Here is a 72,089-nt window from a genome sequence, read left to right on the forward strand (position 1 = left end):
GTCAAATTCTACAGTCTAAATAAAACAGGCTAAACTACTATCAAAAGGATGTTCAGAGACTCCTTTTGTAAGAGATTCAAAAAGGTTATAGAGATCTCTCATGTTTGGGCATTTCATTTTGATTTGTACTTTCTCCCAATGAATGTGGACTCTAGACATCAATTCCTTATTATATAGGAACAGAATTTGTAAAAGGAGAAATGGGTCATCAGCCAATGAAATATATAAAACACGAACGCAATTCCATCAGGAAACAGGAACTCAACCCCATCAGGACTTTTCTTGAGAACCAGTGGGAAATTTTCCATGCCTTCTTCGGATTTTAGTGTGGCAGATGTAACTGAGTTCTGTAGTTTGTATAAAATAGCTTACTTTAGAAATTGAGCAACATTATGATAGTGTCACATATTTTGGAAATGTAGATTTAAAGTGTTTCAAGAGTTAAGGTTGTTTCACGCATTATTCAAGCTTTTTTTCTCTGTTTCTTTCTAAGTGTGGGAATTCCTCATGGCTCAGTTCTGGGTCCCTTTCTATTTTCCATCTACACTCACTCCCTTGGAGAACTCATCCACTCCCGTGGCTACAATTATCACCTCTTCCTGGATGATTTCCAACTCCATCTCTCCAGACCTGACCTCTCCTCTTCTCTGCAGTTTCACATTCCCTCTTGGCTTCAGGACACCTTACCTTGTAAGTACTGCCAACACCCCAAACTTAGCTTGTCCAAAACTGAACTCTTCTTCCCACCTAACCCCTGTCTTACCCTTAGACAGTACCACTCTCCTTTCTGTCTCATAGGGCCATAACCTCAGATATTGTCCTCAATTCATCTGCCTACATATTTTATCCATTACCAAATCCTGCCGATTCAACCTTCACAATACTATTAAAAATCCACCCTTCCCTCTCCATCCAAACTGCTACTATCTTGATCCAAGCACTTATTCTATCCCACCCTGACTATTGCAATACTCTTTCTACTTCAGTCTGTACTTCACTTTGCTGCTTGGATCATTTTTCTAAAAGTAGTTTAATGACTTCCCACTGCCCAAAAACCTCCAATCCATCACCACAACAATTGTTGATTTTAAAGCACTCGCTCAGCTTGCCCTCTCCTATCTTACCTCAATCAAATCAGTGATAGTTACTGAGCTCTTACCGTGGGCAAAACACTGTACTGAGAGCCTGGGAGAGTACACTATGATGGAGGTAGCAGACATGTTTCCTACCCACAAAAAGCTAATGTCTAGAGGGGGAGATGGATATTAATATAGATGAGTTACGAATATGTACTGAAGTGTTTGGAGATGAGGGTGGGATGAATGTCAAGGGGGTAAAAGGTACAGATAGAAGTGCATAGGCCCATTCCCTTACTGATTTTCTACTACAGTCCAACCTGCATGTTTCACTCTTCCAATACCAACCCATTTACTGTACCTCGAACTCTATCTTGCTGCTGACCACTTTCCCATAACCTCCCTCTGGTCTGGAAATCCCTCCCCTTCCTATCTGAATGACCACCACTTTCTCCACCTTCAAATCCTTATTCAAATCATATCTTCTCCAGAGGCCTTTCCTAAGCCCTCCATTTCCCTACTTCCTCTCCTTTCTAAGTCACTCATGTACTTGAATCGTATCCTTTAAGGACTTGATACTCACTGTAATCTCAGCCCCACGGCACTTACAGATGTATCCATAAATTATTTTAATGACTTTCGCCCAGGCAAGACTTTAAACTCCTTTTGGGAAAGGAGCATGTCTACCAATCCTGTAGTATTTTACTCTACCAAGTGTTTAGTACAGTGTTGAAATTTCTCTCTGCCATGAGGGTTCAAAAGTTAAAAGTTACAGAAAACCAGAGGGAAATGTTTTATCCTTTCATGCCATTCTGTCACCCATTTAAACTCTTATGTGGATGTTAATCACATCATATTCCCAAAATGTTAATTTAGGGCTCTGCGCACAGAAATGTGTTCAATACATGCAGTTGATGATAATGATGTCAGGATAGACGTACTAATAATGAAATTATTGGATTGAAGCTTCTGGACCACTTCTTGTGTGAAACTGTTGAGAATCCTGGACAGACAAGTATTTAGAGCTGTCAAGAATCCTCAGTGGATTTCACTTCCATCAATTCCATCCAAAATAAAGAAATCAGTCAGAAAATAGAGTCCAACTCCTTCCACAAAGGGAGTTGTGATTAAGTCATGGAAGGATGAATGTCTTCAGCTCTTCTCTACAATTCTCAAACCCGGTTCCTGTGGGATAGGATGCATCCAAAGTAGCTGCTGTTATGCTTTGAGCTGGTCTGACAGAATTCTGCATCAGGAAACAACCGCTTCTGTAGTTATAGGAAAAAATGTTATAATAATGCTATTTGTTGAGTTTCCACTGCATGCCATGAACTGAATTAAGCATGCTTCCTGTCCTTAATGACCTTATACTTTAATGGGGGAAACAGATATAAAGGCATTTACAAATAAGGTAACCCTAACCTTAATTGTTTTTTTTTTCTTCGTACATGAGTTTGGGAAGAGGAGAACCAACTCTTCTAATAGGAACCCATGTATTTGCACGGATGTATCTGCTTTTTTTAGTCTTCTTCCTTGCACTATGCTTGATGCTGCATGTTCTATGTATTCAATCATGTTTGATGTTCTGTTCTTGACAGGAAAGCACTTCCCTAAAATGGAGAAACCAAAAGTAGCCCTTTTTTTTTTTTTACAAAACAACCATTTTTGTTACTTGGGAGTTAGACCATAACCTTTCAGATCCTCTTTGTTTGCTACACACTAACGTGTTAGTTGATGTATTTCCACTACGGTTAATTGAAATTCAATATTTTTCCCCCAAGGAAATTAGATGGCAAAATGGTGAAGGAAAACTTAACATACATTACTGAATTTGTTTTTCTGGGACTCTCTGTCCAGCCAAGGGTCCAGCTTATGCTTTTCATCATTTTCTTGTTCTTCTACCTACTAACATTGGCTGGAAATGTTGTCATAATTACTGTGATCTTCCTGGAACCCTGACTTCAAACCCCAATGTACTTCTTCCTTGCCAATTTCTCCTTCCTGGACATCTGTTACACTTCCACCAATGTCCCTTAAATGCTTTCCAGCCTGGTGGAGGAGAGAAAGACTATCTCATTCACTGAATGTCCCACCCAAATGTATTTCTCCCTCTCCTTTGGGATGATCGAATGTGTTCTTCTTGGGGTCATGGCTTATGATCGATATGTGGCCAAATGTCACCCATTGCATTACACTGTTATCATGAACAGAGCGATATGGGTCCAGCTGGGAATGACCTCGTGGATCAGCAACTTTCTGAGCTCCCTGGTGATCAATGCCCTCACCTCTAGCTTGCCCTACTGCGGGCCCAATGCACTAAACCATTTCTTCTGTGAAGTGCTGACAGTCTTGAGGCTGGCATGTACAGACATTTCCTTCTCGGAGATAGTGGTATTTGTCTTCAGCATCATCATAGTCTTCATTCCTTTTCTCATCATCATCGTCTCCTATGACTGCATCCTCATGTTCATCCTTGGGAGACATTCCACAGTGGGGAGGCGCAGGGCCTTTTTGCCATGTGTTTCTCACCTGACCATGGTGGCTCTCTTCTATGGGATGGCCATCTTTGTGTACATGCAGCCTCAGTCTGGTGCCTCTCAGACTGGTGGAAAGGTCATTGCATTAGTCTACATAGTAATCACACCCATGCTCAACCCCCTGCTCTACAGCCTGAGAAACCAGGAAGTGAAAAAAGCTCTGAGGAAAGTCATCGACAGGCAGAAGACACCAGAACGTTAGGATCATCAGTCAACGAGTGGTATTTAGTGAGTGTTTACTGTGGGTAAAGTTCTTTCTGTTCTGATTTTCATAGCATGCAGAGGTGATAAGAGTCTCACTGAACTGAGTGTATAGCTGCTCTTCTCATTCAAAGGAGAGGTCACTCACAGTGAAATTCACCCATGAGTAGTTGAGTGGCTGAAAAGACAATGCAGCAGGCACAGTCAAGACCATGATATGCCCACTCAAAAACGATTCTTCACTTTGTAGTGGAAATAATGAAGGCGCTGTTAATGGTTAGCCATGCTCAGTCACAAACATTCTGGTCAACCCATGGCAAAATCCTTCATCTTCCTGGGTTTCCATTTACTTATTCCAAAGGAACTCATCCCAAGGATGCTAGTTGTATCTAGAAAGTCCTGCAGCGAGAATCTTGGCAGTAGCCACCACTCCCTCACTTGAGGTCTGCCTGGGCCATTTCAAAGCATCAGGAAGATTGTAGGCAACAGTGAGGAGAAAGGACTGGTTTTGGAACTCTAATCCATCTCTTCAAAATGGCAACCTGTCTAAAGGGGAAATAATTTCCTGACACTCAGAATAACTATGCAGGGAAATGTGCACCAACTCTGTTGTATTGTATGCTCCCAAGCTCTTAGTACAGTGCTCTGCACACGGTTAGCACTCAAGAAATACCACTGAAAACTATATATTTATATTAATGGACGCCTCCCCCTCTAGACTATAAGCTCACTGTGGGCAGGGAACATTTCTGCCAACTTTCTTGTACTTTCCCAAGCGCTTAGCACAGTTATCTGCACTTAATAAGTGCTCATTAAATACCACTGATGATGAGGCTTGGTGACTGATTGTTAGAGAGAGAGTCTTTTCTGCTGTAGGATTGCATTTTTAGGAATAAATAAACCCAGGAACCAAAAAAGGATTTACTGAGAAATTCACATTTTGCAGTTTTAAGCTGTCTAACAGTAAATTAAAACCTGATCTTTAATAATTTCCTATTTTAGATTTTTATTAGTCTTTTACTTTTAAGACAATATGGCACTGCCATCAAATCTTAGGAATTAAATTTATTAAGCATCTTCATACCCTTTGCTCTGGTTATAAGCAATATCAAGAATAATTGATTTTGGACACAGGCCCAATCAATACTAAGTAGTTATTTGAACCTGATATTTGGTAAAATAAAAGGTAGTGGGGCAATGCCAACCACCCACACAGGGACACTTTATTGGGCAACCCATTAGAGACACTGTGAACATCTGGGTGCTTTTAAGGGGTACACAATATGTCAGTGATTTGCTGAGGTATGAGCTGCACAAAAAATGCTAGGCTTCAGGTAACCTTTTTTGTTTGGTTTCTCTGACCAATATCTGGTGGGATGACTAGCTGCAGCTGTGGTGAGAGATGGGTGGAGATGAGAGGAAGGTCAAATGGTACCTGATTCTCTCATTTATTCTTTCAATCGTATTTATTGAGTGCTTGCTATATGCAGAGTACAGTGCTAAGCAGTTGAAAAATACAATTCCTTCCCCTTCTTTCTTAGCTGTGCTGAAGTTGAATTTAATCATATTTGGATAGGTGCATAATCAGCTAGATAGGCTGACTTGAATGTGGTCAATTTTTGAGGAATGTGTTAAATAAGAGGGTCACTATCCAAAACGTTGCCTTGACATCGCAGCACCATTGTGCACTTGCTCTGAGACTATCCTGTCTACAGGGAGCCCCCCTTGGAACCAAGGCCCCTGGGATGGCCCCCAGCCTCCCCAGCTCTACAGCAAATAAGTGAAATAATTGGAATAGATAGCAGGTTTGCTCATCTAACCTAGCTCCCAAACCGCCCCTCTCTGTGACTAGCAGAGAGAAGCAGCGTGGCTCAGTGGAAAGAGCACGGGCTTTGGAGTCAGAGGTCGTGGGATTAAACCTCGGCTCCACCAATTGTCAACTGTGTGACTTTGGGCAAGTCACTTCACTTCTCTGTGCTTCAGTTACCTCATCTGTAAAATAGGGATTAAGATTGTGAGTCCCCCGTGGGACAACCTTATCACCTTGTAACTTCCCCTGCTCTTTGCACATAGTAAGTGCTTAGTAAATGCCATTATCATTAGCACTATGGAGAAACCCAATCTGGATCCTGGATTTGACCTTTATTGGTTCCTGATGGACTAAGGCTGTTACAGAGCCTTGAGGACAACGGGTGGCTCTGGGATTCAGGAATACTGGTTGTCTAGCACTGTGAATACTCTGGGCCCACTATCTAGTTTACTAAATCTCAGGCAAAATTCAAGTGTTACCATGTCTTCCCTTGGTTCTAGAGGTCGATAAGCCAAGGCTTGGTTGTACCAGCTTCCAAATGTAGAAAAACCCAATTTCATTAGTTTAAGTTCCATCCAGATGTGCATAATCACCTTCATTCTTCCCACCTAGGGAAACTACGTCCATGAGTAGTTAGCCCTGTTGAGAAGTAGCATGGCATAGTGATAGACGACGGGCCATGGTCTATCAGAAGGTCATGGGTTATAATCCCCATGCTGCCACTCATCTGCTGTGTGACCTTGGGCAAGTCACTTCACTTCTCTGTGCCTCAATTACCTCATTTATAAAATGGGGATTGAGACTGTGAGCCCCATGTGAGACAGAGACTGTGTCCAACCCAATTTATGGTAAAAGTAGCATGGCCTAGTGGAAAGGGCATGAGTCTGGAATTCAGGGGTCATGGGTTCTAATCCCAGCTCCACCACATGTCTTCTGTGTGTCCTTGGGCAAGTCACTTCACTTCTCTGTGCCTCAGATGGAAAATGGGATTAAGACTGTGATCCCCATGAGGGACAGAAACTTGTCTTATCTTGTTACCTTGATCTACTCCAGCACTTAGAATGTCGTTTGGCACATGGTAAATACTTAACAAATACCACAGTTATACTTATTATTATTTTTATTATTATCATGAATGTTTGAAGGAGTAAATGCATTTCATAGAGAAAATCAATCAATCAACCAATCAATGGTATTTATTGAGTGCTTATTATATGCAGAGCACTGTAGTGAGCACTCGGGTGCTTCTACCTCTAATATGGTTGGACCCAGTCTCTGTCCCACATGGGGCTCAAGTTTCAATCCCCATTTACAGATGAGGTAACTGAGGCACTGAGAAATGAAGTGACTTGCCCAAGATCACACAGCAGACTGTACAACAGAATTAGCCGGCATGTTCCCTGACCATAAGAGCTTACAATTTAGAAAAATATTTGACTTATAGTTGCCAAGAGTCCTGCTTCATATTCCATCCTCATGGACAAATGGGGCCCTCAGAAGAATTGTAAACTGGTGAGAAGTGGGATTAGAAGTCTAATCAACGTCAATGCCAAGAAAAAAAAACGGTCTTTGACCTTGAAAGGGTAATGAACATCCCTCTGGTGATAGCTTACTGCAAATAAGGGAATATGGGGCAGGAATCTGGCTTAATTATTTTTTCCCAGGGACATTACATCTCAAAGGTGCTCCCAGAAGAGTAGCATTTTAATTGTTTCTTCTGAGTGTGTCTGAGAAGTACTGTAGGGAAAACATTCTCGAGGAAAAAATAGATATAAATCACCTGCCTTTCTGACACTGTGGTGTTATTAATAACACTGCTCTACTGTCAGAGGTAGGTAATTCACTATATTTGCTGCTAACATCTCGTTTTCCTACTAAATCCATTCTTTCTTTGTTGTGAGGTTTTCTTTGTTATCATTATCCTTTGGTCATTGGGCCTTTTAATGCCAGGAAGAGAAAAGCTGGAATAGAGGTTTCTGCTATGAAGTAAACCCAAGCCACTCTAGGACAATTCTGCTATTTCCAGTCAAACAGATGTACAAATATACAAGAGATGTTGCTATTAATTTTAGGTTGATGAATCATTAAGCAAGTGGAAACATGATGCCAGAATAAATATTCAGTTTTTAATCTCACTGCCTCCATTTGTAGAGGCCCTGAAACAGTCCTATGGAGGACTTTATGAATTATCTGGGAGGATTTAAGACTATCCATTTGTTGAGGAAGGTTTAGCAACCGGCCCATCTGGAAATAGCTCAACATGTTTAGAAGACTTCTTCAAGTCACAGTCAGTATTGTGATTCATAGGACCTTGGATACATCATTTCGATGTATTTGGTTGGAAAATAAATACACCTAAGATATTTCAACCCTTTTCAGGGTCCCACCTGGAGGGTTTCCAGTACTCTACCAGTCTTGGCTACGAGAGGGAGTGTCAAGCAGTGGCCAACAATTTGATTCCTACCTTGGGCAGTGGCTAGTGATTGGAAGGTAATCTGCTACAATAAAAACTCATCCGTGCTGCGCAGCAGCTGCATGGGAGAGAGCCAAAGGAGGAGACCTGAGTTGCACAGAAGGTGGCAATGGTAAACCACTTCTATAGTTTTACCAAGAAAACTCTATGGATACACTACCAGAACGATTGAAGATGGAGAGCAGGGCGTTCTGTGTGAGATGTGTCCTTGGTGTCACTATGGTTCAGAAACGACTCAATGGCATGATACAAGGTATTTCAGTATATTTTTATTCTGAAAATTAATTAAAACAGCAATGTTCATTGGCTTTAGAAGGGTATGCAAAATAATCAGCTCCAGGTGTACCTTGAATAAATAGGTAGAACACTCTAGTCGGCTTTTTCTTAATTTGAAACCATGTCTCCATTCTTATAATCTTAACAGAGAGGAAAGCATTATTTAATAATCAAACCCATTTATTAGAATGTAAGGCGCGAAGTCTGCATATTTAAATGGATTGGGTTCAAATTATCTCTAAATTTTGGTTTTCTGAGATGACATTTGACCCTTGTGATCTTATGGACATCAAATGAAATCCCTGTGATGCTCATTTACCTTTAAGCTGCGTTTAAATGTTATTTATTAAATAAGGATCTGAGCCAGTTGTCAAGTTTTATCTTGAATTCTATCAAGTTTTGAGAATGAGCTTTAAGTCATGGCTTCAGAATGAAATGAGGAAATAGAATTTTCTTATTGAATCACTGTACAAGTCAAAGTATTAAAACTAATATGAGTTGATGTGAATATTCATGCCTGCATGTATGTACTAGAGAGAGACAGACCATACTACACGTGCAAATTAGCAATCAAGTGGAAGAAAGCAATTTAAACCTGAGCAAGATTCTTCTCATCTTCTGTTGTAATGTCTTTCTATCTCAGTTAGCAATGCAGATGATGAGGAAATGCTTTCTAAAAATGACATTACTGGTTTGGAATTTGTTCTCTTGGGACTGACATCACAGCCAGAGCTGCAGGTCATCCTCTTCAAGGTCTTCCTGGTGATGTACCTCATCACTCTGGCGGGGAACCTGAGGCTGATCCTTCTAATCAAGACTGACTCCCTAGTACAACACACCCATGTACTTTTTCCTCAGTCACCTCTCCTTCGTTGATCTGTGCTTTCTTCCAATCTCTCCCCTCAGATGCTGGTGCATTTCTTATCAGAGAAGAAGACAATTTCTTCTGCTGGATGCTTTATGCAGTGCCTTTTTTCATTGGCCTTGTGATTACCGAGCTTTATATCTTTGCTGAAATGGCTATTGATCATTTTGTGGCTATTTCTTACCCTCTACAATACAGCAGCAAGATGTCCAAGAATGCCTGCCTTTGCCTGGTCGCTGTTCCCTACACCTTTGGCCTCCTGAATGACCTTTCCCAGACAGTACTGACCTTCCACTTATCTTTCTGTAGCTCCAAGACAATCAATAATTTCTACTGCGCTGATCCACCCCTCATTATGCTGTCCTGCTCCGATACCTATATCAAAGAAATGGCAATACTTATAGTTGCTGTCTTCTTTCTATCTCCCTCCTAATAATTCTCATATCGTAAATTTTTATTCTTGCTGCCATCTTGCGGATCTGCTCTGCCAAAGGAAAGTGCCGAGCCTTCTCCAACTGTGGCTCCCACGTGACAGCTGTCATTGTATTTTAGGGGACCCTTTTCTGCATGTATCTAAGGCAGCCTTCGAAGCAATCTCCAGAGGAGTCAAAAATCACTGCTGTCTTTTATTCCTTTGTAAGTCCCATGTTGAACCCCTTGATCTACAGTCTGAACAATAAGGATGTGATTGATGCCCTAAAGAAAGTAATCAGGAGAAAACTGCTTAATCAGATGACAAGCTCCATGTCTGCTATTTTCTAATAATCCAGGAATGCAAGAGCAATTAAATAAAACTTGTTTACCCTTTCCAGCCTGACCTTTCTCTTGTCTAATTTTCTCTTATAAATAACAGGGAATGGTCCTTTTTTGACATTTCAATGTCCATCTTCTGAATGCTGTGTTCCTGGGGATAGGGGAAAGGAAATGGTGTTATCCATAGATCATAAATAATCTTACCCATAGACCATATCAAGTTATTTCATCCAGTTTCAAATGTCATTGTAATTCATATAAATTATGTGATTGAGCTAGGTGTATTTTTATTGTTCCAGGCCAGCAAAAGTTCTCTAACAGTCAAATAAGTTTCCCAGACAAGACTTAACTTTAACAAACTTCTTTTCAAAGGGGCCAGTGACATTACCTCCTGCCTTGCAGATTCACTTTATAATGTTGATATTTGTTAAGCGCTTACTATGTGCCAAGCACTGTTCTAAGCACTGGATATAGTTGTTGAACGAAAATGGGCCAAGCAAGAGATCCCCGGCATCTGCCTGGTGCCGAGGATCGTAGGAGATCTGGGGGACAGGAATGGGCAGGACGGGGCTTGGCTTCCCGACTGACCCTGAGAACAGGGTGTATGGCAGAGGTGAGAGCCTCCTTACCCCATCTAGTTTCCACCTGTGCATTCGAGTCCAGCACTTAATCCAGTGCTCTGAACATAGTGAGTATCACATCAATCAATCAATCAATCGTATTTATTGAGCGCTTACTGTGTGCACAGCACTGTACTGAGCGCTTGAGAAGTACAAGTTGGCAACATATAGAGACAGTCCCTACCGAACAGTGGGCTCACAGTCTAAAAACAGTGGGCTCACAGTCTAAAAACAGTGGGCTCACAGTCTAAAAACATCACATAAGAGAAGCAGCGTGGTTCAGTGGAAACAGCACGGTCTTGGGAGCCAGAGGTCATGGGTTCTAATTCTGGCTCTGCCACCTGTCAGCTGTGTGACTTTTGGCAAATCACTTAACTTCTCTGGGACTCAGTTACCTCATCTTTAAAGTGGGGATTAAGACTGTGAGCTCCACGTGGGACAACCTGATCATCTTATATCCCCTCCCCCAGTGCTTTAAAAGTGCTTGGCACATAGTAAGCACTTAACAAACGGCATTGTTATTATTACTATTCCTTACCTGGAAGGGATGGACGAACCATTGGAGAAGGTGGGGTGCCGTGTGAAAGAAGTTAACATTGCTAAGGATGTGTTGAGGGGTGTTTGTGAATGGTTCTGAGACAGGAGGATAGACAGGATGACCTGGAGGTCCTTCCAGCCAGGTAGGTGAAAAGAGAGGCCAGCCACGGAGGCTAGGTCTGAGTCCCAGAGAGGAGTAGTATGTAGTAAGAGACTTGACACCTGCCCACATGTTTTGTTGTCTGTCTCCCCCTTCTAAACTGTGAGCACATTGTTGGGTAGGGACTGTCTCTAGATGTTGCCAACTTGTACTTCCCAAGCGCTTAGTACACTACTCTGCACACAGTAAGCGCTCAATAAATACGATTGAATGAATGAGCATGACCCCTGACCCACTTCTTTAGACTAACTCTTAGTAACATAGCACGATCCCCTCGACCCACATCATGAGACAAGTTCATTTTGACATTAACTTGACTCCTAATCTACTTCCTAAACTAACTCTCTTTACAAACACGATCCCCAGCCTACTGCTTATTGCATCCTGCCAAGGTGGACAATCTCCCGCTTAGCAATTAGAGAAGAAAGGAAAACCGGAGAAGAAAAGAAAATTCACTGTCATCCCAAATTCCAAAATGGAGCAAACCATTTGGTTAGTAATAGAGTCGGGCATACCCGGAAGAAGCTCGATGTCACAGCAACAAGAATAGTATAAGAGGAAGGGAAAACGAGACCCATTTCACTGCTCGCTGTCATCTGAAGGGGAGGCAGGGACAGCCCAACCCCATGGGACTTCTTAAGCTGGAGAGCCCATGCCAGTCTGCCTCGTTATGGGCCAGAGCACCCAACGAGACTGATCATCTCGTGGTAGGAAAACTCTATGCCTGGTTTGGGCGGGGACAGTTTGTTGCTTTATAGCTGAGTCTGTGGTTTCCTGTTGATTGTATGCTGTATATTAAAATACATAGTGTTTAACTAAGTTATGATGATCATTCCCTTGGCAGCCCCAACACACAAACCCTCTAATGTAATCCTGGGTACCAAGTTGACCACTGGCAACCTAACATAAATATTGGCTGATTTTATGGTGCTACCATTGAACTAGGCCTGTGAGGGCTTTTTTTGGTGTGGCATTTTGACATAGCAGAAACCCTGGTTTGCAGAATCCACTCACTAACAGAAGCAATTTTCAGACTAGGCAGCCTGGCCATTTAACAGGAAGACCTCTCTGGAATAATAATGCTATGGAATAGTACTAATTGAGGTATTACATGCTTACTATGTGCCAAACATTAAGCACGGAGGTAGCTATAACACAACCAGGTCAAGCACAGTGCCTGTCCCACATGGGGATCACAGTCTAAGTAGGAGGGAGAACAGCTATTTTATCCCCATTTTACAGATAATGAAACTCAGGCTCAGAGAACTTAAGTAGCTTGCCCAGGTTCACATGGCAGGCAAATGGAAAGAGCCGGGAGTACAATGTAGCTCATCTGACTCCCCAGGTCCATTCTCTTTCCAGTAGGCTACTAGGAAATATTAGTGGCTAGATACTTCTGGAGCACCACCAGGAACCAAGAAACTGTATTGGTTGCTTGAGACAGGTGACTGGATTGGTAGAGGGCCAAGATTGCATGGCTGCATAAGGTTGGCTTCCAGGAAGTGGAGATAGAAAGAGAGTCAATCAGTCAGTCAATTGTATTTATTGAGCATTTACTGTACGCAGAGCACTGTATTAAGCACTTGGGAGAGTACAATAAAGCAATATGAGACACATTCCCTGCCCACAGTGAGCTTACAGTGTAGAAGGGAGCTTACAGGGGGAGTTGGGAAATGGAGAGAGGAAAAAAGGGGAGAGGTCCAGGTGGAAGGGTAAAGGAAAGATGAAAGAAAAGAGGGTGGGACAGACTCTGCTGCTTAACTACCATTACTGCCCTCTGCTGCGGGCCATTATCTGCCCGCACTGGCCACCACAGCCAAAGCCCCTGCTTTACAACAATCAAATATCCAAGGCTTCTTCATCTGGCTAGACATATTTCCTTACAAGAATGATACAGGCCACAATAATAGATGGGTAGTTATTCTATGGGAAAATTGCCATAGATTATTTCTTTTGAACTGATTAGTTTTTATTGATTTATGTCCGAGTCTTCAATAAGCAAATTGTACTTCTTAGACCTTCTGGAGGTAATGCACTGAGCTTCACTATCATTCCCATCTACTACATGCTCATTTTTTCTGCCATCCTTAGTATATGTTCTGCTGAGGGGGAACAAGAAGCCTTCCCTACCTGTCGCTTCCATTTGACCCTGGGTTAACAAGTTCCCTGGGATCCTTTTCTGAATCTCTGTTAGAGCTGATCAATCTTTTTGGGTCTGATATGGCTGGGATTGTGAATCCCACTTTTTGGCTTTTTCAACCTTATATGCACGCATTGTTGAACACCATCCATAGTGTCTTCAAATACAATTTATTGATCTTCTTCAAATACAAAGGACAAATATATAGAGTTGGAGTTAAAGAGTCTGATTAAAGGAAACATTTTTGCAGTTTTCTGTGACTTTCTGTGTCTCAAATATGATTAACTGATTGATCATCTTGAATCTCTCAGCATGGACAGCATCATGGGCTCAATAAAAGAGTAGGAGCCTTGGACATCTCTGAGATCTTGAGCTAGTCACAACCACTCCGGATCTCAGTTCCAACATCTGTAAAATGGGGATAAGATGCTTGGTTTCCCATCCTTTTAGACTTAGGAAAGGGACTATGTTCATTCTGGTGATCGTCTACCTACCTCAACACTTAAACGTGCTGCTTTGACACATACTAAAACATTATTATGTCGCTTTCTCTCTGTGTCTCTTTCTTATTCATACACACACAGAGACTCACATTAACATATGCTGCAAGTTTTAACAAGTGTTCACTCCTCCATTCAAGCAGTAACAAGGCTTGACATGAATCAAACATAATGAAATTCTGCAATTAGTTGCAGCAGCTTACCTTTTTAAATCAACCAGAAGAGACTTAATTTATCATGGGAAACTGGGAAATGAAGAGAAAGCATGGGGCTTATGTGAACACCTTTCTTAGAAAAATAAACTATGAATCACATCATTAATATTGCATCTCCAGAGCTGAATCAAACAGTATCACTTTAATTGCTTCCCCTGAGCCTAGTCGAAAAAGACCCTAAGGATTTGAGTCCCTATAAAGCACAGAAGCAACTATAAACTGGCTCTACCAACCCTTGTCCTTAAGACAGCTCTGAGACACTTTTCTTCTTTCACAGGTAGGTCTAGCAATCCTAAACACTTGTACATCTAGATACATTTTTCTATTTTGTTTTTTGGTGCTGATTTGGAATAAGGCAGAAATGGTACAATTGGTGACCTGATAAAACTGCCAATTGGGTGTGGATGGAAACATGCTTTCATCTACTTAATCAGCTTCCCAAGGAGGTGACTGAAGTTAACTTAAAGCAAATCTATTTGTTTTAGCTATTTGTTAAGCTCTTTACAAAGAAACATGAATTACATTTAGGGAATCTTCTACTCATAGCAATCCCAAAGAAATTCTGGTAAATGAAATGCTTTCAGGTGGGGAAAAAATAATTGAATATTTTATTTAATTAATTTGATTTGATTTATTAATCAATAAATATTTCTATATAATCGTGTAGCTCTGTTTGGCACTACATGGTCAAAAATTTCTATAACATGAATATGCTTCATTCATTCATTCAATCGTATTTATTGAGCACTTACTGTGTGCAGAGCACTGTACTAAGTGCTTGGGAAGTACAAGTTGGCAACCTATAGAGACAGTCCCTACCCAACAGTGGGCTCACAGTCTAGAAGGGGGAGACAGAGAACAAAACAAAACATATTAACAAAATAAAATTAATAGAATATGTACAAGTAAAATGAATCAATAAATAGAGTAATAAATACGTACAAACATATATATGTATATGCAGGTGCTGTGGTGGAGGGAAGGAGATAAGGCGGGGGGGGATGGAGAGGGGGAGGAGGGGGAGAAGGAAGAGGGGGCTCAGTCTGGGAAGTCCTCCTGGAGGAGGTGAGCTCACAGTAGGGTCTTGAAGGGAGGAAGAGAGCTAGTTTGGCAGATGTGGGGAGGGAGGGCATTCCAGGCCAGGGGGATGACATGGGCCGGGGGTCGATGGCGGGACAGGCAAGAACGATGCACGGTGAGGAGATTAGCAGCAGAGGGTGTGGGCTGGGCTGTAGAAGAAGAGAAGGGAGGTGAGGTAGGAGGGGGCGAGGTGATGGAGAGCCTTGAAGCCGAGGGTGAGGAGTTTCTGCCTGATGCGTAGGTTGATTGGTAGTCACTGGAGATTTTTGAGGACATGTTTACCAATTATATTATATTGTATTTTCTCAGGTGCTTAGTACAGTGCTCTGCACACAATAGTCATACTCTACTATCGAGTTTCTGCAGGATCTGAAGTGAGTCACTTAATCTCAGCTACTTGTCACAATTATACCACCATCATATGCCTCCAACCATACCCGTGATACCTTCAAAATTGAGCTGACCACAACCTTATCAACCTAACCTAACCTAGCTGTCCTGGCTGTGTCTCTGACTCTGCAGTGAGAGAGCAGTGGGGGCGAGGAGAAAGGCAACTTCAGTTAACAGAAACACTTATGGGGAACCAGGATTACATATAAGCATCAAGTGCTCTATACAGTGCCCTGTACACAGTAAGTCTTCTATAAATACCACTGATTGATTGAAGATGCTTGGAGTTTGTTTTGGACATTCCCCAGAAGCACTTGCTTTGGGAGGAAATGCAAACCACCGACTAGAACCTTAGATGTACCATGTGGAGAGCATGAATTTTGTAGATTTTCCCTGGTAATTCTCCCCCAGGTATTCCACACAGCATAATTTGTAAAACAGAATCCTTCTACTCCACACAGTTTGGGGAATGTATTCTCCTTTTTCATATTCTGGTTTGTGGACTTGCTCCTCAAAAGAATTAGGTCTTACTTTCTCCTCCTAAACAGGGATGAAATTAGGGCTCACTATGCCTATTTGAAATCTGTATGTGACATTGCTGTATACCTTATGGGCCTCTTTCAAAGATTTATATTGTACAGTGGGGAAGGACTGCTTTGAGATTAAATGGCTATTGCATATATTTACTCCTTTGTGATTCCACTGTCCCTTAGATTTCCCAAGTCACCGGCAAATATAATCCACCACAGCTTTTGAGATGATAATCATCTTGCTATCCTGCCAGGATTTTATTTTATTTCAGTTGATTCAGACTCATGGAAATACCAGCAGTTGCTATCCTGAGTCATCTTCTAATTGAGGTCGTTCCATGTTACCTCCAAGAGGCCTTCCACAACTAACCCAATCAATCAATCAATCAATTGTATTTATTGAGCACTTGCTGTGTTCAAAGCACACTGTGCGCAAGCCCCTCATTAATTCATTCATTCATTCATTCATTCAGGCAATTGTACTTATTGAGCGCTTACTGTGTGCAGAGCACTGTACTAAGCGCTTGGGAAGTACAAGTTGGTAACATATAGACACAGTCCCTACCCAAAAGCGGGATCACAGTCTAGAAGGGGGAGACAGACAACAAAACAAAATATATTAACAAAATAAAATGAATAGAATAAATATGTACAGGTAAAATAAATAGAGTAATAAATACGTACAAACATATATGCTTATATACAGGTGCTGTGGGGAGGGGAAGGAGGTAAGGCAGGAGGGATGGGGAGGGGGAGGATGGGAAGAGGAAGGAGGGGGCTCAGTCTGGGAAGGCCTCCTGGAGGAGGTGAGCTCTCAGTAGGGCTTTGAAGGGAGGAAGAGAGCTAGCTTGGCAGATGTGCAGAGGGAGGACATTCCAGGCCAGAGGTCGACAGTGGGACAGGCAAGAACGAGGCACAGCAAGGAGATTAGTGGCAGAGGAGCGGAGGGTGTGGACTGGGCTGTAGAAGGAGAGAAGGGAAGTTAGGTAGGAGGGGGCGAGGTGATGCAGAGCCTTGAAGCCGAGGGTGAGGAGTTTTTCCCTGATGCGTAGGTTGATTGGTAGCCACTGGAAATTTTTCCCCATCATTTCCCCATCTAAGCCTTCCTTTCTATATCACCTATGCACTTGGGACTATTCCCACTGAACACTTTGATATTCACCTCTCTCCCATCCCCACACTAGTTAGGTACATCCCCATCTGTAATATTTTTAAATGTCTATTTCCCCTTCTCTTCGGTAAGCTCTTTGTGGGCAGGTTTGTACTGTGTATTTTGTACTGTACTCTCCCAAGCATTTAGTAAAGTGATTGGCACACAGTAACTGTACATTAAATATTACTGATTGATTGAAAGAACTCCAAGAAGTGAGAGACAAGAGAAGGAAAGAAAGGGTCCCATTCACGTCTATTAATGGCCCTTTGTTTTGTATTTTAGTTGATTAAATTAAAATGAGAAAAATGTCTAATAGGAATCGTACAGAAGTGACTGAATTTATTCTCCTGGGGCTGAAGGTTCAAGCAGAGCTGCGTCCTCTCCTCTTTGTAATGTTTCTCATCATCTACCTCATCACTGTGGTGGGGAATGTCGGCATGATTGTTCTCATTCGAATCACTCCCAGACTGCACAATCCCATGTACTTTTTCCTCAGCCACCTCTCCTTTGTGGATTTATGCTATGCCACCAATATCTCCCCTCAGATGCTGGTGCATTTCTTATCAGAGAAAAAGACTGTTTCCTCTGTCGGTTGTTTCATTCAATTTACTATTTTTGTCTTACTGGCCATCACCGAATACTATCTGCTAACAATCATGGCTTACGACCGCTACGTGGCAATTTGCAGCCCGCTGCTTTACGGCAGCAAAATGTCTAGGGGAGTCTGCATCAGTCTGGTGATGGCTCTCTATGTCTATGGTTTCCTTAATGGCTTGATCCAGACGGTGCTGATGCTACGTTTGTCATTTTGCGGTTCTAATGAAGTCAATCACTTCTACTGTACCGATCCTCCTCTCCTACTCCTGTCTTGCTCTGACACCTTCGTCAAAGAAACTGCCATGTTTGTGGTTGCTGGTTTCAACCTCATCTGCTCTCTCTTGATCATTCTCATCTCCTATGGTTTCATCTTTGCTGCCATCCTGAGGATCTGTTCGGCTGAGGGGAGACTCAAAGCCTTCTCCACCTGTGGCTCCCACCTGACTGCTGTCACCATATTTTATGGGACTCTTCTCTGCATGCATCTAACACCTCCCAATGAACGGTCGGTTGAACAGGGGAAAATCATTGCTCTCTTTTATACCTTTGTGTGCCCAATGTTGAACTCTTTCATATACATCATGAGGAATAATGATGTGAAGGACGCCATGAACAGTGTTCTCAAATTTCAGTTGTTGACCAAATAACTCTGGTCAACACTTTCTCGAATCTGCTTTCTGGCAGAGGCATTTGAGTTGAATTCTGTTTCAGATTAATAACATTTTTTAGTATTCCAAATCAGTGATGATGATTTTTGTGGTATTTGTTAAGCATTCACTATGTGCCAAGAACTATGGTAAATACAGTTCAATTAGATCAGACTTGGTCCCCCTGCCACTTGGGGCTCACAGTTGTAGAAAGAGAGAAAAAATGCATTTAATCCTCATTTTAAAGATAAGAAAGCTGAGGCACAGAGAAGCTAAGTGACTTGCCCAAGGGCACACTGCAGACAAATGGCAGCTGAAATTAGAACTCAAGTCTCCTGATTTCCAGTCCTGTGCTGTACGACTTCCCTCAGTACCTCTAGAAGACTTAATGGTATTCAGGAGCCACTTGAGGCACTGGACCTGGGCCTCTCTTGGCATCTTTAGCCCCTTTGGGTAGCCCCATGCTCTTCTGAACCCATAATACAGTCAGCCAGTCTGTTGATACCCCCCCATCCTGACTTGGTGTGTACTCACTCTCTTGCTCCACAGGTGCCCTCCCTGCCATCCTTCTCGGTGCATATATCGGTTTTCATTACCAATACATTCTCCCCAAACCAGAGGTGGATGCCACGGTTTACCTGGGCAAGCTCAAGTAAAGATGTGCTCCCTGGTGCAGTTGAATCAACACAGGTCTTGAAGTAACACAGGTCTTGAAGTAACACAGGTCTTCCTCTGCTCATCACCCTGCAGTCCTTCACAATCAAACCCAGACATTTATTTCATCTCTGATTCCTTTACTTTCCTCCTTTACTCTGCTTTATATTAGTTTTAAATTTCTCAAATCCATTTCTTAGATCTTTTAACCTCCCCCTTCTATGTGGAAAAACCTGGATATATCCATCTAGAATGTAAGCTCAATGTGGGCATGGAATGTATCTGTTTATTGTTGTATTGTAGTCTCCCAAGAGCACAATAGTGTTCAATAAGTGTTCAATAAATATCCATCTAGAATGTAAGCTCATTGTGGGAACGGAATGTATCTGTTTATTGTTGTATTATAGTCTCCCAAGAGCACAATAAGTGTTCAATAAATATGACGATAACCTGACCAAGTTGCTTCTTTCAACAACTTCAAAATATTCCTCAGAGACCTTGGCCCTGAAATTATTTTTTGATGCTATCATAAACTATATGATTAAAAAAACAGGTACCATGAACTCTCCAGATACGACAGTGGGTTAGTCTCGGGGTAATATCCAGCCGACCAAAGATCTGGTCTTCACAGAGAAGACTTCAAATCAAAGACCCTTGGACCCTCTGCACTGGAGAAAACGCACCCTTCGTTTTTTCATTCCCTTGCCTCTAGGTGAGTCTTTGTTAAATAAATGGTTTGAGACAGTTAAAGAAGCAACCACTTAAAAACTGCTAGTGATGACACTGACACTCTGAAATGGGCATGCAGGTCAAAGTGTAAAAAGGTCAAATTAATTTAAGCAAACAAGCATGCTGAATTTCATTTTAATTTCCTATGTGTCTATTGCAATTCCAACGAAGTTGCTCAGGGAAACACCTGACAGCCTGATCAGGCAGTTGGTCCTGGAAAGGTGATTAACTGTTTGAACAGTTCTTGGGTTACTGTAGTCTTCAATCAATCAACCAATTATATTAATTGAACTCTTAGTGGGTGCAAAGTCCTGAGCACTTGGGAGAGTACAGTGTAACAGAGCTTGTTGACAAGTTCCCTGCCCACACTTAGCTTGCATTGTAGAGGGGGAGGCAGACATTAATACAAATAGCTACATTATGCCTATGTACATAAGTGCTGTGGGGCTGAGGGATAAGTGAATAAAGGTAGCAAACTGAGAAACAGAATAATCTTGTGGATATAGCATGGGCTTGGGAGGCAGAAAGGCCTGGGTTCTAGTCCTGGCTCCACTATTTGTCTGCTATGTGACCTTGGGCAAATCACATAACTTCTCTGTGCCTCAGTTCCATCATCTAAAATATGTGAATTGAGATTGTGAGCTCCATGTGGGACATAGATTGTGTACAACCTGATTAACTTGTATCTACCCCACTGCTTAATACAGTGTCTGGCACGTAGTGAACACTCCCAAATACCATGAAAAAACTAATGCAATCAAAGACTTCAGTAGTATTTGAGAGGTAGCCTTTTCTATGACTATTGTGACCACTTCCCCTCCCCCTACTTAAACGCTGAGTTGATTAGAGTTGCAACTACATCTGTTAATTTATTTCATTATCTGTCTCACCCTATAGACACTAAGCCCCTTGTGAGCAGAGATTGCGTTTAACCAGTTTTATTGTATTGTACTTTCCCAGGCCTTTAATAGAGTGTTCTGCTCACATAAGTGCTCAATAAATACAATCTTCATCCTACTTTATCCAGTGCCTAGCACAGTGCTTGATACATTGTAATAATAATAATGATAATAATAATAATAATAACAATAATAATAATGGGCCAAGCACCAGGGTAGATACAAAATAATCAGGTCAGACACTGTCCTTATCACACATGAGGCTTAGAGTCTAGTGGAATTAATAAATAACTGGGGTGGTTGATCCATCATTCCATGCAAGCTCAAGGACTTTTTCTATCTGGAGGAAAGACTTTATAAGATCTGCCTTGTTCTGAGACCACAGATCTTAATCTACAAGATTCCTTCATCCATGGAAGAAAAAAAAAGTCTTGTCTAATTCAAATATCCAGAGTGTTATAAGAAAAGGATATCACTCTTTTCTTTCTAGTGAAGGACCTCTGTATCTCGCGGTAATTGAAAAATAGCCAAAATAGATGAGGGACATATTTCAGAAAGTAAAAATCCAAACAAATTAATTGTTTCCTTTCACTTCGAACCTACAGAGACATCGATCAATCAGTCCTTCAGCATTTTTTATTAAATGCTTACAAGGATAATTATACATTTCAAAATGTGCTGCTGTAATTCTACATTGTCTTTTCAAGGTTCATTGCAAAGAGACTGAGCAGGGTAAAGGGTACCATCCCCCAGTATTCAGTCACCGGGCTTCAATTATATAAAAGCACTGCCACATTTTAAACCTATACCACCCACCCTCTTTTCAAACTCTGTGCACTCAAATGTTACTAAATTCCTAAAATGAAAATGAAGGACTTACTGCCGATTCCTCAGAATTTTGGACATCCTTGTTCCTGTGAACCCGTCTCCATATGAGGGCCTGGCTTTCAATTCTATGGGCTGGGAATCTGGTTCATTCTGGATTCTCCCCCTTCAGCCACCCCCCTTCCCAGAGATCCTAATACAATTTCAGTCTCCTCAGGCCCTTTTGGTTCCCTTTATTCATCCCCGTCCTCAGCACTTATGGATGTGTCCCTGATTTATTCATTTATGTCTCTCTTCCCCTCTAAACTGTAAGCTCATTGTGGGCAGGGAATGTGTCTGTTATGTTGTTAAATTGTACTCTCCCACGTGCTTAGTACACTGCTCTACACACAATAAATGCTCAATAAATGTGATTGATTGATTTCCCCCTCTTATGTGTTGCGTGTTGCTTCTGATATCATTGGAGAGGTAACGTGGCCTAGTGAATAGGGCACAGGCCTGGGAGTCAGAGGACCTGGGTTTTAATGCTGGTTCAGCCACTACTCTGCTGTGTGACGTTGGACAAGTCACTTCACTTCTCGTTGCCTACCTTACTTTAACTGTAAAATGGGAATTAAGACTGAGCCCCATGTGGGACATGGACTGTGACCAACCTGATCAACTTATTTATACCCCAATGCTTAGTACAGTGCTTGGCACATAGTAAGTTTATAACAAATATCATTTAAAAGTATCAAAGTGGACACTAGGCTTTCGCTTCCTTTTTGGGATGGAAATTGTACTACTGCCAGATTGTACTTCCCAACTGCTTAGTACAGTGCTCTGCACACAGTAAGTGCTCAATAAATACAATTGAATGAAATAGCAGTTAGCACCTCGTTTCACTCATGAGTCATAATTTTGCCTATTCAGATTTCATGCAAGGGACTTTTCATAATCAACATTGTTAATTTCTGCTCTTCCTTCGTTAAGGGTGAACTCCAGGGATCAGTTCAGAAACAGATATAAATGCTTCTGTATTGTTCTAACTGGTAAACCATTGCAACAATGCCTTCTTTTACAAGACTTATGAAATTCTGAGGGGTTGGCAGTAAATCCTTCATTTCCAGATTACCTAATTTAGAAATTTATATAGCATTTGAGTACACGGAGTTTGAAGAGAGGGTGGGTGGTAAAGGTCTAAAATGTGGCAATCCTTTTGTATAATTGGAATCTGCAATAAAAAAAATTGCTTGGCTGTAGTTAATTCTTTTTTCATTTTTGCCAGTTATTTATCAGCCTGGAGTGTGAATCAAGATTTAGAATATTAGCAATTCCATAATCACACCTAAATTCTCCTATTAACTTTTCAATCCATAAAGGATGCACCCTACCTACTAGGCTAAGTGTTCAGTTTAGAGACAAGAAGTGTACATGAATTCTGCAAAAGCACATGATAATTTCATATCAAATTATCTTTAAATATTAGTGAAGACATTTCTTATGACATTTGATGATAATGGTCAAGAATAGGTATAATATGTAGTTATAAGAAGGAAATCTTGGCTACATTGACAGCCTAGTTGCATCCTCTGAAAAAATCAAAGGATTCTTGAGTGTTTCCCCTTCCCTGTCTTCTTCTGTCTCTCTGATTTTTTAATGATATTTGTTCAGCACTTACTATGTGCCAGGCCCTGTACTAAGCACTGGAGTAGATACAAGATAATCAGTTTGGATACAGTCCCTGGCTCACATGGGGCTCAAGGTCTAACCCCCATTTTACAAATGAGGTAACTGAGGTACAGAGAAATTAAATGACCTGCCCAAGGTCATATAGCCGATAAGTGGTTGAGCCAGGATTAGAACCCAGTTTCTTCTGATTCCCAGACCCGAGCTCAGTACAAAAGGGAACATTGCTTCTCCTAATTGTCCTTTTTCTTTACCCCATAATTATATGGTATTTCTTCGATCTCTCTTTTGGTTCTCCCTTTTTAATTCTCATATCTTGATTACTTTCCTGTCCTATTTTTTCATCGTCCTCCATCTTCTTCCATGCTCCCTCCATTTTTCTTGTTAGCCCTGACAACCCCTCAGACATTCAGAAGACTGCAACATCTGCTCCTCATACTCCCATGCCTGGCTTCCCCCACCCCTGCAACCCACACACAGCATTCCCATACTCACAATCCCTCCAGCTTCCCCTTTGATGGGTATTTTGAAGGCAGAGGCAAAATGGCGACTGGAAATTCTTACATTTTGGTTTGAGCATCTGAAGAAAAATTAGCAATTTGGGGCATGGCTAACATACTATCACCAGGCTAATGAGATTCTTCCAAACATCCCACTTCCCCATCCTCTCATGATCTGGCCTGCTGGAGGAACCAGCCTAGGCAGTTGCACTGCTATCCTTCTCATCCCTCCTAACTTGGAATTTCATGGCTCCCTGCTGCCTCCTTCATTAAACTCTCTCTCTCCAGAAGCCCCGGATTCTTACCCTGACCTCCTTACCTGCTACTTCAGACTAAAAATCCCCCCATCCCCTGTGCACTTAGTTGCTGTGGGTCATAACCTAGACTGCCAGTAAATCTAGAAAACGTGGAACCAGAAAGTGGATATCCTATGTCATGGCATGATCCATAAAGTAGAAACAGTGAGTTAGGCAACTGATTGACTGCAGACTCTTTTAGAAAATGATCATCTAATCATTTGCTCACATGCTCCTACAAGAGCTCCTAAAATGCTTTGTTTTTTTTTTTTTAACAAGGCTGGGTTTTCACTAGGTAATTTTGTAATTTGTTGAGTTCCTCAAAGTGCTTAGGAGTTGTCAAGACCATATTCAGTCAGTCAGTCAGTCAATCGTATTCATTGAACAATTACTGTGTGTACTAAGCCCTTAAGAGAGTATAATACAACAATAAATAGATACATTCCCTCGCCAAAGTGAGCTTACTGTAATTCATTCATTCATTCATTCAATCGCATTTATTGAGCACTTACTATGTGCAGAGCACTGTGCTAAACGCTTAGGAAGTACAAGTAGGCAACATATAGAGACGGTCATTACCCAACAACGGGCTCACAGTCTACAAGGGGGAGACAAACAAAACAAAACATGTAGACAGGTGTCAAAATTGTCAGAACAAATAGAATTGTAGCTATATGCACATCATTAACAAAATAAATAGAATAGTAAGTATGTACAAGTAAAATAAATAGAGTAATAAATCTGTACAAATATATGCAAGTGCTGTGGGGAGGGGAAGGAACTAGGAGGGGGGATGGGGAGGAGGAGAGGAAAAAGGGGGCTCAGTCTGGAAAGGCCTCCCAGAGGAGGTGAGCTCTCAGTAGGGCTTTGAAGGGAGAAAGAGAGCTAGCTTAGCAGATGTGTAGACGGAGGGCATTCCAGGCCAGGGTAAGGACGTGGGCCAGGAGTCAACAGCGGGACAGGCGAGAATGAGGTACATTGAGGAGGTTAGTGGCAGAGGAGTGGAGGGTGTGGGCTGGGCTGTAGAAGGAGAGAAGGGAGGTGAGGTAGGAGGGGCCGAGGTGACGCAGAGCCTTGAAGCTGAGAGTGAGGAGTTTTTGCTTGATTCGTAGGTTGACAGGCAGCCACTGGAGATTTTTGAGGAGGGGGGTAACATTCCCAGAGCGTTTCTGCACAAAGATGATCCGGGCAGCAGAGTGAAGTATGGACTGAAGTCGAGAGAGACAGGAGGATGGGAGATCAGAGAAGAGGCTAATCAATCAATCAATCAATCAATCGTATTTATTGAGTGCTTACTATGTGCAGAGCACTGTACTAAGCGCTTGGGAAGTACAAATTGGCATCACATAGAGACAGTCCCTGCTCAACAGTGGGCTCACAGTCTAAAAGGGGGAGACAGAGAACAGAACCAAACATACCAACAAAATAAAATAAGTAGGATAGAAATGTACAAGTAAAATAAATAAATAAATAAATAAATAGAGTAATAAATATGTACAACCATATATACATATATACAGGTGCTGTGGGGAAGGGAAGGAGGTAAGATGGGGGGATTGAGAGGGGGACGAGGGGGAGAGGAAAGAAGGGGCTCAGTCTGGGAAGGCCTCCTGGAGGAGGTGAGCTCTCAGCAGGGCCTTGAAGGGAGGAAGAGAGCTAGCTTGGCGGATGGGCAGAGGGAGGGCATTCCAGGCCCGGGGGATGACGTGGGCCGGGGGTCGATGGCGGGACAGGCGAGAGCGAGGTACAGTGAGGAGATTAGTGGTGGAGGAGTGGAGGGTGCGGGCTGGGTAGTAGAAGGAGAGAAGGGAGGTGAGGTAGGAGGGGGCGAGGTGATGGACAGCCTTGAAGCCCAGGGTGAGGAGTTTCTGCCTGATGCGCAGATTGATCGGTAGCCATTGGAGGTTTTTGAGGAGGGGAGTAATATGTCCAGAGCGTTTCTGGACAAAAATAATCCGGGCAGCAGCATGAAGTATGGATTGAAGTGGAGAGAGACACGAGGATGGGAGATCAGAGAGAAGGCTAGTGCAGTAGTCCAGACGGGATAGGATGAGAGCTTGAATTAGCAGGGTAGCGGTTTGGATGGAGAGGAAAGGGCGGATCTTGGCAATGTTGCGGAGCTGAGACCGGTAGGTTTTGGTGACGGCTTGGATGTGAGGGGTGAATGAGAGAGCGGAGTCGAGGATGACACCAAGGTTGCGGGCTTGTGAGACGGGAAGGATGGTAGTGCCATCAACAGAGATGGGAAAGTCAGGGAGAGGACAAGGTTTGGGAGGGAAGACAAGGAGTTCAGTCTTCGACATGTTGAGCTTTAGGTGGTGGGCGGACATCCAGATGGAGATGTCCTGAAGGCAGGAGGAGATGCGAGCCTGGAGGGAGGGGGAGAGAGCAGGGGCAGAGATGTAGATCTGGGTGTCATCAGCGTAGAGATGATAGTTGAAGCCGTGGGAGCAAATGAGGTCACCAAGGGAGTGAGTGTATATTGAGAACAGAAGGGGACCAAGCACTGAACCTTGGGGAACCCCCACAGTAAGAGGATGGGAGGGGGAGGAGGAGCCTGCAAAAGAGACTGAGAAAGAACGACCGGAGAGATAAGAGGAGAAGCAGGAGAGGATGGAGTCTGTGAAGCCAAGGTCAGATAACGTGTTGAGGAGAAGGGGGTGGTCCACAGTGTCAAAGGCAGCTGAGAGGTCGAGGAGGATTAGGACAGAGTATGAGCCGTTGGATTTGGCAAGCAGGAGGTCATTGGTGACCTTTGAGAGCGCAGTTTCCGTGGAATGTAGGGGACGGAAGCCAGACTGGAGGGGGTCGAGGAGAGAGTTGTTGTTGAGGAATTCTAGGCAGCGCGTGTAGACAACTCGTTCAAGGAGTTTGGAACGGAATGGTAGGAGGGATATGGGACGATAACTAGAAGGTGAGGTGGGGTCAAGAGAGGGTTTTTTTAGGATGGGAGAGACATGGGCATGTTTGAAGGCAGAGGGGAAGGAACCAGTGGAGAGTGAGTGGTTGAAGATGGAAGTTAAGGAGGGGAGAAGGGATGGAGCTAGAGATTTCATAAGATGAGAGGGAATGGGGTCAGAAGCACAGGTGGCCGGAGTAGCACTTGAGAGGAGGGAGGAGAGTTCCTCTGAGGATACCGCTGGGAAGGATGGGAGAGTAGCAGAGAGTGTTGAGAGCCGGGGGGTTGGAGAAAGGGGGGAAGAGACTTTGGGGAGGTCGGACCTGATGGATTGAATTTTGTTAATGAAGTAGGAGGCCAGATCGTTGGGGGTGAGGGAAGGAGGAGGGGGAGGAACCGGGGGCCTGAGAAGGGAGAAGGCTAATGCAGTAATCCAGTAGAGATAGGATGAGAGATTGAACCAGCAAGGTAGTGGTTTGGATGGAGGGGAAAGGGCAGATCTTGGCAATGTTGTGAAGGTGAGACCTGCAGGTTTTGGTGACGGATTGGATGTGTGAGGTGAATGACAGAGCGGGGTCGAGGATGACACCAAGGTTGTGGACTTGTGAAACGGGAAGGATGGTAGTGCCATCTGCAGTGACGGAAAAGTCAGGGAGAGGGCAGGGTTTGGTTGGGAAGGTAAGGAGTTCAATCTTTGACATACTGAATTTTAGATGGTGGGCAGACATCCAGATGGAGATGTCCCGAAGGCAGGGGGAGATACGAGTATGGAGGGAGGGAGAAAGAGCAGGGGCAAAGATGTAGATTTGGGTGCCATCAGCGTAGAGATGTTAGTTGAAGCCGTGGGAGCGAATGAGTTCATCAAATGAGTGAATGTAGATAGAGAATAGAATAGAATAGAAGGAGATCAACAACTGACCCTTGAGGAACCCCTACAGTAAGGGGATGGGAAGGGGAGGAGTAGCCCACAAAGGAGACTGAGAATGAATGGTCGGAGAGATACAAGGATAACCAGGAGAGGACGGAGTCTGTGAAGCCAACAGACACATTCCTGCCCACAACGAACTCACAGTCTAGAGACGAGCTCACTGCCTGATGTTACACACCGACACACAATCATTTCTTTAGGCAGTTTCCAGGCAGAACCATGTCATCAGAAGAATAAATTGTGTTCCCTTCAAAACAGAAGGTGTACACTTGTGCATTGGAAGAACTGACTGTAAAGTAAATTTCCGTACCGTTTTTTTTCCCCAAAATACTCTAGACTGTTAACTCGTTGTGGGCAGGGAATGTGTCTGTTTATTCACTCATTCAATCGTATTTATTGAGCGCTTACTGTGTGCAGAGCACTGTACTAAGCGCTTGGAAGTGCAAGTTGGCAGCATACAGAGACGGTCCCTACCCAACAGCGGGCTCACAGTCTAGAAGGGGGAGACATTATTGTTTATTTTTGTATTTTATTGTTTATTGTTTATTGTTGTATTGTACACTCTCAAGCACTTAGTACAGTGCTCTGCAAACAGTAAGTGCTCAATAAATGACATTGAATGAATTAATGAATTTGCACATCAACAATTTTAATCAATTTTCACAATATCTCCGGAAGGTAAGAAGAGGCAGAAATTACTATCCCCATTCCAGGAAGAGGACATTGATGTTGAGAAGTCGTGAACTTGCCTTAGGTCAATCAGCAAGTCAACAGTTGAGTTGAGACCAGAATTTTGGTCCTCATAACTCCCAGAATCATACTCTTACCACAGTACTCCTTGGAGAAAATTCATATGAGAAGATTGTGACAGATGGTAGGGTTGTAGCTGATGAGTGCTGAGAAATTTGCACAGATAACCCACAAATGAATACTACAAATGGACAAATGAGTTGAATGTACCTGATCTTCGTTGAGTAATAATCTTGCATCTTTATCAAATTGAAATTGGAAACCATTCTGTCTTCCTCCTTTCTCAATGAGCTGCCCTAACATCTTCCCTCTAGAACTCTTCGTGGTTTTACCCTGTTACTTATTGAGTTGTTTTTCTCCTAGGCTTCTCGGGTGTGTGTATATATTCCTCAAATGACTCACCCTTTTTTCTTCTATCTAAATGTTTAATGGGGAATACAAAAAAAGGTATCCCATGTGTACCCTGATGTGAACATTGTAAGGAATAAATAAATGCCTGACCAAAATCGCATGACTGTGACTGAGTTCATCTTCCTGGGGATTGTGGACTCCAAGGAGCTTCAACTCATTCTTTTCATCTTGTTTTTAGCTCTGTGCTCACCATGCTAGGGAACTTGAAGATGATGGTGCTGATCTGAGTGGATTCACCACTCGATACCCACGTGTATTTTTTTCTCATCGGCTTGTCCTTTGCTGATGTTTGCTAATCATCCACAATCACCCCCAAATGCTGGTGGATTTATTATCTCAGAGGAAAGCCATCTGTTTTGTGCGCTGCTTTCTGCAGATGTATGTTTTCATGGCCTTGGCCACAACTGAATGTATTTTTTTGGGTTGATGGCCTATGACCATTATACTGCCATCTGCAACCCTCTGCCCTATACTGATCACTGGTGCATGTGTTGCAGCCTTCTTGAATTCAGTGATTCATACAAGTTACACAAGTAGCCTGCCTTTCTGTGACTCTAATATCATCCAACATTTTTTCTGAGACAGACCTACACTCCTCAAACTCTCCTGTTCACCCACGTGAATAAAAAGATTATTTTCACCTGTGCAAAATTAAATATGCCAGACACATTATTGATCATTCTGAGTTCTTATACATATATTCTCTCCTCCATCTTGCACATGCATTCTGATGAGGGCAAACACAAAGTCTTCTCTACCTGTGCTTCCCACCTGATGGCTGTTACTATATTCTATGGGATGATAATCTTTTCATATCTACAACCCAGTTCCAGCTATTCACTAAATGAAGATTGTGTGGTGTCAGTCTTCTGCATGGTGGTGATCCCCATGTTAAACCAACTCCCTGATTTACAGTTTGAGATACAAGGAGGTGAAGGAAGCTCTAAAGAAACTGATTTTGAGAAGCAGAATTCCTGTGATTATTTAGGTGGTTTGGGTAATTTAGTAAGGAAGGATAGTGAGCTGAGTTTAGGATCATAGGCTTGACCTCAACCTTATGAAATAAATGATAACTTCTAACCCAGAAAATAATGAGAATTGGCCTTAGGCGAGTGCTATTAGTGAATTACTACGGCCTTTGCAATTCTTTTTTATTATTATCATTATTATTATAATAGTGTTGCCACAACTTCTCTGGGCCTCAGTTACCTCATCTGTAAAATGGGGAATCATCATCATAATCATCATCATCAATCGTATTTATTGAGCGCTTACTATGTGCAGAGCACTGTACTAAGCGCTTGGGAAGTACAAATTGGCAACATATAGAGACAGTCCCTACCCAACAGTGGGCTCACAGTCCAAAAGGGGAAGACAGAGAACAAAACCAAACATACCAACAAAATAAAATAAATAGAATAGATATGTACAAGTAAAATAAATAAATAAATAGAGTAATAAATATGTACAAACATATATACATATATACAGGTGCTGCGGAGAAGGGAAGGAGGTAAGAAGGGGGGATGGAAGGGTGCGAGGGGGAGAGGAAGGAAGGGGCTCAGTCTGGGAAGGCCTCCTGGAGGAGGTGAGCTCTCAATAGGGCCTTGAAGGGAGGAAGAGAGCTAGCTTGGCGGATGGGCAGAGGGAGGGCATTCCAGGCCCGGGGGATGACGTGGGCCGGGGGTCAATGGCGGGACAGGCGAGAACGAGGTACGGTGAGGAGATTAGCGGTGGAGGAGCGGAGGGTGCGGGCTGGGCTGTAGAAGGAGAATAAGAATAAGAAGGAGAATAAGGGAATAAGATTGTGATTTCCATGTGGGACAGGGACTAGGTCCAACCTCATTAGCTTGTATCTACTCCAGTGCTTAATACAATGCCCGGCACATAGTAAGTGCTTAATAATAATAATAATAATAATAATAATAATGACATTTATTAAGCACTTACTCTGTGCAAAGCACTGTTCTAAGCGCTGAAAGCAAATGAAAAAAATACACAATGGGTATCTTACTGTTTACCAGGGAGGGATCGAAAGCAGCCAGAATCCTCCTAGACTGACTATTGAAGAATATAGTAAAGCATGTAGTTCCCAAATATCCATGTAGCTTCAGAATCAAATGTAGAAAAGCAGATGGCAAGATCAGTTGAACAGGTAATATGAGCTCACAAGCAACACAAAACCATCTATGTTGTAGATATAAACTTTACAAAACTAGTCGATACCATCAACACATTTGTGTCCTGACAATTGTAGCACTAATTAAGTTGGATGGACAACAGAAGGTCATCAAGATTCAATCTCTGCTCCTCAGCAGTGTGATTAGTAGAGCAGGATTTTGAAGTACTCTTTATGATCCTTTCCTAATAATCAGAGGGAGTAAAGCAATCTGTTTCATTCTGCTGTCCTCGAGGATGAGAGAACTGAAAGTTTTTCAGATAGTCTCCTGATCCACTGGGAAACCTCCAACTCAGCAGACTTTAAACGTGGTCAGAATCATTTGAGATGATCCTCCAGGAACTGTTAAAACTTGAGGAAAGTGTGGAAGAAGATATGCAGGTGATTGTGAACTGTTTCACAGAGATAACATGGAACTATGGACTGTCATTAAGTCTGAGGGACCATGAAACAGTGCTAAAAGTGGCAAATGCCACCGCACTGCAGAGGACAACATTACATCTGCACTATTTGGAACCGAATATTTTCACTCACCTTTTTAGCCCACATCCATATATATGCTTGGACGGTCATATAAAGGTAATCCATATACCTATACTCCATTAACATGGGACTATTTCCAGACAGTAATAATTTCATGAGAACCACATGCATGCAGCAAGGAGACAAGGTAAATTTTAACTATCCACGACAAATCTCTTTTCTGGAAAGATCTCTAGTTGTACATTATGTCATGAATAAAATCAATATACCTATTATTACGATACTAAATATTTGAAAAGGTATGTGTTAAAATGTCAAGAGACCTAGATCCTAGTCACAATAATTCAACCATAATAATAATAATGATAATAATGATAATTGGATTCTTTGTTAAACACTCTGTGCCAAGCACTCTATTAAGCACTGGGATAGATACAATATAATCAGTTCATACATGGGGCTCAATGTCTGAGTGGGAGGGAGAAAAGACACTGAATTCCCATTTTGCAGATGACAGAACTGAGACACAGAGAAGTGCACTGACTTTCCCAAGAGCACACAGCAGGTACGTGACAGAGCTGGGATTAGAAATCAGATCCTCTGACTCTAGACTGTAAACCCATTGTGGACAGGGATTGTCTCTCTTTACTACTCTATTGTACTCTCAAAGCACTTACTACAGTGCTCTGCACACAGTAAGCACTCAATAAATATGATTGAATGAATGAATGAATGAGTGACTCCCAGGCCTGTAGTCTTTCCACTAGGAAACATTGCTTCCCTACCTGGTCTCTATGTGAGATATTTGGCAACCAATAAACCTCTCTGTGATTTAGTTTCATCATATGTACATTGATAGCTACCCTCTGTATTTAGATTGTGAGCCTAGAATAGCCAGAACCAGTTCTTCCTGATTATCTTGTGTCTGCCGAGGTGCTTTGGCATACAGTAATCACTTAATAAATGACATTATTGTTATGACAATTATTAGATAACTAACTAAGACCTAAACTGGGAGAAGAATCACACAATTGAATGGTGGAGAAGCAGCATGGCTTAGTGGAAAGAGCACGGGCTTGGGAGTTAGAGGTTGTGGGTTCTAATCCCTGCTCTGCCACTTAGCTGTGTGACTTTGGGCAAGTTACTTCACTTCTCTGTGCCTCAGTTACCTCATCTGTAAAATGGAGATTAAGACTGTGAGCCCCATGTGGGACAAACTGATTACCTTGTGTCTACCCCAGTGCTTAGAATAGTGCTTGGCACATAGGAAGTTCTTAACAATACCATCTTTATTATTATTATTATTTAGTCACTCAATGCCAGGAGTCAGTAGGATAATCATCAATGGTATTTATTGAGTATTTAAAGTGGGCAGAGCGCTACATTAAGTGCTTGGGAAAATACAATACAACAGAAGTGGTTGTATAACATATCACTTGTGCAGGTTCTGTATTGCCACCGTAGTGGGAAACCTTGGGTTGGTGGTGCTGTTTAGGATTACTCCTCTACTTCATTTCTCCATGTATTTATTCCTTGGTAATTTGTCATGCACAGATCTTTGATGTTCCTCCTTGATCCCTGTAGAGATGCTGAAGAATTCCAAAGCCACTTAAATTAATGCCGGTTTACTTGTTTTGAGTCTACATATCTATAATTCTATTTATTTATATTGATGCTACTGATGCCTGTTTACTCGTTTTGATGTCTGCCTCCCCCCTTCTAGACTGTAGTAATCTCGTTGTGGGCAGGGATTGTCTCTCTTTATTACTGAATTGTACTTTCCAAGCGCTTAGTACAGCTTGGAAAGTACACAGTGAGTGCTCAGTAAATACAATTGAATGAATGAATGAACGAATGAATGAAAAACATTTTCATGCTCGGTTTTGTGCCTGTAGACGTCGTCCTGCTGGCCAAAATGGGGTTTGATTGCTCCCAGCCATCTGCAAGCCCATGGCCTGCAGCATAATGAGGTCCTCAGACTTTCATCCAGTGCATTTGCTGTGACCATAGTGTGACCACCTTCCAAGTGAGAAGGCCATTCATTCTGCTGCTTCATTTGAGAAGCAGCATGGTGCAGTGGATAGAGCACGGGCCTGGGAGTCACAAGGTTGTGGGTTCTAACCTTAGCTCTGCCACGTGTCTGCTGTGTGACCTTGGGCAAGTCACTTTACTTCTCTGTGCCCCAGAGACCTCATCTATAAAATTGGGGTTGAGATTGTGAGCCCCATGTGGGACAGAGACAATGTTCAACCTGATTGGCTTGTATCCACCGCAGTGCTTAGTCCAGTGTCTGGCATACAGTAAGCGCTTAACAAATAACAAAATTATTATTCATTTCACGACCAAACTAAGGCCCAGAAATCAATGGTTTGGGGATCTTTCTTTTAATGAAGACAGTTTCTCATCTATTGTTCCTGCTTTTCAGAGACACTACTTTTCCTCTTTCATTCCTCCCCTTCCCCTAGCTAATCCCTTGTCCCTATTCTACCTTGTCTAATATTTTGTTGCTGTTTTTTAATGGTATTTTTTAAGTGCTTATAATGTGCCAGACACTGTATTAAGCTCTGGGTTAAATACAAGTTAATGTGGTTGGTCACTGTCCCTGTCACACATAGGGCTTCATTCCCATTTTACAGATGAAGTAACCGAGGCCCAAAGAAGTTAAATGACTTGTCCAAAGTCACCCAGCAGACACGTGGCGGAGTCAGGATTAGAACCCAGGTCCTTCTGTCTCCCAGGCCTGTGCTCTGTCATATCATTTCCTACCCTGCCCCTTAAGAAATTGCTTCTGTCCTTCGTACTCTGTATATGTGTTTATGTCCCCAAAACCTATCATTCAAAAAAATATGGTATTGTTGTTGTTGATGATTAGCATCTACATTGTATTATTTTTGTTTTCTGTGATTAGACTATATGCTCTTGATAGGTAGGATTCATATTATTTTTTATTACATTTTGTTTAACATTTAGATGAGATGTTAAAAAAAATGACAATTCTGAGCCAGGTACAGTAATAAGTAAAGTAATTGAAGTAATTATCCAGATACTTCAAGAAAGAAAATACATTTTCTTCAGTTAGAGAATTTCTTGTGAAAGAATTTTTTTGTTTTTCCTGAATTATCAGAATCATCACCTCCTGTCACAATTTAATTTATCTAGGTATCTAGTATAGACTGGGAATTTGATTCAGGGACTATATTTGGTGTTTTCATTTAGACAGTGTTTACTTATTTCATCATGTCTGTAAACCTTTTGAATGCTTTAAACATTCCCAAGTGATTCCTTTGTGATCTCACCTAATAGTGTGAAGTACATTGTGAAACAAAGTGGGGCCATAACCCATAAACCTCCCTTACAAAGACCAGTACCTTGTTTTCTTGCTTCCATCAACCACCAACTGACCTCTGCTGCAGTGATGAGGCAGCTGAAAGAACAGTCCCGCACTGCTTCTTCACCTCGGCCTCACAAAGCTGAGTAGTAAACAGGCAGGCAAGTCCTAGTGAGCAACACTAGTGTTCTCTTCCACTTCTAAACAAGACTGTCCTTTTGAAGCCCACTGTGTAGATAAGACCTGACTGTCATGGAGACATTATTTTTTCCTTTTAACTTGCCCAAGTCCCCCCGCACCCCCACCCCAGCAACTTGTCCTTGTTCCACTCCATCTCAATCCTGTCTCTTAAAATTGTTCTTTCCAAGTTTTCCAAAACCAGAAAAGAAGTGTTAATGAGATCAGGGAAACCCGCCAATCAAATTGTCCCTCAGTACAGAGCCTCAGCTACACTGATTCCCCACCTTCCCCACTCTGTCTACCCAAGGAGTAGGGAGGGAAATTGCTAGGTAGCAAAGCCTAACTCTGGTGGTGGGTGTGAAGGGAAACTCAGAAAAGCAGCAGTGTGGCCTAATGGAAAGAGCATAGGCCTGGTAGCCCGAGGACCTGGGTGACAATTCCAGCTCTTCCATTTGCCTGCTGTGTGACCTTGGGCAAGTCACTTAACTTCTCTGTGGCTCAGTTTCTTCAATGGCAAAATGGGGATTAAATCCTACCCCCTCTTACCTAGACTGTGGACTCTCTGTGGGACAGGGACTGGGTCCAACCTGATAAAAATTGAATCTACCCCAGCACTTAGAACAGTGCTTGACACATAGTAAGCACTAAACAAATACCATAAAAACACAAACAAAAAACCCAGGGTGAATTTTATGGTGTTTGTGATGGGCATTTACTTGAGGGTCCCAATAATTGGCTTCAATGCTCTCAACGAAATTGCTTCACCTCATATATTTGCTGTATTCATTTGCTACTCCCCAGCCCTCTCTCTTCATTCCTCCATTGCTAATCTTCTAACTGTACAATGGTTTCAATTCTCCCACCTCTCCCCTTATGCTCACACCCTTTTCCTGTCCTAGAATTTCCTATTTCCTCAAATCTGACAGACTACTAATTTTCCCCTATTTCTAATCTTCCTGAAAGGTCCATCTCTTCCAGCATACTTTCCCCAATTAATTCCCAGCATCCCAAGCCATGTAAACCTGCCAGCCACCTCTAGCACTTCAGTACCAACTTGTGTCATCCTCAGTACTTCTGTACAAACATTTATTCAATTGTTTATTTGGATATGCCATTTCTAAGTACTCATGTCAATCTACTCCACTAGAAAGTGTAAACTCCTTAGTAGTTCATGCAATTGCATTTATTGAACACTTACTGTGTGCAAAGCCAGGCACTTGTGACAAAAAGACACATTCCCAACCCACATTGAGCTTACAGTGTATATGGGGAGGCAATGTGTTGTTTTTTTACTTCCCAAGTGCTTAATACAGTGCAGTGCATGCAGTGATATGCTATTACTAATATCAATCAATGGTATTTATCACACACTTACCATGTGCAGAACACTCTACTAAGGACTTGAGAGAGTAAAATATATTAGAGTTGGTAGACACATTCCCCATCCACAATGAGATAATAGTCTAGAGGACAAAACTGAAGGCTGGGGAAGAGGACACTTTTTTCCAGCTCTTCCAGATGAAACAACCACGCACTACCTCCAACTGATCTTCCTTTGTCTTAATAATAATGATGGTATTTGTTAAGCACTTACTATTTGCAATGCACTGTTCTAAGCACTGCGGTGGTTACAAAGTGATCAGGTTGTCCCACAGGGGAGTCACAGTTTTAATCCCCATTTTACAGATGAGATAACTGAGGCACAGAGAAGTGAAGTGACTTGCCCAAAGTCACACAGTTGACGGAGCTGGGATTTGAACCCATAACCTCTGACTCCAAAGCCCGTGCTCTTTCCACTGAGCCACACAGCTTCCACACTGCTTTGTCTTGATTACAATGTGCTATTTAGGAGCAGCTGATTGCTTTCTTGTTTTATAATAGCACTACTACACTTGCTATGCTTACCACAGCACTTTACTACTACTACTACTACTGCTACTACTACTACTAGTAGTAGTAGTAGTAGTAGCAGTAGTAGTAGTAGTAGTGCTTCTAGAAGGAAAAGAATCCAAGATGATGGACAAAGATATTACCTGCATGCTAAAATGACAAATGTTATTTCCCCTCTGACGTTCTTTCCCAAACTCCTGCTCCAGTGCTTCCAGTTAGACCCACTTTAATCACTGTCCAAAGGGAAACTTAAGTGGGAAAAAGCTCATTCTACCCCCTGTACATCCCTGCACTGACTGAGTTGCTTTCTAATAATAATAATAATAATAAGAAGAAGAAGAATAGTATTTGTTAAGTGCTTACTATGTGCCAAGCACTGCTCAAATTGCTGAGGTAGATACAAGGTAATCAGGTAGTCCATGTGGGGCTGACAATTTTAATCCCCATTTTACAGATGAGGTAACTGAGGCACAGAGAATTTAAGTGACTTGCCCAAAGTTACACAGCTGATAAGTGACATTGTCAGGATTAGAACCCACAACTGTGATTTCCAAGTCTGTGCTCCTGCCACTATGCCACACTGCTTCTTGTATCTACCCCGGTGCTTAGTACAGTGCCTGGCACTTGGTAAGTGCTTAACGAATAGCATGAAAAAAGTGATTGGGAGAGTACAAGAGATATAGGAACAAGCCCTGTCCTCAAGGAGTTTGCAATTTACTTACTGTGTGCAGAGCACTGAATTAAGCACTTCAGGGAGTACTGGTAGTATTGGTAGACATGATTTCTGCCCTCAAGGATATTATAGTTTAGTGGGGGCGAGGAGGATGTCATAGGGTGCCTAAACAGCTTAGTCCAGCCCTGTGCCTCTAGGGGCTGCCCAGCCTCAAATAAACACTATATAGCTGGAAGCTTTCATGATTAAGATCCTCTCACCTAGCCCTTGAGCTCCTAAATGCCTTAGGAAAGAAGAAAATATGTGCCTTGGTCGAGGTAATATGCCCGTAAAGGAAAATTCCCTAGTTCCCCTTGTATAACTAGGAAAAAAGATAGTGACCTCTGGTAATAATAATAGTATTTTATTTAGTAATAAAAATTTTTAGTGCTTGCCATGTGCAAAGCTCGTTATTCAGCACAGGGAAAGAAATACATTGATAACTTTTAGATATGGCTCCTGATCACCAGAGGAATCACAATCTAAGAAGCATGGGGTGGGGAGTGGGGGGAAGGAGGGAACAGACAATAGAAGAGAGCAAAAAAAAATACAAAAGACCAAAATGACAACAAACATACTTGTTGTGAGCAGGGAATGTTCCTGCTAATTCTGTTGTGTTGTATACTCCCAAGCACTTAGTACAGTGTTCTGCACATAGTAAGCGCTCCATTAATACAGTTAATTCATGAAAGGACCAGGATTTCAGACTCATTCACATAGCATTCCCAGATGTCACAGGCGCAGCCATGCTAGTGTCCTTCTCAAACGTCTAAAAGTTCATAAGGTCACATGCATGCTGGTCGAGTCCTTGCCTGGGTTGGAGCATTTGGCATCACAACAAATCATTCATTTAGGAAGGGTATTAACGGGCGCATATGTATACGAACTTTAGCTTCCTAATACAAAGACCTGTTCTTCCTTACAAGATGCTGGCTTCAAATGATTTTGCTGTGGTGTTTAGCGAGGTTTCCAAACAAAAGCCTCTTGAGATAGCTAAGGACGATCACAGTAGGTGAAATTTCCCTCCTCTGCTCTGAAGTGGATTAACAAACAGTAGCATAGAGGAACATATTCTACATAAACAAAGATGTGTGTGTTTATTGATCTGTGAATTATTTTTCCATATACCCTGTATAGTCCTGCAAGAAATCCAGATTCTCCAACAACTGCTGTCATTGATCCTTCAGTGCCCCTAGTTCCCCAACCTGGAATCTTCTAACAACATCATCCAAATCAAGATGATGGCTGAGAGAAATTTTACCTTTCTGACAGTTCATTTTTGTAGGAGTCACAGATTATAGACCTCTCAGAGTTACCCTTTTTCTGGTGTTTCTTGGGGTTTAATGTATTAACTTTGGTTGGGAATATTGGAATAACGGTTTTGGTCAATACCAGCTCAGGTCTTCAAGCTCCCATGTACTGTTTTCTCAGTAATCTGTCTTTCCTGGACATCAGTTATTCAACAGCCATTACTCCCAAAATACAAGTGAACCTCTTAGCAGCCAAGATAAGCAATTCTTTGTATGGCTGTATGGCTCAGTGGAACGAGCCCAGGCTTTGGAGTCAGAGGTCATTGGTTCAAATCCCAACTCTGCCAATTAGCTGTGTAACTTCGGGCAAGTCACTTAACTTCTCTGTGCCTCAGTTCCCTCATCTTTAAAAAGGGGATTAAGACTGTGAGCCCCCCGTGGGGCAACCTGATCACCTTGTAACCTCTCCAGCGCTTAGAACAGTGCTTTGCACATAGCAAGCACTTAATAAATGCCATCATTATTATTATTACAGTTGTATTTTCTTCAGTTGCTTTGTAGACGTCGAATGCCTTATTCTGGAGGAAATGACATACAATCGCTATGTTGCTTTCAGCAACCCACTGCTTTACTGAACACTCATGTCTCAGAGGGTCTGTGTTGGTTTTATAGTTGAGGCATACACAAGCGGAAGCATCACCTCAATTGTGCATGTTTGCCTCACGTTCAGGTTGCCATTCTGCAGCTCCAATCTGATAAATCATTTTTTTGTTTGTGATATTCCCCCGTTGTTAGCATTGTCCTGTGCTGACACCCATTTAAATGAGCTTCTGCTTTTTCTCTTATGTGGCTTTATCCAAGCAAACACTTTTATGATCATCTTCTTATTATATGTATCTACTATCATCACTGTCTTGAATATCAAATTTTCGGGAGCAAGAAGCAAAACCTTGTCCACCTGTGTTTCCCACCTAGTAGCCATCACTTTATTCTACGGGACCCTTCTGTTCATGTACTTATGCCCTATTGCTACCTATTGCCTGGACACAGACAAAGTTGTTGCTGTGTTTTATACTGTAGTCTTTCCCATGTTTAACCCTATTATCTACAGCCTGAGGAATAAAGATGTAAAAAATGCTGTCAAGAAATTGTTACAGAGAAAATGTTTTTTTCCAAATGAATATAGGTTTCTTCTTATTCAAAAGCCTTTAGAAAGGGAGTTTCAGGAAAGCAAATCACAGTGCCATGCGTTCTATTGTGATGAGTGACTTGTGGTGAAGGTCAAATAACAAGGTGAAATAAAAAGTTGAGCAACCATCAAATTTGATCCAAGGTGGTTCAAGGGTCCAGGTAATTTTTTTCTTCTAGAGTAGCTCATTGGTCTTAATTATCTGTATAACTGCCAAAACACTTACCTTCACTTGGTTGAGGAACACACTGCCTGATAATAATAATAATAATAATAATAATAATAATAATAATAATAATGCCATTTATTAAGCACTTACTATGTGCAAAGCACTGCTCTAAGCGCTGGGGAGGTTACAAGGTGATCAGGTTGTCCCACGGGTGCTCACAGTCTTAATCCCCATTTTACAGATTAGGGAATTGAGGCGAAGAGAAGTTAAGTGACTTGCCCAAAGTCACACAGCTGACAATTGGCAGTGCCGGGATTTGAACCCATGACCTCTGACTCCAAAACCCGTGCTCTTTTCCACTGAGCCACGCTGCTTCTCTGATAGCAAGAATGTGTTCCTTAAAATGTACTGAATTTCACTGAAACGTTGATACACACTGACTTAATATTTGACGGTTCTGGATGGAACAAGTATTTTCTAGCCGAAGATACCAGCTAATTTTCAAACTTGTTTATTATTGTTATTACTTTTTAAATGGTATTTGTTAAGCACTTACTATGGGATAGGCACTATACGAAGCACTGGGGTGAGAACAATAATCAGGTTGGATGCAGTTCCTGTTCCACATAGAACTCACAGTCTTCTTCCCCATTTTACAGATGAGATAACTGAGGCACAGAAAACTGAAATGACTTGCCCAAGGTCACACAGCAGATGAGTGGCAGAAAAGGGATTAGAATCCAGATCCTTCTGACTCTCAGGCCAGGGTTCTATACGAACAAAATATTCCATATCACATTATGTATATATGTTTGTACATATTTATTACTCTATTTACTGATTGATTTTATTTGTACATATTTATTCTATTTATTTTATTTTGTTAATATGTTTTGTGTTGTTATCTGTCTCCCCCTTCTAGACTGTGAGCCCACTGTTGGGTAGGGACTGCCTCTGTATGTTGCCAACTTGTACTTCCCAAGCGCTTAGTACAGTGCTCTGCACACAGTAATTGCTCAATAAATACGATTGAATGAATGAATGAATTTTGCTTTACCAGCAAATTGGGAAGCTTTATTTATCCCTTCCACTTAAAGCTACTCTGTACTATTACTGCCATCTCCTCCATCAATGTCTTTCTCTTCTCCCCACTGTCACCAACCCACACTTATACAGAGACCCACTCATATATTTAAAGACCACTTGCACCTCTGATCACATACATATACACAAATGTGAAGCGGAATGGCATAGTGGAAAGAGCCCAGGCTTGGAAGTCAGAGTATGTGGGTTCTAATCCTGGCTCAGCCACCTGTCTGCTGTGTGACCTTGGACAAATCACTTCACTTCTCTGGACCTCAGTGACCTCATCTGTAAAATGGGCATTAAGACTGTGATCCCCACGTGGGGCAACCTGATTACCTTGTAACCACCCCAATGCTTAGAACAGTGCTTGGCACATAGAAAGCACTTAACAAATACCATATTATTATTACACAAATGCAGCCATGCACGCAGACAAAAGCATGAAAATAAGTGAACTGACACTCAGCTATGACCTTAGAGACCAGAACACTCTAAATTACACACCCTGGGATGGGAAGGTAGGGCTAAGTCTGTTTCCCAGTGTTGAATCCTGATTTTTTCATGCACCTTCTAAATTAGAACGGATTTTATGATCTGCTAAACTGAATTCATTCCTCAGGAGATTCCAGTAGATGATAAAATTCAATTTTACTACTGAGGAATCTGTAATGCTCTTTTCCTCCTTAGCTTCAAAAGATATTTTTTTCCTCCAAAAACAGAGTCTTAGTGGTTCAGGATTTTTTTAACAGTTTGCATGACAGCATCATGCATTAGTGTTGATAACAAGGTTTAGTGTGAATAGGTAACATCCATTTATATTATGCCTCTCCTTTTAGATTGTAAACATTGTAGGCAGGTACATGTCTACCAACTCTATTATATTTTACTCTCAAATGTGTAGTACAATGCTCTGCACATAGCAAGCAGTGAATAAATTTCAGTGATGATGATGATGGCCTACTTAATTTCACCTTTCTCCATTATGTATGTCATTCTGTTGCCCAAAAGAGAATCTTCAAAAATGCCATTCTGCATTTATCTCCTCTGTTTAAACCTCTAGTAATTGCCCACTCCTCTCTGCAGCACCCAGAGACTCCTAAATCATTGGTTTTAAGCCACTAAATTATCTTCTTCCTGCTTATCCACTCTCTTCTCTCACTACAGCCCAGCTCACTCTCTTCACTGCTCTCAAACTAACCAACTGACATCCAGCCAAGGTGCCAGTATTCCACAGAGCAAGAGAAAGTATACACAGTGGCTTATACCCAATATATTACCTGGTTGACCCTCCTGATTTTCAGCCTGAGGAACAAAGAAGGTCTTGTCTCTCATACCACCAATGCTTTCCCCATGCCCATCCCTCTGCCTGGAACTCCCTCCCTCTTCAAATTGTAATGATCATCTTCCTCATCCTTCTCACGTTCAAAGCCCTCAATACTCACATCTCCTCCAAAGAGACCTTCTCTGTTAATTGCTATTCTTCTCAGGTTAAATCGTCCCATCTGCCATCTCAGCAGTTCTGCATTTCCTGAGCACTTCTGAATTTACAATGTCCAGGAGCACGTATGTACAGCTCTTCAAGTGCAGCACTCTATTTCTTAAGCCCTCACTCATGTACAAACCCTACTGATCACATTTAAAAAGTATGAGATTTGTTAAATGCTTACTATGTGTCAAGCACTGTATTAAGCCCTGGGGTCAAATCAAGATAATTGGATTGGACACAGCCACATAGGGCTCACAGTCTCAATCTCCATTCTGCATATGAGGTAACTGAGGAACAGGGAAGTTAAATGATTTTCCCAAGGCCACACAATAGATGAGTGTCGGATCCAGGATTAGAATCCAGATCTTCCAACTCTCAGGTCTGTGTTCTTTCTACTAAACCACATTGCTTCTCTACAGGCTGCATTGCTTTTCTCCTTCTCTGAAAAAAAGTGTTTCAGTCTTTATGCACAGCACTATCTACTATCATATATTAGTAATTCTACATTCATTTTAATACAAACGAGGACATACAGACATGTAGCAATGCCATTCCTCTACTCTAAAGGTTGAGGTTGGACAGTCTCAAAGTTAAAAAAAGAGGAATCTACACTACTGCCATCAGAGAAGTCTGAGCCCAGGTGACCCCAAAGGCAGGTTAATGATCCAATCTGTGGGTTGCATGAGTTTTGGAACTGTGCTATGAGCCAAGGATCCTGTCCCCAAGAGACCCTCCATCCAATATAAAAACATCTTCATTATCCATATAAGCTCCTTTAGGGCTGAATCCTCCCAGAAACAGGAGTTTAATCATCTGGACTTTACATGATTAAAGATAGCGAGTATTTCTTTGCCATTCTAACACCCTCATCTGATATGGGAAGTCTATCAGCATGAAAGATTTGAGGGAAGAATATTCTGCTCTCCATTTACTGGCTTGGTCTCTGCAGGCAAGTGAAGTGTAGAGGCTAACTTCTATCTAGTGAATCTGATTAGAATTGATAGGCAAAATTCCTCTATTATGGAAGTAAGTGGCTATATTAATTTACTTTTTACTTGTAGAGTAGAATTGGAAGACAAAAATCAAAGCTACTAAAAAGGTGAGGACATTTTGAGTGAAATTAGTATGTGGTTATGTTAACACATATCTGGCTATTTGCACTTTCAAATTTAAGGTTATACCATCTAAAACGTTAGAGCGATGTACATTTTCAGGTGGTTTCTCAGAGAATAGGGGAGAGCTATGGTCATAACCTTCCTAGCTTGGAGCACAGTGGAAAAAAGGCTTTTCTAAATTTTGTCCCTTTCCTTACAACCCATTCCTGGATGAATCTCATCAGTGAAAGCCCAGTTAGTGAGCGGGTGTTCCCAGGACACAGTTCTCTATCTGGATTTTGCAGCCTCCTTGGAGCCATTCTGAAAATCAACAGTTCCACAATGCACCAAAGCATGGTCTAACACATCTGATGGTTTTTGAATGGAGGAAGATGGAAGAGTCTGATTTACTAGTAAAAATAGTTGAGATCAAGAATAAAGTTAGTGATTTTACCAGCCAGTTAACAGGACATATTAATAATAATAATAGGGGTATTAGGTGCTTACTGTGTACCAGGCACAGTACTAAGTGCTGGGAAGTCTATCAGTCCCTGTCCCACATGGGATTCACAGTCTTAATTCCCATTTTACAGATGAAGAAACTGAAGAGGTGAAGTGACTTGTTCAAGAGCACACAGCAGACAAGTGGCAAAGCCAGAATTAGAAGCCAGGTCCTTTTGACTCCCAGGCCCATGCTCAATCCACTAGGCCGTGCTGCTTTCCTACAAACTGAACATTCCCTCAGTGGAAAGTGCTGTGCTTTCTCTGCCCTCCTAGGGGGAAGAACTCCAAATTCTTCAACTACAATTTATTCATTTTAGTCTACTCAAATTGCCAAATTTTCTCCTCAAGGCTTTATATTACAACTCAGCTTCTTGTGGGTCCCTTACAACTAAAGGAGTAAAACTCTGGTTCCTTTTGCTTTCTGCCATGGATACACAGTTATCTACATTAATGTGGCCTGAAGCTGATTTAACAAAAGTATTAACAATAAAAATGATAATAATGATGACTAATAATTTCTGCGCTCTGTATATGAGACGACTTGCCTGACTCAGAGGGATGTCATAAGAACTCAGTTAGAGAAAGGAGAATTCTTATCAGTCCCACCTATGTTCAGCATAAGAAATCAAGGGGTAGGCCTGGGATTCAGGAAACTTGAGTTCTAATCCTAGCTCTGCCCCCTACCTGCTCTGTGATATTAGGAAAATCATCTAAGTTATCTGTGCCTTAGTTCCATGGGGATTCAACATCTTTTCTCCCTCTTTGAGCTCCATGTTGGACCCGATAATCTTGCATCCACTGCAGCACTTGGTAAATATATTATTATCCTTGTATGCACAGTCGAGGGACACCATTTAACACCATGGCTGGCCTGTGTTTGGGCCAGGGGGGCAGACACACACTCCTAGAGATTCTCTCAAATGCTGATTCCTTTTGCTTTGTCCCCCAGTTGATCTTTCTTCCGTGTACCAGAGAGATCCACACTGTCAAAGAGCAGAATAGGCAGCAGGACACGTGTCTTCTATCCTTGGAATGGCTGCCTCTTACTAATCGAGAATTAATTGGGAAGAGATTGGGCATAAGAGTGGTTTCTTTCTCCTCCACAGTTCCTAAATCACTCCACAATGGAGAATAGGACTTGGTTATTACAGAAAAATAGGATTGGTTCTAATGGCCACAAAATAACTTTGGTTTCTGATTCAGGTTTCTTTCAAACTCCACATCCTGAGGTTGCATAGCTGCATAGGGTACTGTTATGAGTTGTCTCAATGGTTTTACCTTTCGTTTCCAAACTAAGAAAGAGGTGTTTTGAGTAAGCCTGTGATTCACTGTTGTTCATCCACAATAACAGTAGTAGCAGCTGGAAAACAAATCAAGACAAAACAAAAAAATTACATCTGGATGGAATTTAAGTAAGTTCTTTGGGCTGAGTGTATCAGTGGAGGCTTGGGGCTAAGCACTGTCTCAGTGAATGTCTTCCTCTCTTTAACTGGGTTGTAATTGAATAAAGGCATTTGGTCACAAAGAGGATGATTGATTCTTTTATTAATTCAGCCTTTCAAATGGCAAAGTAGGATTAATTTGGATATTGAAGTAAATGCACTTATATACCTTGCCATTTCCCTAATTCAAAATTTACTCTAACGTCTGTCTCCCCGTATAGATTGTAAGCTCTTTGTGGGCATGATTAATAATGATAATAATAATAATGGCATCTGTTAAGCACTTACTATGTGCCAGGCACTGTACTAAGCGCTGGGGTGGTTATACACAAATTGGGTTGGAAACAGTCCCTTTATAGGGCTCACAGTCTTCAACCCCATTTTACAGTTGAGGTAACTGAGGCACAGAGAAGCAAAGTGCCTTACCCAAGGCCACACATCAGACAAGGGGAGGAGGCAGGATTAGCACCTATGATCTTCAGACTCCCAGGCCCATGCTCTCTCCACTACTCTGTACTCCTCCTCTATCGTGTCTACCAACTATTCTACCAACTATTGTATTGTATTGTCCTCTTCCAAGTACAACTGTACAGTGTTTACTGATTCACTGATGGACCAGGAAAGTGTTTTTGGCTACTATTGTACCCTTCAAAGTGCCTAGTTCAGTATATGGCAGTCAGGAGACAATCGATAAATGCCATTACTACTACAATCCCTATTACTGGAGCACAGGAGACCTGGGTTTAAACCTCAGCTCTGTTACCTTTGCTGTGACCTAGTCACTTACCATCTCTGGGCCTCAGTTTCCTCATATGTAAAATGGAGATTAGGCTGAATCCCAGGTGGGGCAGCCTCTATGTCTCATCTTATTATTTTGTATCTACCTTGGCACTTAGCGCTTAGCACGTAATACATGTTCCACAAATACCCCAATTATTGCTCTCTTTCATAGTTTAGTAAGTATGTTTAATAAATGATATGATCAATTATTGTTGATATCATTTTGCTCTCCATTTTAAAGGAAAATCCATTTGAAAATCTGAATACACGGCTGGAAGCAACCACACATCAGTGATTGAGTTCCTGCTTATGAGTCTGACAGATTGCCCAGAATTGCAGATGCTTCTCTTTGTCCTGTTGTTGATCATTTATTTGGTCACTATGGTAGGAAAAGTGTGTATGATCCTACTAATCCAGATCGATGCCACCTTTCATACCCCCATGTACTTCTTTCTGCATAACCTCACTCTGTGATATCTGCTATTCTACTGACATGGCCCCTAAAATGCTGATAAATTTCCTTTTGGAATGTAAGTCCAGCTCATTCATTGGCTGTGTCTCTCAGAGTTTCTTTTTTGCCATTTATATTACCACTGAGGACTTCCTCCTGGCTGTCATGGCATATGACAACTACACAATGATTGTCAACCATAAATTGTACACAGCTATCATGACCCCAAAGATCTGCCTTCGGCTAGTGCCTGTGTTTTATCTGGAAGGTCTTGCCAATTCGCTGACACACACATTGGATTATTGAAATGGAATTTTTGCGGACCTAATGTCGTCAATCATTTCTTCTGTGATATCACCCCTCTCCTGAAACTCTCCTGTTCTGACTCCCACACCAATGAGCTGCTGCTATGGACCTTCTCTGGAGTTATTGTAACAATCACCTTAAATTATCATCATAATTCTTACATTCAAACTGTCACCACCATCCTCAGGATCGTCTCTGTCAAGGGGAGATACAAAACCTTCTCCACTTGCGCCTCCCACCTGACAGGTGTGATCTTGTTCTATGGCTCACTGTCATTCATCTACATTCAGCCCAGTTCCCAGTATTCCCAGGAGCAAGGGAAAGTATCTACAGTGGTTTACACCCTGGTCATCCCTATGAAATCTCTCGCCCCTTCCCTCCTCCTCTCTTTAACTTCCATCTTCAACCACTCACTCCCCACTGGTTCCTTCCCCTCTGCCTTCAAACATGCCCACGTCTCCCCCATCCTAAAAAACCTTCTCTTGAACCCATCTCCCCTTCTAGTTATTTCCCTATGTCCCTCCTACCCTTCCTTTCCAAACTCCTAGAACAATTAGTCTACACTCATTGCCTCAAATTCCTCAAGGCTACCTCTCTCCTTGACACACTCCAATCTGGCTTCCATCCCCTATACTCCACCGAAACTGCCATCTCAAAGATCACCAATGACCTCCATCTTGCCATATCCAATGGCTCCTATTATATCATAATCCTCCTTGACCTCTCAGCTGCCTTTGACACTGTGGATCACCCCTTTCTCCTGAACACACTATCCAACCTTGGCTTCACAGACTCTGTCCTCTCCTGGTTCTGCTCTTATATTTCTGGCCATTCATTCTCAGTCCCCTTTGTGGGCTCCTCCTCCACCTCCCATGCCCTTACTGTAGGGGTTCCTCAAGGGTCAGTTCTTGGCCCCCTCCTGTTCTCTATCTACACTCACTCCCTTGGTGAACTCATTCGCTCTCATGGCTCCAACTATCATCTCTACACTGATGACACCCAAATCTACATCTCTGTCCCTACTCTCTCTCCCTCACTCCAAACTCGTATTTCCTCCTGCCTTCAGGACATCTCCGTCTGGATGTCTGCCCACCATCTAAAATTCAATATGTACAAGACTGAACTCCTTACCTTCCCTCTCGAACCGTGCCCTCTCACTGATATTCCCATCACTGTAGATGGCACTACCATCCTTCCCGTCCCATGAGCCTGCAATCTTGGTGTCATCCTTGAATCTGCTCTGTCGTTCACCCCACAAATCCAAGCAGTCACCAAAACCTGCCGGTCTCACCTCCACAACATCGCCAAGATCCACCCTTTCCTCTCATCCAAACGTCTACCTTTCTGGTTCAATCTCTCATCCTATCCCGACTGAATTACTGCATCAGCCTTCTCTTTGATCTCCCATTCTCCTGTCTCTCCCCAATTCAGTCTATACTTCACTCTGCTGCCCGGATTATCTTTGTATAGAAACGCTCTGGGCATGTTACCCCCCTCCTTAAAAATCTCCAGTGGCTGCCTGTCAACCCACGAATCAAGTAAAAACTCCTCATTCTTGGCTTCAAGGTTTTCCATCACCTCGTCCTCTCCTACCTCACCTCCCTTCTCTCCTACTACAGCCCAGCCCGCACCCTCCACTCCTCTGCCACTAACCTCCTCGATGTGCCTCATTCTCGCCTGTCCCGCCATTGACTCCTGGCCCACATCCTTCCCCTGGCCTGGAATGCCCTCCCTCCACACATCCACCAAGCTAACTTCCTTCCTCCCTTCAAAACCCTACTGAGAGCTCACCTCCTCCAGGAGGCCTTCCCAGACCAAACCCCCTTTTTCCTCTCCTCCTCCTCATCCCCCCGCCCTACCTCATTCATTCATTCACTCATTCATTCATTCTTTTATTCATTCATTCAATCGCATTTATTGAGCGCTTACTTTGTGCAGAGCACTGTACTAAGCATTTGGGAAGTACAAGTTGGCAACATATAGAGACGGTCCCTACCAAACAATGGGCTCACAGTCTAGAAGACCTCCTTTCACTCCTCACAGCACTTGTATGTATTTGTACAGATTTATTACTCTATTTATTTTACTTGTACATATTTACTATTCTATTTATTATTTTAATGATGTGCATATAGCTTTAATTCCATCTGTTCTGACGATTTTGACACCAGTCTACATGTTTTGTTTTATTGTCTGTCCCCCCCTTTCTAGACTGCGAGCCCAATGTTGGGTAGGGACCGTCTCTATAGGTTGCCGACTTGTACTTCCCAAGCGCTTAGTACAGTGCTCTGCACACAGTAAGCACTCAATAAATACGACTGAATGAATGAATGTTAAACCCCTTGATTTGCAGCCTGAGGAATAAGGATGTGAAGGAGGCTTTGAAAAGGTCAATAGAGGGGGAAAATTGTCACTACTAATTTCATCAAAACCTCCTTTAAGCAACGCCAATAGTCCCTATCCCATTCAGAACTCACAGTCTAAATAGGAGGAAGAACAGGTATTGGATCGCCATTATATAGATGATGAAACTGAGGCACAGAATAGTTCAATGTCTTCCCCCAATTTACACAGCAGACAAGTGGCAGAGCTGGGATTAGAGCTTTGTCCTCTGACTCCCTTTCCTTTGTTCTTTTGACTAGACCACACTGATTCTCTAGTGAACAATAAATGGACGACAGTGAACAATAAATGAATATGAATAGTAACACAGGTGTTCATAGTAAGAAGACAAAAAGAAATCATAGAAGAGCTCTAGGGTTAACTTTTTTCTGTGAAAACAAGGCTACATAAACTAAAAATTCATAGGTGAACAACTCCAAGATATTAAATCCAACATTTTTCAGATAATTTCCTGTGAAACTCTAAACTGTAAGGTCCTCCCCCAGATTGTAAACTCCTTGTTGGCAGGAAATATGCCTACTAACTCTGTTGCACTGTACTTTTCCCAGCACTTCATAGAATGCTGTGCACACACTAAATGCTCAATACATAGCATTGATTGATTGATAGATCTCCATAACAAAATATTCTCACAATGTTTCTGCTTTATGATTGCTTTGCTCTCTATTCCATATTTGGAATTTTAGGAATAGGGTTAGTGCTCTAGAACCAAAGTTCTGAAATTTCCTGTTAGCTATGGCTCTTTCTGTCACTGTATCTTGAATTGTGCTGATAAAACTTATCCAGCTTTGTGCCAAAAAGGGATTTGGTGGCCACCCTCTACATGGTGTAACCTTAACTTCCCAAAGTAACTCACTGCACTAAAGGCTGAATTTATGTCAGGCCTGATGGCCCTTCTCAGAGCAGACCAGGAAAATTTGCACTTTAGAAGGCCACTGATGGAGCTCAGGGGTTGGAGGGCTTTACGATGGATGAATCTGTTGGGAAGTGACTCCACACTGCCCAGTGAACATATTTAAACTGTACACCTAATGAAATGTTTGGTGTAACTCTCATAACTCCCCTTTCCACTACTTTGTCCTGCCACCCTTTTTTTCCTCATTCCCTTCCCTTCACTTCTCTGTATCTCCATTTCTCTTTCCTTCCCATTCATTGCTTCAGCTCTGTTCCTCCTTCTTGCACCAGGTCTGCTTGAAACATGGTGTAGCCGGCTCTGGGAGAAGCTTTGGGTTTCTTGAAATTATAGGCAAGAAGCAATGACAGAAAGTAATAGGTATGGTACAGAATCATACAGGTGTGACAAAGCTTCTTCCTTAGATTGGAAGTTGACAGAGAGCAGAGATAATGTGTTTTGTTTCCTTTGTGTAGTTGTATGCTCAATAAATTCCTTTTGATACTTTTCAGACTGATGCCAGACTTCATTTGCACTCCTGTTTTAGGGCATAGAATGGACTGTAGGTTTAGGCTGTTTGAATTCATTTTTGAAACAGCGGGAACATAAGGAGTAGGGAAATCCCTATTGGGATACAACAGCTTTTGAGTTGAAGGGCCCCGGCCTGGGAGTCAAGGAACCTGAGTTCTAACCCCGGCTCCTCACTTACCTGCTGTGCAATGTTAGGTAAGTCACTTATCTTCTCCAGAACTCGGTTTTCTCATCTATTAAATGGAGATTAATTACCTGTTCCTTCTCCTATTTAAACTGTATCCCTAGGAGAAAAAAGAATTAAGTTCTTATTGTATTGCATCCACTCCAGAGCTTAGTACAGTGCTTTACATAGAGTAAACACCTAACAAATACCCCATTTATTAGTATCATTATTACTTTTATTATTTTTATTAGATAAAAGTGTCCAGGGTGGTGGTGCAGGTAAGGGGTCAGATGGAGAGGATGAGTTTGGGATGATGAGGGGGGATCCAGATAATCCCAAACCCCAGAACTCTGAGTGTAGTTACACACTTCCAAGTGGGCTGGGCTAACATTCCGTAGCCTGACAGGAAAGAGGCCACATAGGTAAACTTTAAGGGTCCTCGAGCAGCTAGATTTGCTCTTTTGGGAGATAACACTTAAACTCTGATTCACCCCAAGACTTATATCAGGTGAGCTCTTTGTTAAACTCTGTATCCTAACAGAGGCCCCTGTGGGCCAAGGCTCCGTGTGACTCCATGTTGACTTAGTCTCTGTGTAGCACACAAACACATAGGTGAAACGAAAGTAACATTCAGAGAAGGAATTCTATTCAGACTGATATGTGTGATTCTGGAGGTAGAAGGGTCCCAGCTTCTTTGGAACCAAAACTAATTTAAAAAAATTTGTCAAGGATATGGTTGAAGAGGGAAAGGAAGGGCCACAATCAGGGAGGTGAGGGCAGCAATAGTCAATGAAGTAATAGTATTTCTTGAGATCCTGCTCTGTGTAGAGTGCTACATTAAACATGCGGAATAGAACAGAGGAGTTTGAAGACAAGATCCCTACCCTCAGGGTGCTTAGGGTCTAATGAGGGAGCCCATTCATAGAAAGCAGTGGCTCGGTCAGAGCAGGGAAAGAAGGGAAGAAAGGAGTCTGTTCCGGGCGTGGAGTAGGCAGGCTTCTCTTCCTTCTGGTTCCACGCACTGCTTCCACACTGTCTCCAAGCCTGGGAGAGGGAAGTGGAAGCCAGAAAGGGAGCAGGAATAGGAGTAAGAGTGGCGAAGAGAGGCAACCAAATTCATTCATTCATTCAATCATATTTATTGAGTGCTTATTGTGTGCAGAGCATTATACTAAGTTCTTGGAAAGTACAATTCAGCAACAAATAGAAACAAACCCTACCCAACAATGGGCTCACACTCTAGAAGGGGGAGACAGACATCAAAACAAGTAAACAAGCATCAACAGCATGAATAACAACAACAAATCTCTCCTCGACCCCTTCCAGTCTGGCTTCCGTCCCCTTCATTCCACGGAAACTGCGCTCTCAAAGGTCACCAATGACCTCCTGCTTGCCAAATCCAACGGCTCATACTCTGTCCTAATCCTCCTCGACCTCTCAGCTGCCTTTGACACTGTGGACCACCCCCTTCTCCTCAACACGTTATCTGACCTTGGCTTCACAGACTCCGTCCTCTCCTGCTTCTCCTCTTATCTCTCCGGTCGTTCTTTCTCAGTCTCTTTTGCAGGCTCCTCCTCCCCCTCCCATCCTCTTACTGTGGGGGTTCCCCAAGGTTCAGTGCTTGGTCCCCTTCTGTTCTCAATATACACTCACTCCCTTGGTGACCTCATTTGCTCCCACGGCTTCAACTATCATCTCTACGCTGATGACACCCAGATCTACATCTCTGCCCCTGCTCTCTCCCCCTCCCTCCAGGCTCGCATCTCCTCCTGCCTTCAGGACATCTCCATCTGGATGTCCGCCCACCACCTAAAGCTCAACATGTCGAAGACTGAACTCCTTGTCTTCCCTCCCAAACCTTGTCCTCTCCCTGACTTTCCCATCTCTGTTGATGGCACTACCATCCTTCCCGTCTCACAAGCCCGCAACCTTGGTGTCATCCTCGACTCCGCTCTCTCATTCACCCCTCACATCCAAGCCGTCACCAAAACCTACCGGTCTCAGCTCCGCAACATTGCCAAGATCCGCCCTTTCCTCTCCATCCAAACCGCTACCCTGCTAATTCAAGCTCTCATCCTATCCCGTCTGGACTACTGCACTAGCCTTCTCTCTGATCTCCCATCCTCGTGTCTCTCTCCACTTCAATCCATACTTCATGCTGCTGCCCGGATTATCTTTGTCCAGAAACGCTCTGGACATATTACTCCCCTCCTCAAAAACCTCCAATGGCTACCGATCAATCTGCGCATCAGGCAGAAACTCCTCACCCTGGGCTTCAAGGCTGTCCATCACCTCGCCCCCTCCTACCTCACCTCCCTTCTCTCCTTCTACTGCCCAGCCCGCACCCTCCGCTCCTCCACCACTAATCTCCTTACTGTACCTCGCTCTCGCCTGTCCCGCCATCGACCCCCGGCCCACGTCATCCCCCGGGCCTGGAATGCCCTCCCTCTGCCCATCCGCCAAGCTAGCTCTCTTCCTCCCTTCAAGGCCCTGCTGAGAGCTCAACTCCTCCAGGAGGCCTTCCCAGACTGAGCCCCTTCTTTCCTCTCCCCCTCGTCCCCCTCTCCATCCCCCCATCTTACCTCCTTCCCTTCCCCACAGCACCTGTATATATGTATATATGGTTGTACATATTTATTACTCTATTTATTTATTTATTTATTTATTTTACTTGTACATTTCTATCCTACTTATTTTATTTTGTTGGTATGTTTGGTTCTGTTCTCTGTCTCCCCCTTTTAGACTGTGAGCCCACTGTTGGGCAGGGACTGTCTCTATGTGATGCCAATTTGTACTTCCCAAGCGCTTAGTACAGTGCTCTGCACATAGTAAGCGCTCAATAAATACGATTGATTGATTGATTGATTGAATAGAAATTAATAGAATTATAGTTATATACAGACCATTAATAAAATTAATAGAATAATGAATATGTACATATATACACAAGTGTTGTGGGAAGGGAAGTGGGGTAGAGCAAAGGGAGGGAGTAGTGACGATGGGGAGGAGAGGAGGACCAGAGGAAAAGGAACTTAGTCTGGGAAGGCCTCCTGAAGGAGGTGAGCTTTCACTAAGGCTTTGAAGAGGGGAAGTGTGCTACTTTGGCGGATGTGAGAAGGGAGGTTATTCCGGGCCAGAGGTAGGATGTGGGCCAGGGGTCAACAGCGGGACAGGCAAGAACAAGGTACAGTAAGAAGATTCACACTAGAGGAGCGGAGAATGTGGGCAGGTCTGTAGAAGGAGAGAAGGGAGGTGATGTAGGAAAGAGCAAGGTGAACCTCAAAGGTCCAGAAACCCACTTCCTGACCCAACCAGGGACAATGGAGCAGCATGGCATAGTGGATAGAGCATAGGCCTGGGAGTCAGAAGATCATGGGTTCTAATCCTGGTTTTGCCACTTGTCTGCTGTGTATCTTTGGTTAAGTCACTTCAATTCTCTGGGTCTCAGTTACCTCAACTGTAAAATGGGAATTGAGAATATGAGCTCCATATGAGATAGGGACAATGTCCAAACCAATTTGCTTTGTATACCACCCCAGCACTTAGTACAGTGCCTGGCACATAGTAATCGCTTAACAAATACCACAATTATTATTATTATTATTATTGTATCACAAGGTCATGTGTGACTTCCCACAAAGTTACCGTGGCAAACTATTCCAGGAGAGCCTCCTGAAACTTTCCAAGGATGACTCGGCGTGGTTCAGGCAGGTTTGGACCACACCCAGATATCCTGAAGCACAGGGCCAGATGGACCAGACAGGGGTCATTCATTTATTCATTCAATCATATTTACTGAGTGCTTACCGTGTGCAGAGCACCGTACTAAGAACTTGGAAAGTACAGTACAGCAATAAAGAGAGACAACCCCTGTCCACAACAAGCAGGAAAGGCTGAGCATTTTATCGTAATAATTATTAAAAGAATATCATCTTGTATTTGCGTAGTTCTTTCATTTTTCCTAAGTGCTTTCACAAGAAGCCTTTCATTTTGTCTATGAAAGATCTCTGATGTAGTCAGAGGAAGTTATTATTATTATTATTAACAACATTTTAGAGATAAAGAAACTGAGGAAGAGGGAGGTAGTGACTTTCCCAAGGTTACTCAACAGGCTAGTGGCAGAGCTGGGACTGATTCCTGTGTGTTCTGGCTCCCAGCGTCATGCTCTTGCCACTCTTTGAAAACTTCCTGTGGTTGCCCATTCATTTCCTCATTAAACAGAATCTCCTTATCATGGGTCATATGGCACTCAGTCAGCTCGACCCCTCCCTATCTAACCTAACTCAATTCCTGCTGAAATCTAATCTGGACACTTCACTCCTCTAATGTCAACCTACTTGCTGTTCCTGATCTCATCTCTCTTACCACAGACACCTTGCCCTTCTCCTCCCACTGTCTTGGAACTCCTTTCCTCTTGCTATTTGACAGATCACAACTCTCCCCACCTTCAAAACCCTCCTATAATCTAATCTCCTCCAAGAAGCCTTCCCTGACTAACCCCTCATTTCCCCATCCTCGTCACCCAAACATATTCTCTGGTTATGCACTTGGGTCTGTACACCTTAAACATTTTGATATGCACCCTATCTTCAGCCCCCCAACACTCACGTCCATATCCTTATATTCTGCTACTTCCCCTTTCTATAATTTATTTTAATGTCTGACTCTACCACCGTATTGTAAGTTCCTTGAGGGCAGGAATCATGTCTACCAACTGTATCATATTCTACTATCCCAAGAGCTCAATAAATGCCATTGATTGATGGACAGAGTACAATCAAGGTTGCTAACAGAATTAACTTTAGCTTTCAGCTCCAGTTGAGATAAAATCCGTTTTTAATTGGCTCTCCATGTTAAGATTTATGTTAGAGTTTATCATGGATGAAATAGGTTTCTTGAAGTTGTGCTAGACTGGGACTGATGAAAAGCCTTTTTTTTGGGAATAGGAAACGAATCACTAAAATAGGAAAGGAAAATAACAAACCGCCAGAGCATTTCCACACTTCAGAGAGGATCCATGCCATCAGAAGTCCCACAGGATACTTTAATGAACCAGATTCAGGTTCTGAGCTAGGATTCAGAGCTCCGAAGGGCTTAAGGGACTGTGTCCCCAAATGTCACTACATCCAATATTAACAGAACCCACGGAGTCAACTCATGGCAGAACAGTCTGCTGCATGAAGGGGTTATCCACGCAAGGCTCAGAATATAAGGATTAATGCATTTTGGAAATTACTGTCTACTCTTGGTGTTATTCTTACATTGCATATTTACTGCCCTATTTGGGTTATTTAAATGTGAAATGAACTGTTTAGACTTTAATTTTCCAAATTTGCTCCAGACTAAGCAACTGACTAAAGTGCAATGAAAGACGTTGTGATGCTCACTGGCTATAACACTAAATACAGGTATGGGTACCCAAGGGCCATCTTACAGATATGCCCTATATTTACCTTATATAAGAGAGTGATTTTATTGTATGATTTATTCTAATATTCAGACACTTATGCAACCTTTTAAAAATATTCAAATTTGCTGTTATTCTACAACTTACTGAAATTTGTGCTATTTGTATTTAGCAATTTTTAGCAACAACTGTCTGAAACATTGTAAGAAACCATCTATATGCCTAATGAGTTTATATATTTGTAGGTTCTTTTGAAAAAATTATAACCATAGAGCAAGAAAAATATTTAGCCCTATGCATACAAAAGAGCCATTTACATTTTTCAATTTTTCAAATTTTCAATAATGCTTTTCTGTAGTTGACTACAGTACAGTAACTACTAATTGAAGATAAGCTCAATTGAGAGATTTATGATTTTATCTTGCCAGTTGTTACATCAAAAGATGGTATTTTTCAAAAATTATTTTAGTATTTTAATGGCTATTAAAATGCAAATATTTCAGTGTTTTGGTAAACCATAGCTCTGTGCTAAAACTTCACATACTTTGGGCATTTATGAGAACGCTACAATTTGCTATGCTAACATTAATCATTTTCGGGTGTTTCAATTTTCCTTCAATCCAAATAGCTTTATGCTAAAGGGGAAAGAAAGATTTTGGAGGTTGCTTTAAAAACAATTGCTTTCACTTCTCTAGAAGTACAATCTTATTTATTGAACAGAGATTTTCTTAGAGGCCTTCAGGTCATAGTTTTTAAATACTTGATATCCACCACATCCTCAGGCCTTATCACATGTTCATACTGATTTCATATTCATGATGTATTTTAATGTCTGTCTTTCCCTCTAGACTGTAAGTTTCTTGTGGCCAGTGTGTGTCTACCAACTCTTGTATTGTATTATCCCAAGTGCTTAGTACAGTGCTCTGCACATAGTAAATGCTTAATAAATACCATTGACTGATTGATTCTAGACCTCCATAATTCCACCAAGGTCTAAAGCTTTGAAGACCTCTGTCAATTTATCCACAATGTTCTTTCACTTACCTGTGAAACTGCTAAGAACTGTATTTCATTTAAGCTTTAGAGTGCTCAGATCAGAAACATGAGAGATGGTGTATGTCTGATTCTAAATGGAGAAGGAAGAAACACAAACAATTTTATAAATAAAATTTATTTTATAATTTATGGATGGAGATCTGAATTTGAGCAGGAAGCAATCATTAGGGCATAGCATTTTAGAACAAAGGTACAAGAAAGAAATATGCAAAGGTCACAACTTATCAGAACCATTTGTTTATGATGCTCCAAAATGGAAGAACCCAAAGCTTGGCACCTTTGAGTCAATGTTGAGAAAAGTATCCTAACATCTAGGGGTTTTTGATTGTCAGGATACACCTCTGAAGCAGGCAAACCCAGAAAATTATGTATTTGTCATCCCCGGAGATCTTTAGAAAAAGAAAAGATCATCTGATCTGGATGGTTAATTCATTCATCTTTTTGGAGGCCCTCACCAGCTAATTGCTAAGCACCCTATTTCATACTTCCCTGTCACGTCAGTCGTTCTGCCACCCAGGCCCTTAAGTACTCATCAGAATATTTATGTACCATATTTCATGTATGTGGCTTAGTGGAAAGAACATGGCCTTGGGAGTCAGAGGTCATGGGTTCTAATCCTGTCTCCCCCACTTGCCAAGTGTGTGACTTTAGGCAAGTCACTTCACTTCTCGGTGCCTCAGTTACCTCATCTGTAAAATGAGAATTAAGACTGTGAGCCCCACATGGGTCAACCTGATTAGCTTGTGTATCTACCCCGGTATTTAGAACAGTGGTTGGCACATAGTAAGTGCTTAACAAATACCACCGTTATTTTTACTATTACTCAGTCCTACCTGAAATTAATTTTAGTGCATGTCTCTCCTTAGACTGTGAGCCCCAATTGGGATAGATACTGTACCAACTTAATTACTTGGTATAATTCTTGTGACACACAAATTCCTTAATGATGCTATTATTATTATGAAAGCCATGGATATTTAAAGGTAAATTCCAGTTCTAGTTCTCTGTTCTTACTAAGAACCATCTAGTTTATATCTATAAAGTCAGGTGAATATTTTTAAAAAATATTTTGAAATATTTGTTTTCTAGTACGTTGAATGTATGCCCTCGATTGGTTACAACAGAGGTAGAACTTCCATCTTTTCATACATCTGAAGTGGGGAAAGGGTAACTGACTAAGATTTCTTTCTAAGCAAAGATTTCTGGGAAATTTGCTCAAGAACAGATTTCTAATTTGCTCAGAATAATATTTGTTGCCAATTTTGTTTTATGCCAAGTCATATTTTGTTACTTATAAGCAGCATTAAATAAGCTTTAGAAATAAACTTATTACAATGATTCGGTGGACAAGAGAAATCACAAGAGTCCTGATCAGTATCACCTTACATTTACCAGTTTTTGATGTAGTAAAACTCATTTGAGTTTTTTTAAATCCTCTACTAATGTGATCCAATTTTGCCCGCTAGATTCTTTGGCTTTACTAGAAAACTTTAAAATCTTCTTCAGAGCTTCTGAACAAACTTTTATTTTAAGTGGTTGAGTTCCCCATATTTTGTTAGAAAGATGCATAAGTTTCACACTTGGGGTAGTCTGAGACAAACCTATCAAAACTTAGACTCTTTGCCACAGAACTTCATTTGCTGTTCAACTTTCCTTCAAATTTGGGAGTCAAGTTTAATTTGACACATTTCTTTTAATACATTTAGTCCCTGAAAAATGAATTGCTTTCATCTATACCTTTCTGACCAGTTTATAGACTCCTTTTTTTTTCTTTCAGGATTAAAAGGGAATCATGGACTCTCAGGAGTTTCTGTTAGCCCAGATGGCCCTGGAAAATTAACCCACCTGATATTTAGACTTACAGATGAACATTTTGATGTCATGCTTCCAGTTTCAAGAACAGCCATATGAGGGACAGAGTGGGTAATCTGAACTTCAATCCTGAAGAATGAAGTAGTAGATTTCTCCAAACTGTTGGATAAGAATAGTTTAAATCTAGCATAACTGCTTGAAAGAAGAACAGTGAAATTGAATGAATAAAGATAAAGAGATGGATGAAAGGAAAACAAAACCAAGGACTTTTTAATGTGAATCTCTTTAAAGGACTACATCAATGGTAAAGATATATGTATATATATTTAATATATATGTATTTCACAAGCAATTTATCTGTCACTTTCTATAAATATTATTGATACATCGCTCTATTGTATGGGCCCATTAAGGGATTTTCTAATTGACAACTTCATTAAATGGCTGTAAGAAATCACACTACAGTTACTGAATCCATTCTTGTGAGATTGACAGATCGTCCAGAGCTTCAAGTCCCTCTTTTTATGCTTTTTCTAGCAATCTATTTTGTTACTTTGGTAGGGAATATTGGAATGATTATTTTAATTCAGGTTGATTTCCGACTTCAAACCACTATGGACTTTTCCCACAGTAACCTTTCCTTTTTAGATTTGTTATGCCTCAGTCTTTGCTCCAAAAATGTTGGCAAACTACTTGTCAGAGACTAAAATCATTACTTTTACTGGATGCTTTGCTCAATGTTTCCTCTTCATCACGTATGTATCCTCTGAAGGCATCCTCCTGGCTGTGATGGCATTTGATCAATACATGGCAATCTGCAACCCACTGCTTTACAACATCACTGTGACCAAGAAGCTCTGTGTCAATGTTGTGGTTGGGTCCTATCTAGGAGGAATTATAAACTCACTGTTACACACAGGGAACTTGCTGAGCTTGCCTTTCTGCGGCCCCAATGTTGTGAACCATTACTTTTGTGATGTTCCTCTGCTGCTGAAGCTCCCATGTGCTGATACCCATATTAAGGAGATCCTCCTTTTCACCCTCTCCGAGATTCTAGCTATCATCACCTTCCCGTTCATCTTCATCTCCTACATCTTCATCATGGCTACCATATTGAGGGTCCCCTCTACTGAGGGGAGACAAAAAGTTTTTTCCACTTGTGCCTCCCATGTGACAGCCGTGACCTTGCTTTATAGCTCAGTTAGCTTTAGCTACGTCCAACCAGCATCTCTGCATTCTCCTGGTCAGGAGAAAGTAGTGTCCATCTTTTACACCTTGGTAATTCCCATGTTGAATCCGCTGATATACAGCCTGAGGAACAAATATGTGAAGGAGGCCTTGAAGACAGCCATGACTTAAAAGAAAATATTTCCATGGGTAATTTTGACAAGGGAGAGGGAGAAAATCACTCCTTATGATAAGACTAAAAATGAAACATGGCACAATGGTGTAATGCCTGGTAAAGTGCTTTTTTTAAAATTCTTTTAGGTTTGTAAGTAGTACCACTCACACCCAGCATTTAAATGGGGTGAAAATGGGCAGCAAAAATAACATGTATATATGTAGGTATATATAAATATACATTTCACAGCTATGAGATATTCAATATATTGCTGCACCAATGACTAATTGGTGACTAATGACTACTATAAAAAATAAGACATGAGTCCTTTATCATGAGACACTATATAAAATAGTAATAATAAAAAATAATTGATCATTATTGTATTTATTAAGCACTTACTATGTGCCAATCACTGTTCTAAGTGCTGGGATAGATACAGTGTTATCAGGTTGTCCCATGTGGGGCTCACACTTTTAATCCCCATTTTACGTATGAGGTAACTGAGGCACAGAGAAGTTAAGTGACTTGCCAAAGGTCATACAGCAGACAAATGGCAGAGCCAGTGTTAGAATACACATCCTCTGACTCCCAAGTGCATGCTCTTTCCACTAAGCCAATTCCAGTCTAGACTGTGAGCTCGTTGGGGGCAGAGAATGTGTCTGATGCTACATTGTACTCTCCTAACTGCTTATACAGTGCTTTGAACACAGTAAGTGCTCAACAAATATGATTTGTAGTAATAATAATAATGTTCCAAATATTTTTTATCTCTTGACAATAAACGACTGAATAAAGATTTGGGGGATTAAAGATTTATTTTATCTCATTGTATTATTAACATATGTATTAGATGACAAGATTATTTACTGAGAGCTAAGGAAGAAACAATTGCCTTTTCAAAAAACAGCTTTCCCCATGTGAGGAGATTGGAAGACAACATAATATTGAACTAGCTGGTGAATGGTCTTAATAGAATTGGAATAACAGCTACTGTGTCATCATCATCATATCATCCACTTGTTTTGAGACATCAATGTGTGCAGGAACTATAAATTGAATACATTATTAAGAAGTAGAAAGAAAACTCAGAAAAATGGGCACAAAGATTCTAGTGCTATTAAATATTATCACACTAAGTACCTTGTTGCTTTGTACTTGTTAATTGCCAAAGTTTTTAACCAAAGTCTTTAAATTTAGGATAATGAAATCGTATTGATCTTCCTATTATCCCAAAACATCTTTAACAAAATTCACTAATTCACTTTTGTCATTCTTGATTTCTATTATCTAACTACCATCTATGGTATAGTTGTCAATTTATGTTTACTCTCTCCCTCTAGGTTTGTAAGCAACTCAAGGAATGGGATTGCATCTTTTATTTTACATTTTCTTCACTTAGAAATGAACAAATCAATAAACAATATTAGGTGCTGAAGTGATCAATGGAATGACTCCAATCCGCCAACAGAATTAATTGAGTGCCTACTGTGTGTAATTCATGTTACTAGAGTCCAACAGAAGCAAGCATACATTCCCTATACTCATTCATTCAATCAATAATATTTATCGAGTGCATACTGTGTGCAGAACACTGTACTTAGTACTATATTTTATCAGCTTGTACTCTAATGAGGGTAGAAAGTCACAAATAGATTTAAAAACATGAGGAAGAAGAAACTGGAAAGACATATATTTTGAAAAGCATTTGGTTAAATAGACTATCTAACTTAATAGGAACAGACATGCTATGGGTGGTTCTGCTGTGAAATAGTGAAAAAGCACTGAGGGGTGGTAATTGGAAGAACGTGAAATGACAGAGAAAGCATTAAGTATGTCTTTTGGAGGGACTGGATTTTTAGGAAGGAGATGGAGAAGGGGAAGGCCATGGTTTGGTGCAGTCCTTTAGGAGCAATGTTTTGAACAGTACGAAGTGGCACGAGCAATGGGTTGGAGCTGGGAAAGTAGTGGCCGACATGCAATTAGAAGATTTCCTTGGACTGTGTATGTATAAAGCAAGTAAGCTGGAGTGTAGCAAGATAAAGTAGCAGAAAGCTAAGAAGGAGTAAGATATGGGAGAGACTTCAAATATTGGATAGAAGATTTTGGTTTTTGCAAGAACAAACAAGTGGTTATGGGAGATTTTTGAGGAGGGAAATTGTTTTCCAATTATCATTTTGAAATGATGATCCAAAATGCCATAGTAGAAAGAAAGAACTGCTGGAGGAAGGAAGACCAGTAGGATGGCTGTTTCAGTAGTTCCTGGGGCCACTGTGGTCCAAGTGTCATGGCATAGAACCAGGGTGGTGATGGTGGTAGTGGTGGTTATAATAGCGGTGAGAAAGTGATACAGTAGCAGTGGAGTATTAGAAGCCCAAAGAGGGAAAGTGAGAGGAAGTTATCCTGTGCTTACTGATGTCAAGTAGGAAAAAAATCATTATTAGCCTATCTAGGTTTTGAAGGCCAAATGACTTGACTTAGATTAGCATATTTTTGACACATAGGAGAACTAATTCTCTGGAAAAGACACTAATGCTATGAAGAGTCCAGGGAAAACATGGAAGAGACAGACCAGCAGCTAGATGGATAGAGACCATGCGAATTATGGCAGAGGACAGGACGTTCTGGAGAAAACATATCCATGGAGTCACTATGAATTGGAAATAATTCGACAGCACATAATAATGATAATAATTACAAAAATAGTAATAATGATGGTTTTGAAAGAATATAAGTCTAGGAAGGTTATTGTATGTAAGAATAATTTTATGAGGGAATGGGGTTGAATTGGAAGGGAGATTTTAGGGGAGCCAGTCTGAGGTTGGAAGGAAGGCAGAGAGTGAATTAGATAAAAATTGGGGGTAAGATCAGAAAAAATATTAGGAGAAAGGGAGGCCCAGAAGGGGTAGACTGCAACCTGCCTAAAGTGACTGGGGAAGAGAGTCAAGAGACAGAGTCTCTGCTACTTGTCTGGAGGGTACAATTCATCTTTCCAGAAACTGGGACTCCTCTTCGTGATGAAATAGTGAAAAAAATATGATATGAGCTAAAGACTATGTGATAAGAAATATAAAAGTTAAATATTGAAATAGGAGGAAAGTAGGGCTATGAGAATGAGGAAAGATCTGTAAAAACTTCCAGAACGAATGTATACTGGGAAAATATTATAGTATACCTTCGTGAACCAAACCAACATAACCTAATAACAATCTATCCTCAAGAGACCTAGAACATTTGGAGATTTAATGATCCTGTTGTTTAAATTATTAAGTTTTTTGAAGACACTCCTGGGACACTGTCCCCAAGTGAAACTGTAGAAAATATAAACGCAGCTCTGCTATTCAAAAGCAGAATAGTTTAACTTAAGGTAAATTAAGATTGAGATTTCTTTTTCAACTCTCTGCAGAATATATGCTCATTTTAGCCTTTACCTTAAATGGGAAAAATGTTGAGATATTTTACTTCACCAAATAGCAAGTATTTCATCAATTATTACCATTTAAAATTGAGACATTCTGACATATTTCGATGGGGGTCTGCAGAGGTCTGAAAATGCTCTGCTCCGTACTGGAGGTGGAACTAAGGGCAAGGGAATGTAGGTGACATTTTTACAATATCTGCTGCCTGGAAACTGCATTTTCCACATCAGAGGTCTCCATTTCCCAGAATCCTCTTGGAATGAGACCCAATCAGCAAGTCATACAGTTGCAGAATATATGAAAGGGAACTCTTGCTCTCTCAATTCCTGCCTTCTGGGTCATACTCTGGCATCTTCGCCAGGTGATCTACTTCATCTGCTGACCTGTAAGTACACACACTGCCTGGATAGCTAAGTTTCTTTTTGCATTAATGATAGTCTGCATAAATAGTGAATCTTATATATCTGGTGCAGTGTAAGCATACTGATCTAGTTTAACTTTCCCCCTTTTATCTTCCCTTGAGGATTAAACCAGATATCTGTGTTGTGAGGGCTGAGTGATGAATGTACAGAGGTACCTAGATTTTTACTCTAGTTGCTTCACCTGTAGCCCTGATACAACAGGTTTCACTGATGCTCAGTGTATGGTATTTGCAGCTTTGTGATTTCTAAACTTGATCTGATACAATGCAAAAAACCTATCTTATAAACAATAACAATAATAATAATAATAATAATAATGGTATTTTTTTAAGTTCTTACTATGTTCCAGGCACTGTTTGGATACAGTCCCTGTCCCATGTGAGGCTCACAGTATCAATTCCCATTTTTCAGATGAGGTGACCAAGGCACAGAGAATTTAAATGACTCACCCAAGGTCACACAGCATACAAATTGTAGAGTTGGTATTAGAACCCATGTCCTTCTAACTTTCAGGCCCATGCTCTATTCACTAGGCCATGATCAATGGTATTCATTGAGTGCTTACTGTTTGCAGAGCACTGTACTAAGCTCTTGGTAGAGAACAATATTACAGAGTTGGTAAGTCATAGTATCTGCCCACAAGAAGCTTACGGTCCACAGAGGGAGATAGACATGAAAACAAATCATGGATATGTGCTGTGGGGGTGGGGTGGGGTGAAAATTAAGTGCTCTAAGGGCTCAAATTAAAATGCAAAGGTGATTCAGAAGGGAGAGGGAGTAAGGGAAATGAGACATTAGTTAGGGAGGCCTATTGGAGGAGATATGATCTTAATAAGGCTTTGAAGGTGGGGAGAGTGATGGTCTGTCAGATTTGAAGCAAGGAGGGAGTTGGGGGGAAGGATTAGGCAGTTTGTGGGTGAAGGCTCGTCAATGAGATATAGGAGATGAATGGAAAATTGGACATGAGTCTCACTGGACCTTGAAATCACATAAATATTGAGACGTGATGAACACTTGATTGTACTAATTTTGTTCTTTAAGGAGATGATGGTAGGGTCTTCCATCAGGAATGACAAAGGGCTTCATTCCTCATACTTTAGAAATGAATTGATTATAGTGCTAGTAATTTAGCACCATTCACATTTAAAAGTTGGTACTTCTGAAGACCATGCCATCCTTTTGAGTAACTGCAGTGTGGCCTACTGGAAAGAACACAGGTCTGGGAGTGAGAGGGAATCGGTTCTAATATCGGGTCTACCACTTGTCTGCAGTGACCTTGGGCAAGCCACTATAATTTCTCTGGGCCTCAGTTCCCTCATCTACAAAATATGGATTCACTACCTGTTCTCCTTCCTACTTAGACTTCCTGCTAGCTCCCTGTGGGGAGGGACCATATATACCTACTCTGTTGTATTGGACACTTAGTACAGTGCATTGTACAATGTCAGTGTTCAGTATATACCACTGATTGATTAGACTGTGAGCCCCATGTATGACCTGATGATCATGTGTCTACCCCAGCATTTAGAACAGTGCTTGATGCATAATAGGCATGAGAGTAAGCTTGTTGCTGACTTGTACTTCCCAAGCGCTTAGTACAGTGCTTTGCATACAGTAAGCACGCAATAAATATGATTGAATGAAGGAATGAATAATAAGAACTTAAACAAATGTCACAGTTACTATAAATGCAGTTTTCAGCCAGGTTCGAATTTGCACCCAAGGATATTTTACAAATGGGAAAGATCTGGAACATTGTTTCTGTTCATCCTCAGCTTAGCTCAGGGTGGTCCTAAATTAAAGCCTCATTTTCTTCATAAAATCCTTTTCCCCCCCTCAAATTTGATCACCTGATTTTGTTCTTTGGGATGAATAAGTACTTTCCTGCTGCTAAACCCTTCATTGAATACATTGGTTTAATGGAAGCAAAGTTATCTTCTATATCTGCTCCCTAAATGGTGAAGCTGGTTTAAATGGAGAATCATTTCCCAGAAACTTGTGGTTTCTGAGATCAATTGCTCCCAGCTCCCAGGGACACCTAGAGAAATAGGTGTATGGAATAAAAGAGGGTGGAACTGTGCTTTGTGGATACCTGGTGCTCAGGGGTGGTGCTGTGGTTAGTGCTTGTGCTGATGGACATTTGGTTGATACAAACACCTAGCATATGGTGGGAAATACATCCCTGTATTCTCCTGCCCACTTCCTCCCTTATTATAATCCATTATGGAATGGGAGTCCCTGCTACTTTGGATTTAGTTCTGCAGTTTCCCCACTTTGAGGTGGGGAACTAGCTATAGACTTAAGCTTCTTGTAGCAAGGTTATGCCTACTAACTTCATTGTACTCTACTTTACTTTACAGTGCTCTGCACATAGTAAGCGCTCAATAAATACGATTGATTGATTGATTTACCAAGTGCTTAGTACAGTGCTCTGCCCACAGTAAGCACTTGATAAATACCATTGATTGATTAATTTGGGGGATAGGGCTGGGTTCGGTGTGTATTTATGACACTTATTTTGTTGTAAATTTAGTTTCAATCATTTTTATGAGTTATCCCTTTGGATTGTTTGAAAAGGGTACTGATCAAATTAGAAAACTTCAAGATCAAGGAAGAAGTCTGATGCACAATGATCTTAGGAAAGGCTAAGAGAAGTGGTATAGCTGAGTGATCCTCAGGGCTCTTTTTGTGGAGAACTGCCCACATAGTCCATAGGCCATGTCCCACATAGGGCTCACAGTCTCACTATAATAATTATGGTATTTGTTAAGCACTTACTATGTTTCAAGGACTGTTCTAAGAGCTGAGGTAGATACAAGATAATTAGGTTGTCCCACGTGGGGCTCACAGTCTTAAACCCCATTTTAAAGATGAGGTAACTGAGATGCAGAGAAATTAAGTGGCTTGCCCAAGGCACCCAGCAGACAAGTAGTGGACCTGGGATTAGAACCCGAGTCCTATGATTCCTAAGCCCACGCTCTTTCCACTATGCCACGTGGTTTCTCTACTTTAATCAATGAATCAATTGATCAATGATATTTATTGCCTATTTTGTGTAGACCATTGTACTAAGCTCTTGGGAAAGAGCTGTACAGTTGGTAGACATGATCCCTGCCTTCAAGGAGCTTAGAGTTTAAGAGGTGCTCTGAACCCCGCCTCTACAAACAGGTAATAATGCTCTTTTCTCCTTTACTCCCTCTTCCAACTCCAGTCAGTCAATCGATCAAAGTCCAAATTCTTGGTCCAAGATTATTGAGGAATCTTTCAATCCATCCATCAATCAATTGTATTTATTGAGCGTTACTATGTGCACTGTACTAAACATTTGGGAGAGTGCAACCCAACAATGTAACAGATACCTTCCCAGCACACAATGAGTTTATAGTCTAGAGGGGAATCTTTCCACCATCCCCAGCTACAGCCAGATCTGGTTCAGGCAATTAACAGTTGCTGGATTGAAGGAAAGGATCATGAAAGAAAGGACAAATCAACGTTAAAAGAAAGTCTAATGAGGGAATTGAGGCAAGGTAAATGCTGAAAGAAAGAATAGTTTGTGAAAAGCTGTTTAAGGAGATTGTAAAGTTCTTCAGGTCAGGGATTGTGTCTCTATTGTATTCTCCCAAGTGCTTATTCCAGTGTTCTGCACAGAATACGTGCTCAGTAAATATGATCAAGTGATGACTGACTATACAATTGTATTCAATGTCATCATTTGGCAAATAAGGCTGAGGGAAAATCCAAGCAACATTTTGCCATCCCTTAGAATTTGAGAGAAAGCCCTGGAAAGAGTGTGTTTGCAGGGTTCTGGTATTTCAAATACTACTACTACTACTACTACTAATAATAATTATTATTATCATGGTATTTGTTAAGCACTTACTATGTGCCATGCACTGTTCTAAGCACTGGGGTAGATACAAGGTAATTGAGTTGTCCCATGTGGGGCTTACAGTCTTCATCCCCATTTTACAGATGAAGCAACTGAGGCACAGAGAGGTTAAGTGGCTTGCCCAAGGTCACATAGCAGACAGGTGATGGAGCCGGGATTAGAACACTTGGCCTCTGACTCCAAAGGCTATGCTCTTGCCACTATGCCATGCTGCTTCTCAGTGGTATTTGTTAAGCACTTGCTATGTGCCAAGCACTGTTCTAAGTGCTGGGGTGGATAAAAGGTAATCAGATTGCAGTCTTAATCCCTATTTTATAGATGAGGTAACCGAGGCACAGAGAAGTTAAATGACTTCCCCAAGGTCACACAGCAAGACAAGTGGTGGAGCCGGGATTAGAACCCATGTCCTCTAACTCCCAAGCCCATGCCCTTGCCACTACTGCAGCTTCGATTTCTTGGATTGACAAATATGAGCAATCCATATAGAACTGGTTAGAACACTGCCCATCTTTTTGCATATAATCTCAGGGTCGTGGGTTCGAGCCCCACGTTGGGTGCAAATCTTTAGAGAAGCAGCGTGGCTCAGTGGAAGGAGTCTGGGCTTTGGAGTCAGAGGTCATGGGTTCAAATCCCAGCTCTGCCACTTGTCAGCTGTGTGACTTTGGGCAAGTCAATTAACTTCTCTGAGTCTCAGTTCCCTCATCTGTCAAATGGGGATGAAGACTGTGAGCCCCTCGTGGGATCCTGATCACCGTGTAACCTCCCCAGAGCTTAGAACAGTGCTTTGCACATAGTAAGTGCTTAATAAATGCCATTATATATAGGCATTATGGATAAAGAGCAGGTAGATAGATTTTCAGCGAAAAAAATAGCCTAAAATGACTCACTTGAATAGTGCCATTTGATTTAATGTTGAAATGCCAGCCCCATAGTACTTAAGTACATATACTTTTATGTTAATGTCTGCCTCTCACTCTAGCAAAAGCCTCTTGTGGACAGGAAACGTGTACCACCTCTGTTATAGTCTCCAAAGCACTTAGTACAGTGTTTTCTGTACACAGTAAACTCTAAGTACATTGATTGATTCATTGATTAAAAGCATTTCTTCCTTAATTTCAATTTCTCTAATCTTCTTCTGGCAGAGAGTGTAAAAAAAACAAATCCATGGCTCAAGAGAACATCACAATAATCACAGAGTTCGTTCATTTGGATTGACGGATTGTGCCGAGCTGAAGGTCATCGTTTTTCTGGTGTTCTTAGTGTTCTTAGTGTTCTTTTTTCTGGTGTTCTTAGTTCTATGCTCTTTCCCTGCTGGGAAACATCAGCATGATCATGTTAACTTGAACTGATTCCAAACTGTACATACCCATATAATTTTTCCTCAGTTCTTTGTCATTTTTAGATGCCTGCCATTCATCAGTTTTTGCTCCCCAGATGCTGGTCCACTTTGTTGAAGAAAACACTGGCTCACTTCTTTATTCCTCTCCCCCTTCTCCCCCTCTCCATCTCCCCCCCAACCTTACCTCCTTCCCTTCCCCACAGCACCTGTATATATGTATATATGTTTGTACGTATTTATTACTCTATTTATTTATTTATTTTACTTGTACATATTTATTCTACTTATTTTATTTTGTTAATATATTTTTTTTTGTTGTTTTCTGTCTCCCCATTCTAGACTGTGAGCCTATTGTTGGGTAGGGACTGTCTCTGTATTTTGCCAACTTGTACTTCCCAAGCGCTTAGTACAGTGCTCTGCACACAGTAAGCACTCGATAAATACAATTGAATGAATGAATGGAAGAGGAATGATCTCACTCCCCGTTTGCATTGAACAATATTTTTTATTTGTCTTGCTACCACCGAGGATTTCCTGTTGGCCGTGATGGCCTACGATCCCTACGCAGCCATCGTTAACCCATTGCTTTACATGGGCGTCATGACCAAAAGATTCCGTGTTAGCTTGGTGATCGACTACTACATAAGGAGACTGATTAAATCCCTGACCCACACAATTGGCTTGGCAGGCTTAGCCTTCTATGGGCCTAACGTCTCCAGCCACTTCTTCTGCCATCTGCTGCCCCTGCTGGATTCTTTCACAATCGATTGAACATAATCTTTCTAGCAGAATTAGGTAGGAAAAAATGCATTTCCTTGGAACTAAATTACTAGATAAAACAAATGCTTATTCTCCAAGGAGATACATATTGTTACCACTGAGTGGATTGTGGACATTAATAAAAGTATTTTGGCGCAGTGAGAATAGGGCTGTTCCAAGTGGGAGTCTGATTTTGTGTGCAACAGAGTTAAGGTCCAGTTATTACAGTTTAGTAGGAGACCTTTAATAGAAATGAGAGTGGCGAACTAAAAAAAGACAGCCCTGTGTTGGCTTAGAAATGCCTAGGTATATCTGAAATGAGAACGTTTAGCAAACATATGGGGAACTATTTAAAAAACTTCACTACAGAGGCATTATGACCCTAAAGGCCTGTATATATCTGGTGACTGGATCCTTAAGTGTTTTACTGAGGTGGTCTTTCTGCAGACCTGATGTCATTAATAATTACTTCTATGACATACCATTATTGTTCAAATTCTTCTGTTCCAAGGCCTACAGCAATAAGGTCTTGCTCTTGACTTTCTCTGGGTCCATTACAGTGATCACCTTTCTGATGGTAATCACCTCCTATTTGTGTATTCTCTCCACCGTCCTAAGGATTCCTTCTGCCAAAGGCAGGCACAGAGCCCAAGGTCATACAGCAGACAAATGGAGGAACTGGGATTGGAACCCAGGTTATTCTGACACCCAGGCATATTCTCTATCCACTAGACCATACTGCATCTCATAAGCACAGAGTAAGTGCTTAATAAATACCATAATTATTATTATTGGATTGGCATGGCATGTCTGGAATGCTGCCCCTCCTCACATCTGCCAAACAAGCTCTGTTACCCCCTTCAAAGCCCCACTGAGAGCTCATCTCCTCCAGGAGGCCTTCCCGGACTGAGCCCCCCTTTTCCTCTGCTGCTCCTCTGCTCCCCATCTCCCAGACTCCCTTTCTCTGCTCTACCCCCTTCCCCATCCAACAGCACATGTGTATA

The 72,089-nt window shown here is 41.7% G+C and overlaps 1 protein-coding gene and 5 pseudogenes across 1 annotated transcript; all 6 read left to right on the plus strand.

Annotated features, from left to right (window-relative positions):
• Positions 1-2,873: 2,873 nt before the first annotated feature.
• LOC119921439 lies at positions 2,874-3,815 on the plus strand (annotated as a pseudogene).
• A 5,224-nt stretch (positions 3,816-9,039) lies between these two features.
• LOC119921466 lies at positions 9,040-10,000 on the plus strand (annotated as a pseudogene).
• A 7,621-nt stretch (positions 10,001-17,621) lies between these two features.
• On the plus strand, positions 17,622-18,560 carry LOC119921456 (olfactory receptor 1030-like). The gene has a single exon (XM_038741669.1). It carries the CDS (start codon positions 17,622-17,624, stop codon positions 18,558-18,560), a length of 939 nt encoding a protein of 312 aa, XP_038597597.1.
• A 13,065-nt stretch (positions 18,561-31,625) lies between these two features.
• On the plus strand, positions 31,626-40,409 carry LOC119921440 (annotated as a pseudogene).
• Positions 40,410-47,146: 6,737 nt separating this feature from the next.
• Positions 47,147-50,068, plus strand: LOC119921441 (annotated as a pseudogene).
• Positions 50,069-60,355: 10,287 nt separating this feature from the next.
• LOC119921465 lies at positions 60,356-61,274 on the plus strand (annotated as a pseudogene).
• Positions 61,275-72,089: the final 10,815 nt, after the last annotated feature.

This window comes from Tachyglossus aculeatus (assembly GCF_015852505.1).
Source record: "Tachyglossus aculeatus isolate mTacAcu1 chromosome 12 unlocalized genomic scaffold, mTacAcu1.pri SUPER_6_unloc_2, whole genome shotgun sequence".
NCBI lineage: Eukaryota > Metazoa > Chordata > Mammalia > Monotremata > Tachyglossidae > Tachyglossus > Tachyglossus aculeatus.

Bases quoted from the DNA above. Each gene is read 5' to 3' on its own strand.
- LOC119921456 (XM_038741669.1), top strand. From the start codon at position 17,622: ATGTCTAATAGGAATCGTACAGAAGTGACTGAATTTATTCTCCTGGGG.